Raw genomic sequence first — 52347 nt, 5'->3', positions numbered from 1 at the left:
ATTTCAGTGTTAGGCTCTGTATGTGTGCATGCCACTACACAGTTTAGTATAGTTTAGTTTCACCTGCATTCATCTGCTGTGACATCTATACAAGAATTTATCAAACTCAGGAATGATTGTATTATTTATGTTATGCATGCCATATGCATTGAGTTTCACTGGTTAAACTGGCAAAATAACATTTCTGCATTTCACCGACTTCAAAATCATGACTGTATAATGCATCTATTGGGAGAGGATTACCATCACTTGAGTCTTTTAGCTGCACCTTCACACTGGAATTCAATCGAATACAACAGCCCTGTCAAAGTGGTTTGTGAGCTGCCATTTTCAAGCGTCCAGTTTGTAATTTGGTTGTTGGTCATTGTTAGGGACCACTCAGAAAAAAAAGGCTTGAGGACAAAGGTATGAAAACGAGTTTATTGGATTTTTTCCCCGAACAAATAACAATTTAAATCATTCTGAAATATAACTATAAAAATTCCAAAAAAAGATGGCCTAATTTAAGAAAAGGTCAACTGACCAATAAGGAAAATTTAAGTTTGGACATAAATGAGCAGAACTGACCCAATGGCCCACTGCGCTTTTTAAACAAATGGAGTAGTCCTTCCTTAAACATGTGCAGGGGGGCTTGCTCAGGCTAGCATATAACATTATCAACCACCAATTTAACTAAATATCAGACACAGCTCAGTTTGGGTGAGGACAGAGTACACCGTGGACAGGTTGCCAGTCTACCCCTGCATAGATATTGACAAAGTTCTCCATATGGACTCTATAGTTTTCTTTTGCCAGCAGATAAGACAGAGAATGCATTTGGATTTGATGAAAAAAAAAAAGCCAAATAATATACTGAAAGTGGGAAAGTATTTTTACATTTTTATAGTGAAAAATGAATGTCACAACATAAGTGCCATAACCTCCACTTTTCAATGGGGTTGATAAGAGCTATATTCCATTTGAAACAAAAATACTTTCATCACACATGGCAGTGAAAAATATTTCAAAATTTCTTTTAGTGTTGAAATATATGTCCTTATTACTGAGTTGATTTTCACAATAGAAACTTTTATGCAAGACCAGTACTGATTGTATGGCAGGCTATGACTGCAAAACAATATTAATCCAAAGAGAACTTTTTACACATATAATCAGGAATTTCTTCTCATATACAATACTTTCTCAGTTATTGCACTTGAAAGTTATGGGTAAGGGTGAAGAATGCATTTAAGACATTTTTTTTCTTTCTGGGTTTCAGCTCTTACTAGTTAAGCAGAAGGTGTCAATGTATATAGATATTGTCCTTTTTATACTATTTATTCAGACATGTTCCCTTCCTATTTATATCTGTCTGACTTTTATTTAAGCTGAAGAACAGACTAAAAATCTCAGAGCTTTTGTTTTGTTACAACCTGTGCTGTGATCCAGAAATATCTGGATCAATCACACATACACTGTGCAAAGCCTTTGCTTCCTTTTGCATACATCGCCCTGTACGTCACAATTTCCCTGAAATTCAGACAATTTTATTACTTTGGAATTGCTTGTTGACAGTGAAATCCATCTCTAGCTTTAGTGTATTGTCACTGTAAAAAAACCCAACAACAACAAAACAACACACATTATCAGTTCTGTGTAAATGTTTCTTTGTTTATTTATTGTGCATTTAAAATTGCTTTCACGTGGAAATCAAGCTACATTCAGCTGATTTAGCCTGGTTAACTTGTCTGATAGAGTTTGTCTAAGGAGTGGTCTTAATTCCTAAGTTAGCTATTTACTGACTTGGGTTATAGAAGGTCTTGGACTCTGTGCCAAATTACGCGTATACTCTTACACTAATATCTACAAGAGTTAACAGAGGGTCAAGTGCTGTGGAAACCTTGTGTGACTTCAATGAACCATCCAGTCTAAACACTGCATCTCTGATTATGATATATGCACTGCATTTTTTGGTAGTTTGTACTTATTAGTAATATTCTTACAAGTGATAAAAATGTGTGGTATGACATTTATTTAGCAACAATGGTTTATGACAGGAGAGGCTAAAATAATTGTAAAGGAAAGTAGCAAAGCTATTGCATTTCCTTGTTGCAAAATTTTTCCAAATGTAGTGATATAATGTAGTTTGATATTTTTAAGAGCTTTAAGAACACAGCCGACTAACTAAATCAGAAGTGAATTAATTAAGTGGTTAGTTTCAAAATAAGCACTAGAATACACTGTATCCTATTAATTAGACAAGGTGCAAGCAGCCTATTTTAAAAGTTTATTTGAAAGATGAGTCACCTAAATGTCGATGTTGAAATGTCTTTACCATGCACTGACCCATTTAATAATTCAGCTCTGATAGATTCCAAAACTGGTCAGTCTATGGTGGCTATGCATTCATACGCCGGCATCTTCCTGAAGTCAAAGCAAGCATAGAATTATGTTAAATGTCGCCTTCTTATTGTTTTTATTGTACATATTCAGTCTTTTTCATAGTATTAATATAATGTACATTAAGGGATCTGCATGATAATGGATGGAAATATAGGTTAGCTTTTTCTTGTGAAAAGGGACTAGCTTCTGAGTCTACTGTTGGCACAGAACAAAGATGTTTCAAAGCAATCAGTTGCTATTATGTAGTTCACTTCACCACAATGCTTGCTATGTTGCAGTATGATGGAGTCCAATCTACCATTGAAAGTACTTTAAGTTCTTGTGATGTGTGTTGTCTCTTGTTGATTGTATAACTTATTATATGTAATCAGGGCAGACATTGTCTTGTCAAAAATCTATACCAGTCTACCTCAGATGTCATATTGGTTTTTAAAATGGACAACTGGAGAACAGCATGTCCAAAAGCCAGTTTGTAAATATTGTATTTTTTTGGGGGGTGTAGTTAGCTGTGTTTTCAAATATTTATTACTTTGTTCACATCTTTCATTTTCAGTGCGATAGCTCACAACAAAAATACTTTTGATATCTTTATGCCTATCTTGTTGCAGACAATTTCATGAGATATGTTCAACCAAAGGAAATCGTAGGTTTCTTTCCTGGACAAAAAGAAATACAAACTAACATCAAAATAAATCCATGACATCTCCGATAAAACATCCATATCATCATACATACCCAATAAAAAAAGTCTGTAGATATATTTTTCTTTTATGAATTAAATATGTTATTGGTGACTGTTGTAAGACCAACCTTTACTTAGTGGTGAGGGTTATGTGTTCAGATACTCAAGTCTTAAGGAACTCAGTATATCTGTCATTGCATATGGATCATTATTTCACTTTGCTGATCTTCTTTTCAACCTGCAACTGAAATAATATGTGCCGCAAGCTGATGACAAATTGAAGCTCAAAAGTAGAAAGTATTTGCCCTTGTGTCACAATAAAGGGACATATCATATACCCCAACTTCAACACAAACATTGACTCGTATTTTACTGTTTTCCTGTATTTTATTTAAACTTTTGAGTTCAAAGAGTACAAAAACATTTGTGTATTTCATAACCAAAACTCATTTAACTTTTGCTTAAACTTTTGATTGTAATGAATGCAGCAGTGCAAAGTCTGTTTCTTATATTACATTTTGTCTGCTATTTTTTTAGCTTTTTTACTTCATTTGATTTGCATTGTTCTAAAAAACATTGTCAGAAGAATGCTTGAGGTGTGAAAATTCTCTGTTCATTAAAGCAGCTTTTCTGCATGTATGCATCACACACAAAAATACATGCACATCCTACCCCAGGTCCACTATTGGCACGTGTTATTGACATCAGCCATAATAATGACGGAAGCATTTCTATGTAGCAGTATTTCCTAATTTGCTCGCTCTAGTGATGGACAGTGAAAATACAAAAAAAAAAAAAAAAAAAAAGACATTAATTAGAAGAATCCTGAAGTGGAAGTGATATCTCTCCCTGCATCTGACCTGTGGTCCATTTACATTAATCGTGCAATTTACTGCCCACTTGTGGTGGCAACAGCCCACTTAACTTCCAGCAGCCAGATCTACGGATTCTGTCATTTTATCAAGATGTGTGACTGTGTCCTGTAAATTCTGGAGTTTGGCAAGAGGAGAGGAAAACAGCTTCATTTGGAGGTTTGTACATTTTGGCTAACGCTGTTGTCACAGAATTTGTCAGTTGTTAATAAATGTTGCAACTTGTCTGGTTCCAGCCTCTTGGTGCTTCCCAACTATCATCCAGACAATGAGCCAACACATTGTTGCAACATTGAGGCTGGAAAACACAAGATTATGGCTTTACAGTAATATTGAATTCTGCTAAATGGCAAAACTTTAACATGACCATTAGCAAAACACCACCAATTGCAATGGTATTGATGGATTCATGGACTCGTAGTCGTCAATACTCAATTCTGTATTGTAGGCAGCATTGGAAGCATGATGCCATACTACAAACTACAAATACTATTATTGAACTGGGAGTTTGTAATGATTATGTGTACCTCAAAGTGTATCAGTTCATGCCTTCTCAGCTGCAGGCTTGCTGCTTCTTCACTCTGTTATGTATAATTGAACACTATTTATTTTATCAAACTGCATGGTAAAAATAAATACAGCTGTGGTTTAATCCAGTCTTGGAAAAGAAACACAGATGGGCACCAACTAACTGAAGACTACATGAGACTAATTAGCCTAGTATAGCTATGGTGTCCCACTACTATTGTGTGTTTAAGCCACTTTTCAATAACATATTTCATGTTTTAATGATACAGATCTAAAGGTATTACAGAAAGGTTTAGGACAGGGTGAAGTTTGTTAGGTGAATGAACCACCTGTATTTTTAGAGTAAACACAAAAACTTGTGCAACAAAAAAAAAATGGACCAGACTCAGTGATTAACTCCCTTACAACAAACTTTGCCTGCCTATGTGCCCGACAGACAATTTCTAACTAGGCCAGTGAGCAGTGATAGCTAACATGTCTTTGGGGTCATCAGGTGGGAACCTCCTTTCACTGGTGTTTCGTCTAGTTAGTCCCATAACACCTCCAGGGACTCCATTTACCCAGAGTTTTAGGTTCTGAGGAGTTGGCAATACATCATATGTTGCCCCTATCAAAAATCTAACACTACTTTCCCCCATACTCCACAGCTCTTTCCAACCAAGCTTTTTCTTCTCTACACCTTCCCAGTTCAACCACTGTCCCTGCTTAGCCTGAGCCACTGCCCTTGCATTCCTTAATATTCCCTCCTGTTTACAAACCTGCGCCACAACTAGCTTCCTCTTTTCTTTGGGACCTGCTCTACTCCACACCAGTTTTCCTGGGCCAAGCCCCAAGCCTCCCCGGCCTATCTGTACATTACCCACAATCTCTGTATGCCTAAGATTGTCTTTCGCTTCCTGCACTGCCATTCTTGGATTCCATTTTCTCCCCTTGGTTGGGTTTGCGACCACCTTACTAACTACCACGTCTTTACTCCCAGATAACAGGAGCTCTGTCCTAACCTTAGTACATTTAAACTCCTCTGCTAGATACTGGGAGCTGAAGTATGCCTTTCCCATACAGTGCCACAGTGCTTAAACATCTCGGAACACCGAGCCACTTCCTAATGTAAAAGCTTACTAGTCTTTCAATTTTCTCTGCAGCAGATATTGGAATCTCATATACTGACAGTGGCCACATCAACCTGGGAAATAATCCAAACTGCAAACACTACAGCTTAAACTTTCCTGGAAGTCCTGATTTATCTATTCTCTCTAGACCCTCAGCAAAATCCTTCCTAAACTGCACTACCTGTTCTCCATCATGCAAATTTGCCTTGTACCACCTACCTAGGCTCTTTACTGGTTTTTCCCTAATTATTGGAATTTCCTCTTCATCTATTGCAAACTTTCAATCGCTTAATCTTCCTCTACTTATTAAGATACTTCTAGATTTACTAGGCTTGATTTTCATACTCGCTCACTTTAAGTTTTTATTGAGTCTCTCCATTATTCTTTTCATACATGGCACCGTTGTAGTTATCAGTGTCATATCATCCATGTATGCCCTAATTGGTGTAAGGCGCATCCCATCCTGCTGCCTCTCTCTGCCTACAACCCACCTAGAAGCTCGAATAATCACCTCCATTGCCATTGTGAATGCTAATGGAGAAATTGTGCACCCTGCCATAATACCTATTTCTAGCCTCTGCCAACCTGTTGTAAAACCTGCTGCACTTACACTCTGATATCCTGGAAATATGTTCTTACTAAATTGACAACTACTCCCGGCACTCTAAAATAGTCAAACGCCTCCAAAATAAGGCTATTTGGCACTGACCCAAAAGCATTTGCTAAGTCCAAGAATATCACATGCAAGTCTCTTTTCTCACTCTTGGCTGCCTGAATCTGATGCCAAATAATGCTAGTGTGCTTTAAACACCCTGGGAAACCTGGTATTCCTGCCTTCTGAACTGAAGTATCTATTAAGCTATTCCTTTCTAAATAACTAGCTAGTCTCCATGCAACTACACAAAAGAAAATCTTCCCCTCTACATTCAGGAGAGAGATCATATGGAACTGACTCAGGTCCTTCTCCTTTGGAATAAGAACACCTCCTGCCTTACGCCATGCTCTGGGAATAGACTGTTTCTTCCAAACTATTCTTAATTGCCTCCACAAAAACTTTACGATATCAGGTGTGCTTTTATAAACCCAGTAGGGGACTCCATTTGGCCCTGGGGCCGAAGAAGCCTTCGCATGCCTGACTACCTCCTCAGCCTCCTTCCACCTAGGTGGTCTAACATCCATTTCCTGATCTATCTCCCCTAATGGTGGCATGTCAGGTGGAAGCCCTACTACTCTATTCTGCTCAGAATCTGAATATATATTTCTCAGGTACTCTTCTACTTCTATCTTTGTTGCTTTAAGCTGCCCTTCCTTTTCCTGGTTAAACAATCCTTTAACAAACTTGAATGGGTCCCTGTGAAACGCTGTCCTTACATATTCTTTCTTTTTTCTCTTTTTCCCAAGATATTAAGCCCTTCTGAGTACTCTTAGCCTACTTCTCAACCCCTCTTGCAACACATTAATTCCCTCCCTCTCTTCCTCTGTAGCTCTTTTCCACTGCTTTCTTAATTGTTGTCTGTCTTTAACTAATTTCTCCATTTCTCTTTGCTGTCTAGACTTAGATACCTGTACTCTTTCAACCCTCTTTTTATCCTGCACCCCAAATCTTTCGACACCATAGGAGTAAATTATGTCTCCCATCTTCTCTAATCTATTGCTTGCGTTTCCTCCTATTCTGCTCAGAATTATTGTAAAGTCCCTGTTGTCTGTCTCCCATTCCTTGCTACTATTTGCCCTAGGCCATATAACTCTAGCTTTCTGCTCCATATTTCTCTCTCTGACTGGTCTGTTCACCATATTATCAGCAGCATTCCTTCTTATAACCTCCTCCTCCACCTCTGTGGCTGTGTTGTTGATATCCTTCGAACTGTGGTTTTCTACCTGTCGCTGGAATTCATTCGACTTACTCAATTGACTTCTTAAAAAGTTCTGATCGATGTGGCCAAACTGCCCTTCCTTTCCCACACATCTCTTTCTTCCCTGGTGCACTCTAAATATTCAGCCATTTTGGGAAGTTTTTTTTCTGTCTTTATGGAATCATGAATCACCCTATTTTTTGGTAATGATTATCCATTTTATCTCACTGCAGCATACTGATTGATATAAAATGTTACTTATTTCTGTCCAGATTACTTTTCATAGAGAGTAGAGATACTCTACAATATATAAAGATATTACATTCCCACCATAAGCAAGACAACTGTAATGACCACAGCATCAAACTCACATTATTAAAAAATTAGTGTTGGGTGGGGGGGGTATTCCAGATTTGTGTGCATAAACCCAAAATACATGCAAGCTATGTATTTAGACTATGGTTAACACCAATCTTGTCAATCTGGAAAGGAGGAAGAAGAATCATTCTGGTGGATGGACACTGATCTACCTGAATGTGCACACGGATGAATGGATGTGTGTCTGCTGGCAGGTTTGTCTGTGCATGAGTATTATTTTCTTAGTTATTGACAGTTCACAGCTAATTCTTGGTTGGTTGCTGAGGTACTTTGTTGTCTTGAATGACAATTCTCTGTGCAGACTTTGGAAAATGAGCATTCCTGGACTGAAAACAGCTGTACCAGTCTAGATGGATAAGGGAAGGGTCAGCACTGCTGTGAATCAATGCTATGAGGAGCATTAATTTAATGGGCCGCATACTTTTCTTTTTTTTTTTGGATTTTGCTGGCCAGTGTTTTACCCGCACCAAAGACAATTTGTTTAATGCCCATTTCACTATGATGAATGGTAAAATCTTAGACAGTGAGGGATCCCAAGACCAAGACAAGAAAAGCTCAACACTATCTGCACAAACACCTCTATCTAAACCCTTTGAGATTCTGCATTGACGAATCAGCCTAGTCTAACCATCTTGTAAACGAATAATACACCAGAGTGGCCTTCCTCTTTTTTCCCTTTCATGCCATCCCCAGCTATGCCAGATCTCAGTCATCTCAGAAGTCCTTATCATCTGTCACTGGTGTTAAGGGTTACCTGCAGAACTGGCCTTTCTTTGATCTCTCTATTTGCTACCATACTCTGCTACTACTATGATATATAAATGAGGAAAACAGGATGGATCAATTTATGCTGAGCCTCAATCTAGAACAGATTCACATCAGAAATGTAGGCATTTCAAAATGACCAAACTGACACTTAGTCTGTGTTGTGTGTGTGTGTATGTATATTTAATGTGACAAAGATTGTTCTTACTTACTACAGGCTAGCACTAGGGTGTTACAATGGCCTAAGGATGTTGCAGACATGGTATCCTCAATTTAAAAGGAAGTATCCGGCTGGTTTTGATACAGAGTGTTTCGTACATGGAGATCGTTGCAGCATAAGCGCATCATGTGCAGACCTTGGATAGCCCATGTGTACACGCAGAAATGTTTCATTTGCATCTCCAAGGCCCTTCAGTCGCGCTGAGGTAGAAATTTTCTGTTAATATAGCATTTTCTGTTGTGGCTGTACAAGGGCAAGAATCTGAATGTGACACCCAATGATACGATCAGTAAAGCAACATGACAAGCAAAGGGTGCAAACTGTGGAAGGTCTGGCATAGATGTCTTCTGATGTTAGCCTGTGACAGCCTCCATAAGAAATGTGTTTATGCAACCCCCAAATTATCAAGTTGGAGTTTCCAAAGTACAGGAGTTGATAATTGGTGCACTTGGGCTGAAATAGAAAAGGGAGGCAGGGGTGAGCGAGCACAGGAAAAAGATGGGGAGTAAAATGAAAAGTGAAATGAGATGCACAACTTATTACACCACTGTAAGTCATTTCTATAGTTTTTGTGAGTTTTTCATGGTGTAGGTCAACACGAAGCAACAAGTTTTGAGTGAGTTTCCCAGTGTGTTGTAATGGTTAGGTACATAGATCATGAAACGTGGTGACATCCGTCCAGGGAAGGTTGCATGGAGGAAAGGTCAAACACACTTAGCCAAACATTTTACATATTAAATATGGTCTTTAATAACAGTTCAAGTACAGAAGCATACCTATGATATTTGCACACGCACAATGAACCAGCTATGATCACTTTCATCATTATCAGTTTAATTTGGTTCAAATTGGCTTTAAGCAACAGGTGAGTCAATATAGTTACTTAATGTCCTGAATGAATTCAATTTATTTGTGTGTCCAGTGAATGAAACCACGTTGGAAGCATTCATTCATAATAGGCAGGGGTCAAGATAAGCAAACAGGCTATAGGCTACGAAATTGGTGCTAAGCTAGCTATCATTTCCAGCAGCTCTGCAGAAGCAGCTTTTGTCATGTTTCTGTGTGAACACATCATACGTCCGTGGGAGACACCTGCAACCTTTAACTTTGCACCTCCTGTCTTTGAATCATCATACTTGCATTCTGAAAAATACCAGTTAGAGGAACCTACAACATTTTAGCTTGATCGTAAAAATCCGACTAAGTTAGGGTTGAAACTCGCGATTCACTATCTTACCAAAACATGTAGAAATGAAAATATTCAATGTTTAAAAAAGGCGCTCCTCCCAAAGTGACAGCTCGGTTTCAGAGGGTGGACCTTGAAAGCGGGCGTGATGGGTAAAGTTAGCAAAATTCTGCCTACTGCATGGCTGGAAATTTCGAAATTCACCTTCAATATAAGAGTCATGGAGTATTGAAGTATTGAAGTATTGAAATGTAAATGTATGTGAAATTAGTCTTAATGGAAGTTGATCTTCAGCATTACAGGGGCATGTATGGCTACAATAGACAGCGTTCTGAGGAATGATTCAATAATGATCTTTTGGGGACATCGGTAGTGTGGTTGCATTATTATTAGAACGTTTTTATTGATAACTTTGACTTAGCTCAGGAATGACCTAGTTTAAGTACACAATGATGACTTACATAAAGGCAGTATATAAGGACGTTTTGAAATCATATACACGAGGATATTAATATGACCTCCCAGGCAAAAGTATGTCCATATAATTAAGGTCCTTGTATGCGAAGACTGAATGTCACAAAGTTCTGGAAAATATCATAGCAATGAGTGTTTCTTTGTTAATTTACAGTGTTATGGCGTTCTTCAAAAAAAAAGCGCTTATTTTGAAAAGGGCTGACGGAAGTCACCTCCCTGTTGCCATCTCTGCGCTGTGCTGAACAGCAACCGCACGCTCTCACGTCCAGTGTGTTTGACAAAACTGTGCGAGCAGAGCGTGTGCGGCGGTAATGGCTGCCAGGGAGAGTGAGGAAGACAACAAATGAACCCCAGAGGAAACGACTCGAAGGTGAGACCGGGAACATGTTAACTTTCAGCCGAGGAAACACAGCCTTGGACTTTACACTTTAACCCTGGCTGCTGTGGTTGCTTGTCCACTTGGCTCGCAGGTATGTGTGTGTGTTTGGAGGAATCTGGTTGAATTTCTTGATGGCACACACACACACACACACACACACACACACACACACGCACGCATGCACGCATGCTCATGCTTTCTCTCTCTCTCTCTCTCTCTCTCACACACACTCACACACACACACACACACGCACGCACGCACGCACGCAGAGGACAATAAACTGTCAATAGCCAGTACTGGCTCCCTCCTCCATGCTCCGACCTTAGTTCAGCTGAGGTGGGATGAACTTGCTGTCGGTCTGAATTATATAAGCCTGATGCAGACTTACATGTCAGTTGTGCTGGCGAGAGATGGACTCTTTGTTAGCTGGTGTTAACGTGATTAGCTAACGTTAGCTAACCAACAACATCGCAAGCTGACGGTGGACAGGCCACTTAGCTGTTAGCCTGTTAGCCAATCAGCCAAGTGGATGTCTAATTAGCCCCGTTAGCATGCCGGCTATCAGTGCTTCTGTCTGGGAGAAAGCAGCTCACTTACGACTTGAGGAAGATGTTTTATTTTCTCCACTACAGATGGCACCTGGTAGCTTTTCATTGAAATTAAGTTTTGTTATTAGCCCATTGATTGTCTATGGATAGATAGTGGTATTTAACACTGGCAGTGTCTCTCCTCCGGGCATTTCCTCTCTGTCATATTGGCCATTAGAAATTTGTTGCAGTGCTAATTTAGGCTTCGTTTCTAATTCAGTGTTGTTGAGGATGTTAATGCTGCAGCCATTAACTGTACACATGTAAATAACAACCACAAGTAATAATGTTTTTGTCCAAGGTAATAGAGTTAAGTAAGAATTATTTCAATGAATTGAACAACCATTGTGACATAAGTTGAAGTAACATATCTGGCTGATTAAAGTAAACCTTTTAACCTGCTTTATATTTTTGCATGCCATCAAATAGTAATTATCTTGGATTTTAGAATACTTGTTGCAGAAAATATTAAATTGAAAGATTTTACCATAAATTAAACATTGGCTTGACCAATAATGAAAAAAATAAAAATAAAAAAAAAAATCCTAGGCTTGGAAAAAAAAAAAAGTTTCAGATCTATTAACTTAAAAATTTGAATTTAAAAGATTTTCTAAATAATGGGTTTCACTATTGGTGATTTTATTTTATAAATTTTTTTTTCAGGTGGGACATGATTGTGTAACTACAGGATGAGTGATACTGTATTGGTTGTGTGGTTTGCTCTCTGGACATGTATGACACTTCCCCACTTCTTTTAATGCAACCTTTTTTTAAAGTACATACGCGCAGAGACATGTAATAATAAACAAGATCACACAACAACCCAGTAACAAGCATCATTTTGTGAAACTTACCTCGTTTGTGGTCATTTTTGTGGCTGTAGTGTCACCTAGGTGTGTGTGTGTATGTGGGATGGTAAAGGTGCTGATAGTTTTTGTGGTGGTGGTGCCTGTGGGTTATGTCATTTTATTCTCTCATTACATGGGAGATTCCCATGGCTGCTACTCTTCATTTTCTTCCCTCATCATATTGGAGCAATAACAAGATGAGATGCTGTTATGTTTATACATACAAAATTGTTTATACTTCAGAGAACTCCAACCTATTTATCAGAGCGTCGCCCACTTTCTTGTGCCAGCATGCCAGTCAAGTGGACGGTTTTTCAGAGCTGCTCATTCAGTTTGGTGAAGTAGAATCGATATTTAAATGATACTGAGATGATCTGAGTATCTGGAGGGCTAAGAGGGAATTTTGTGGCAGGCCCCTATGACATATATATATTAGACCACAATATGTTTTTTATAAAATGTTGGATAAGTCATTATTGGGAATTACAGCCCCTCGAGAAATACATTAAACAATGTATGACTATTTTCTGGCAAATAATGCCCAAATAACAGCAATAAGACTCTTGTGATGTATCAACAGTGGGATGTTAATAATAGTCACTGGAATTGTCTACCATAAAGGAAGGCTGCAAGCTGTTGCTTGCTGTACTCTACAAAATGTGGGTAAACTCTTTTAGCTGAACTTGGATTGATGCTTTGGCAGCTCAAGTTACTTGCATTGACTTTGGATCTCTGCCCAGGTAATCACTAGGTAGTTTATTGCCATTGTCAGACTTACATGTGATTACCAATGTATATCTCTCTATCTTTCTCTCTCTCTCTCTCTCTCTCTACAGGGCTCAAGAAGCCAGTTTTTCACAAAAATTACTGTAATTTTGGACAACACCCACTTTATGGAGCTAATGCAGACTGTTAAGATCTCATATTGGGTTAGGCTGAACCTAGAGTCTTTTTTTTTTCGGTGTTAAACCCACCAATCCATTTTCCCAAAGTACATGTCCAAACTAATTGAAATCTAGAGAGTGTGCGCACCAGCTTTTTCTGTTATCTATAGTCACCCACACCGCATGTCTCGATTTGGTTATATACCTCTGCAGAACAACACAATGAAAGGTTTTTTTTCTGAATGTCCAGAATGAGAGTGATTAGTGATGAAAAACTTATAAAAAAAATATCTCAAGCATGTTGTGCATTAAGTTTTGTACAAGTCTGAACAGCTGCTTGCTGAACAACCATCATGGTTCAAAGGTTCTGTGTTGTGTTTATACATTGCAGTCAAAAACTTCTAATAGGTGATTCTCTATACTTGTAATTGTGCCAAATTTAAAAAATGGCTGGTAAAGGTCCGATGTTTTACACCTTTCTACTGTGGCTTAATGCAGCAGTCCCCAACCCTCGGACCGTGGGCCAGTACTGCTCCATGGGTCATTTGGTACCAGACAACACAGATAGAATAAATAAGTTGCACATTTGTCTGTTTGTCTTTGTGGTGTATCTTATTTTGAAGGTATGTTTGAATGTTACCATAGCGACCAGAGAGTGTAGGGGGCAGAGAAGATGCTACTCATGTTGTTGGCTTGATGTTATGAGGACGCTGCTAGTAAAGTTGCAATCAAGTACACAGTGGATTCACATTTATTATTATATTTAGAAAATACCAATTTTTATGTTGGTATTTTTATGTAAATTTTTATGCCAGTCATATAATTTTGTTTTGTTGTCTTTTTCCGCCACACCTTAAAGCCATATTGTCTGGTATTAAACTGGTCCGTGGGGCAAAAAAGGTTGGGGACTGCTGGCATAAAGAACCAAAAACCATTTCAGTGTAGTTTTACGTCTTAGCTCTTGGACCTCTAGAGCTCGACTAACAGGCTAGAAGAGGATCTGAGCATCTCTCCTGATTTGATAACTGTTTGCTGAGTTACCCAATAATATATAGCAGACTTCAGATATACACTGAAAGAAACCATGTTCTGTAAGGCTGAATAATGGCTTTAGGTGGGTGGGACTTAGGAGAATGTCTGAGGCTGCTGGCTGCTTTATGACATCACAAAGTTCCAGAAGTCCTGACAGCTGGCTTTAAGGCTCAGCTTCTGAATACAGACTGTGAGCATTCTCTGTGGACTGAGTCCTTTGATACTTTAAATGTATTAATATGGAAATCAAAGCTGTGGCTATGTGGCTTACTGTGCCTAGGCATTCTCAAGTTTTTTAATTTTCACAGTACCATTTTCAGGTGTGGCTTTCGACCCATGAAATATAACATTTTTCACTAGTCCTGACCTGCTGGCTCGGTTTTGGTGAGTTCTGTGGTATGTTTAGGCCCAGAAAAAGTTGTCCTGGTTGAGACCTGGAATAGTAATAATATTGGATACAGATGCAATATGGGTCTTGCTCGCTTTAGTGCTTGGGGCCTGATCTGTAGAACACATAGACATCTACTATTACTATTAGGTACCTTGACATAAAGGGCTCAGGTTGTAGGCTGCAGCTTACTCATGAAATTCATAGTAACGTTATTCTTCCTGCGTACATCTAGTAAGCAGTGGCAACAAGAGAGAAAAATGCTGTCATATCACCTATATAATCCTCAAAAATAATTTTCTCATGTCTAGTGATTATTAAAATCTCCCAGAAATGGTGGTGTGGCTGTAGACTTGTTGACTCTGTGTTTTAATTTAAAAAGCTGGCAAACCGGAAGCAGAAATAATTAAAAAAACTTAACACCAATGTTTTGTTGTTGACTTTTTCCAGTGCAGTGAGGACTAGGATGGTAAGCAGCCAGCCGAAATACGAGCTGATCCAGGAGGTGGGGCGTGGCAGTTATGGTGTGGTCTATGAGGCAGTAGTGAAACGTACTGGGGCCCGGGTGGCAGTGAAGAAGATCCGCTGCCACTCTCCAGAGAATGTGGAATTGGCCCTGCGTGAGTTCTGGGCCCTCAGCAGCATCCAAAGCCAGCACCCAAACGTCATCCACCTGGAGGAGTGCATCCTACAGCGGGACCAGCTGGCCCAGAGGATGAACCATGGTTCCAGCTCCCCGCTCTACCTGGAGGTGAGGACAAAGAATTCACTGGACCAGGGCTGGTGGCAGTACACTGTAGTTTAACAGTAATTCTGCACTGGTACTGCCTTTTTACTTACGGTAAGGATGGTAAATGCAAACTTGAAAATTTCATTTTCATGGCCCAGTCTTCAGGATTTATGTGGTTCTTGATTGTGTAACTCATACTGCGGTTAGTTTAGGCTTATATTATAGTTTAAATTATATATCTTTTATTTTCTATATTATATTATATTATATTATATTTATTTATTATATTATTATTACTATTTTGAAATGACATGAGATGTTTTGAGATGTGACATGTTTTGCTGGTGGAGACCAACTTCACATGAATGTGACCGGTTTAAATTGATTGACTTGATCAACTAGAAAACCTCTACAAACATTTTAATGTTTTACCAGCAGAGGACATGTTAACATGAACATAGAGGGAAAAGAGCGTGGAGTGCTTTTATTGTAACCATAATGCCATTGATATTATGTGGTCTCAAACATTTAAGGCCCCCGTCAGACCTGGCATTTTATTTTCTCTGGGTGGTCCACTTTCATAGCTCTCAGTACAGGTGTGAACACTATTTTAAGAACACTATTCTTCACATGTTGCCGATGCTTACTTGCTTACATTGTTAATATTGCTCAATACGTGTTTACCATTAATAAACTGCTGAAGAAAGTCCCAGCTTCATGTTTACTGCTATCACTAATTTACTGCAGTGAGTCCCCAGTCATTGCCTCAGGTGGCCCTTCCCCATAAGTAAGCAAAGAAAGACAACAAAAAAATAATTCAGCCCAGTGTGAGTGTGCTGCATTTTGCTGTTATTTATAGTTGCATATCGTGTCTTTCTTCTGCTTTCAGTTTTGTGCGTTAGAAGCCCCCCCCCCACTCAGGCAGGGCAGAGGACATTTAGGTTGACACTGTTTTACATTAAATAGAATAAAAACTTTCCAACAAGTGTTTTGAAGCTCTTTAAATCCAAAGATGGTCAGGAAGCCACCACAAACCTCAGGTAGTCACTTCGCAGATGTGCTGTCAAGGTCAGAGATGCACTATTAGGGCAATCAGCAGGACAGCATGGCATCCCTAAGTGTTTGACATGTTGGGATACGCTGATAGGTTGGTTGGAGGCACTGTAGAAAGTCTGACAAAGACACTTTTCTTCATACAATGGCACCTACCCTCTGACTCCTCAAATTAGTGTGCATGGATAGAATTGCAGTTTTGATAGGACATTGTGAGCCTCGTAAAAACAATTGATAATGCAACAAGGAAAAAGTTTGTATGAATTCAGTACATTTTGTCGCTCATTATTTGTCTTCTTTAGATTTGGTTCATAATCATACTGTGAAATTTGGAACTCCAACTTAATGGAGATATAAAGTGGGCTACAACTTGGAAGTGCATTTGTTTTTTTTGCCATATTATTGTTTACATTTGACAAATTAAAACTGTTCAAAGTTTGCAAGATTAGCTATAAGTAGTTCCTGTATACACAACTGAGCAGGTAAGTGTTTACATTTGAATAAAGATAGAAAACAAGATAGCATTAAAGCTGATAGAGATTACTCATAAGTACATACATAAGTACCTGGAGAATGGCAAAGAACAAAGAGACCAAATATGTAAGCAAAACAGCACATTGCCTCTGAAGATGCCAAGGTTAAAATCATAAAATGAATGGACTAGGCAAACAAAGTAAATCGGTTCTGTACATTTGTTGATGTGCTGAATCTACACAGTTCTTGTTTTTGAATTGACAACTATAGTTCATTACCAAGAAGGTCAAGTTTAGAGGAAGTGAAAATAAGCCTCAAACTTTAACCTTCAGCTGGGCTGGTAGTTCAAATAAAACCATAAACCTTACCATAAATCAGGTAATCCAATGGAATTTAGGATGTTGGTTGGCCACATTCTGCTGTCTGGAAGTAGACTAACACTATAATTTCTGTAATGATTTGGAAGCCTGCTTTGAATTGCTGAGTATATAATTTTTTCCTGCGATAATGTCTGCTTCAGGAACATAATTTTTTGACAGCATAGACAGTCTACTTGTATGTTTTATTTTGAAGTGTTAATATGCATAACAACATATATTTGTGTTTTTAAACAACCAAAAACCATCTCAGGATAGATCTCCTTTCTTTGGCTCTAGTAGAAGGTCAGTTAGCTAATCATCTGGGAAGATCTGAGCCTCTCTTTTGATTAGCTTTTGTGAGCTAATAACGATACAGCTAGTACAGGTAAACACCCGAAGAACCCAAAAGCTCCACATCGGCATGAGGGTTGGGTTGAGGGTGTCCACTGTACTGTGGCATCACAACGTTCCAGTTCCAGCATTTGTCTGTGGACTGAGCACTTAATACTTTCACAGTATTAATATAGAACCTAGACCTCATTTATAATAAGGCAAACAACTCGAGCTACTTTTAGACTATCATGTTATATAACATTATATTTGAATCGTTAACACAAATAATAACCACTTGGAATGAAATGAGTAAGAAGTCAAGCCCTTGTTTATACATGTTTTTGCTGAGAGACATTAGCAGAAGAGCTTGAAGTTTCTAGATGGGTCAATGTTGGCTGTGGCCTCCACGTCCACACAGTCACATGAGCATGCTGTCAAGTTGGTGTTGTTGGTGTCGGGCAGTGCATATAGCGAGAGGGGCTTCCCTGGCCATCGACATGTCTGCAGCCTCAGAGCCATTTCACCAGTGCTTGATTATAGAGACTCTGTGACACGCAGGGCTATTGTCAGACTCTTCATTCAGTGTTGTGCAGTGCTAGTGTTGGACACCTTCCCAGTCCCCCTCTATTCCAGCTCTTTTTCATTACCCAGTAATGTTCCAGTACATGCCTTGAGAGGAACAAATGATAATAGCCTTGAAATATCTGACTGCACTTACTGTGGGATAATTTGGCTCTATTCTTTCCTGACAGTGGATTTCTTGGTTAATGGCTTATCAAACCATCTCTTTGTGGCAAGAATTTTATCAGGAATTGCCTTCTTTACATATTAAGGGTGTAGTTCACCAAGCCTCATCCAACACTTGAACCAATTTTTACTATTCAACAAACTGAACTACTTCAACTGGTATTTTAACTGCTGCCACATACCAACTGATACTAAACTTTGCCTGGCCCAGTCGTTTTATGTTTATCTCTTATTCTTAAGCTCATCAAACCTAGTCCAGTTGTGTGACAATTGAACTAGAATTGATAGGTTATGGAAAAAAGCATATTCAGGATTGTATTGATTTTAAAATATTGCATGTTTGTGTGTTTGTTTGTGCATGTGCCTGCGTGTGTCTGCATACATATAAAACATGTACGTAGAATTTTAAAGACAAATGTTTCCTTTTTAACCATTTATAGCTGAAGAGTCTCAAAACTCTGACCATCAGTAGGCGATTCCACTGGTTCTAAAAAGAAGTTGGGTTGTATTGAAACCTAATGGAAAATGTCCCTACTTCTCACTTCATTTATTAGTTCAGTAAATGTTTTCTCATGTAGTTTATGCTCTGTCTCTAGTGTCAACTCTTCTCAAGACCACATGGTGTAGACTTTTAAATTATGGTTCCATTTAGAGGAAAATAGAAATTATAGCTGTTGTGCTTTTTGGTTTAACACCGTGCTGAACAGGTGACGGGTGTTTCTGCCTTTTGAGAAATGTTAGAGCAGGAAGTTGAAGCAAAAAGTATCATGTTCGACTGATAAGTAACTGCATGAAGCACAGACTCTTTAGTCTTTAGTTCAAAGCAGAGAGGGGAAGAGGGGGTTGTGGCTCAAATAAATACTAGGAGAGTAAACTCAATCCATGTCATTCATATTGTATATTGTTGTTGTTCAACTGATTTTTTTTTTTTTTCCTTTTTACTTTTGTGTTGTTTAGCCAACTTTGACATCATCATTCTGCATTGTAATTTATTACATATATACACATATAATTTAATTTGGTATTCATTTTATTTCACACTTTGTGTATTTCAACTTGTTGCATCATTTCATTCAACTTTTATAAAATTTGACCTTTTTTACATTTTTTATTGTTTTTCTTTAACAAACCTGTAGCTTTTCTGTTTTATATACAGAACCACCTATTGCTCTACAAAGGTAACCCCATTAATCTTAACCAAATGTGAGATGGATGAAACCTCACAGGGTTGTGGTCCGCTGTGGGAAGATTTAATGAACTCACTTGCTGTGGTAGGGATAAAAGATGAGACCACATACACAGCTCTGAATTTAAAAAAAATAAAATAAAAAAAGGCCCACAGAGGAAGGTGGTAGACAACATGTTATGAATACTAAGCTTCCTCATGTATGATTGACATTTTTTCCTTGTGCTGCTGAGCTTCCATCTAAGTATCAGTGAGGAGTCCACACTGAAGTGATCGGTGTGGCTCTGTTGTAGCTTTGTCTGTTGGGCTTTGAGCTAATGGCTTCCTTTGTTTTTGTTTCCTGTACATGCAGCTGTCTGATGGCTTGTTTAGTGGCTTTGTAGATATTTTTTTTTCTTTCCTGTGCTCAGTGGGATAATTTTTGACTTTAATCTTTGCTACAGACATTTGTGCATGGACTAGAGTTTCTGTTACTGTGATGCTGCTGTGTTTTTCATTAGCATTTTTTTATGTTTTAATGCTTAACAGACTGGCCATTGAACCTGTTTTTTACCTTCTTTTCCACTGGTCAAAAACCCACTATGGCCCCACTTATCAGCATTAAGATGCAGGCTGAAGGACTCTTGCATAGACAAGCCTCCATCTTGGTTAAATCTTGATTTTTAAATACAACAACCAGGTGAATTTCCATATTTCTGCTTCTCCTGCTGCAACATCTCATAGAGCAAAGATGCCACAACCAGACCGGTCACCTATCCATGAATGTTTTAAGTTTTTTCAGGGCTCATGCTCAATCCCTGATCAAATCTTTACAGTCGGCTTTTTCAGGAGCAACAACGCAGAGGTGAGATGCAACAGTTCAATTTTTATCAGTTTATCCATTTTGCTGGCAGCTCACTCTGATGAGCGCTCTGATGTGTTCGCTCAGTCTTAGCAGACAAAGAAACTAAACAGGCACTGGAAAAGGGGTCAATCAGCTTTTATTAGCAGCCTTACCCACAGTCAATAAACTTGTGTGTTTGTTGGTTAAAAAGTTTGTTATACATACTGGTGAGGTCACCAATCTACCACAGGATTTTAGGAAGGCTTAACAATTGTCACCTCTTACTGTTACTGTGATTATTTAGAGTCAGGATAACTGAAGCAAAGAGATCTGGTACCCCCAAATTCCTAAAGAAGCTGACTGTGCGTAAAACGTCATCAGTGGTTGCTTGTTGATTAACTCACTCTGTCTGTTTCCAATGTAGCTGGTGGAGACATCTCTTAAAGGTGAGATCACCTTTGACCCATGCTGTGCCTACTACTTGTGGTTTGTCATGGACTTCTGCGATGGGGGTGACATGAACGCCTACCTGCTATCCCGCAAGCCCAGTCGTAAGACCAACACCAGCTTCATGCTGCAGCTGGGCAGCGCCTTGGCCTTCCTGCACCGCAACCAGATCATACACCGCGACCTCAAACCGGACAACATCCTCATTTCACAGGCCTGCACGCCGGCTGGGTCGTCTGAGCCCACCCTCAAAGTGGCCGACTTTGGTCTGAGCAAAGTCTGCTCCACCTCTGGACTGAACCCCGAGGAGCCAGCTAGTGTCAACAAGTGCTTCCTGTCCACAGCTTGTGGAACAGACTTCTACATGGCCCCTGAGGTCTGGGAGGGCCACTACACAGCCAAGGCAGATATCTTTGCCCTGGGGGTGATTATCTGGGCCATGGTAGAGCGCATCACCTTTGTGGATGTAGAGACTCAGAAGGAGCTGCTGGGGAGCTATGTGCAGCAGGGCTCAGAGATTGTGCCCTTAGGGGAGGCTCTGTTAGAGAACCCAAAGATGGAGTTGCTGATCCCAGCCAGGAAAAAGAGCATGAACAGCCACATGAAGCAGCTGATCAGGGAGATGCTGTCGGCGAATCCTCAGGAGCGGCCTGACGCATTTGAACTTGAGCTCAGACTGGTCCGTATTGCCTGCAGAGAGCTGGACTGGGACACGTGATGGACAAGCAAATGCACAACAGACTCAGCCAATCAAGCACATGTACACATCTCATCAGCCACGTTATAAACTAAATGGTCACGTAATGAGGGAATTATTGTTTTTGAGCTAGGGAACAATAACTAGAATAGTCATTGTTAATATCCTGGCTTCACCCACTGTCCAAGCACATGCAGTCTTCTACAGGCTATGTCTTTCTAATCAAGAGGAGAGGTGTGGCACCGACCGTTGCTGCTGCTCAAAACTGCAGCTTACTCTCAGGCTAATCACATCACAGCTCACGTCCCTCTTTGCGAATCACTGGGATATGATGGAAGAGCAGAATGAGCCCTGGATTCATTTAGACAAGAAAGTCAACCTGTTTGTCAACAAATACCATCTTGAATGTGGTGCTAATTGTAACCAAATGCAATATGAGACATTACCCTGTGATTTTTATCCAAAGGAGCCTCAATGTGTAGAATGTTTGGAAGCCATTTGTGGCTTTTGACACAACCTGACCCTACAAACAGATTTCTTCCTGGTCATTACCACCAGCATTAATATGTACATACAGATTAGATTCTGTTTTGGCATTAAATGCAAACACATACCCTGAATGCTCAGGTAATATAAACAAGAAGCATGATGGTATTTGTAGACAAACTAACAAGGCCAGTTTTTCATAGTATTCTTGGAGGTTGATATTACTAAACTTTGGTGCTCAAAGATCAGATTTTTCTGAATCATTGTATGGGTGGAGGACATTTTATCATAAGTGTCCAGTCTGTAGGTGCCTGTGGTTGGTGTTTTTCCTATTTCTCCCTGTTCAAGATATGTAGATCGGTCCCAAACACACCCCTAACCCGTTTACTAGAATGTATGATGATCAATACATGTCATCTTTATTTATTGAGCCTTAATCACGAAAAAACTTTGTTTTAATGAAAATGGTCTTCATACAGTTAGTCAGGAAGAGAGCTTTGAGGATGACGCTGGTTTCTCACAACTTGGGCAAGTTCATCTTCAGATTTCGGCTTTTCAATGTTTCTCCAGTTTGATGTTGATGATATTGTGTTCACCAAATTAAGATGCACCAACCAATTCAGTTATGCATGTGTGCAATTTGCAATGTAAATGGTGACAGACAAAAATCAGCGATACGAGTTTTTCAGTTTTATTGCTGACGGTAGGAAGTTTTTTTTTTTTTTTTTTTTTTTTTACATTAGCTGTAGCAAGCTAATGTTAGCAAATGATATTAACACAACATAGTAATCCACATTCAACTCAATGGCTCCTTGTATGATAACATTCTAGTTCAAAGTCAGGTAATTATGAATAGTGTAAGCTCTGAAAGTGTTGCACTGTTGAAAGGGCGCGTTATGACTGCATATGATACAACTTCGTAGCCCTCACACACGTTTGTCGGCTCTGCAAGGGCCCTATAACACCATGTGATTATATACTCAGCTAATGGTCCTGTATGTGCTGTGTGGCATTGATCTGTGCAACACATTTGCACATAAATGAAACACTTCACTTTTATAGTAGGTATCATATAAATTAATTAACATGGCTGTTGTTGTAAACATCCTTCATAGGTTAGAGACTAAATTCCAGGTTCAGCTTAGGACCACAGTATTGAATCATTGCGTGGACTCCAATTTATCTATTCAATGATGTATTACCAATTTTCAAGTAAACTCCCTTACACCTTTACCTCCAGGAGTTCAAATGATCTGGTTCAATTGACAGGTTCTCAAACCTGTTTGACATCTTTTTTGCCCTATTGGATGTCACTGCATTAATGTTGTCACAGTCCCTGATGGTGAACGCATTATTATCAGAGCCAGTGTAGATAAAGTCCTCAACTATTAAAATAAAGCCCAAGTTGTAGCAAATCAGAATTATTCATTAATGATAAGTAGAAAATTCAGTCCACTGAGCCTGTCACAGTGAAGTAGTCTGGCCTCCACAGACTGGTCTAGCCTACTTACTCCCCCCACTGTCTGGACATGACTATGTTGCCTAAACATATATGTAATGATCAGAAATGTGAACTGTGACTTGAATATTAAGTCCTGCATCTATTTAGACCAGAAAGCAGAATGAGCAAAACAAAAGAGGGTGGTTATGGGAGCAAGGGAGGGAGGAATTGGGTAAAAGCACTTTTAATTTTTTTAGTTTATATTTATTCCGAACAACTACCTGCTGCATTATGTGGAGAAGCTCTGTGAGGCTGGATTGAGCGTGATAACCGTGCTGGCTTTTTGTCTATCAAGCAAACACATTGTCAGCCAACAGTCTACTTATGCATGATGTGCCTCTCACCTTCAGGGAAGAAGCGAGAGAAGACACCAGCTCACACAATCCTCCATGAGCCAGAGGATGCCAGCTTTTTTTTCCCCCCCTTCGACACATAATAATGTTGTTCTGTGTTTAACTTGATCTCTTTTCACTGTGTCACAGCTCCTCGTTTCCTTGGGCTCTGCATCTTACAGTAATCCATTTCTTTATGCTTCTGACAGGCTAATTCTAAGCCTATTTAGTTGTTGCAGCACTTGACAGAGGATCATGCCTGGGACCCATTTTGCCTTTTGGGTCCTATATAATTTGTACACTTTTTTTTTTTTGTGCAAATTTTAAAGGAACCTGGAAAATTAAACAATCCTGGCTTCTTTGTTGCGCTAAAACTTTGGTGGAAAATCAAATTTCCCTTGACTTGTTGCCATTTATCTGATCTATGGCCTTAAATTCTCCCTGTAACTGTTATAATTTTATTTCCTGTCATAATGCAATTGAGATTTGCCTTTCTTTTTGACACCACAGGGGCCTCATTAATGTTTTTCTCAAGCGCAAAATTGGCAGAAACTGTGCTTGAGGTTGCACCACATTCCCGACTCAGTGAGGTGCTTTGGTATGAATAGCAATACCACAAATCAGTATAAAAGAAACACCTGTCTTTAGCACAGGAGATCTATGCTGCTTGGGACAATGTTGCATAGCTTCAAGAATGTGGTATTTGTGGCTCTCTGTACACGGAAGCAAAGTTTGGACACAAAGTAGGTCACCCCTGTTCTCTAGAGCTCAAAGAGAACAGAGAATGATGGGTACCGTCATTTCCGACTAGATTCGGGGGGGGCAGGAAGACACTGTTTCCTGTGAGGTCGGCCAAACAAATGCTAGGTCTATGGTATCAAGAGATTTCACCCATTGATTTGTTGTGTTCAAGTCCTTTGCACATGTGTAAATATTGTATAGGATAAACATGGGATGAACAAGGTTGATGTACATTTGACTGGAAGTGCTCTGTTTTCAAGAGCCTGACTTGTTTGTAAATTGCTGTAATAGTCATTTTTTTCCCCCTAAGCTCTTAAATTCAGCCTTCGTTTACTTCAATCATCGAAAAGATGTGGTATATTTACAGGTTAATGCTGTTGGTGTGCTAGTGTTAATTGTCTGTCTGTGATTTTTGTGGAAGCTAACCCGGTATACAACCTGGGTCAACTCTTTTCTCTCTGGTACAGAACTGTTTGGAAATAGAACAGTATAATTTGGAGTTATGGGACATTAATCAAATTGACCACTTCCTGTAGATCTGACCCAGGTCCATCATATAGTGTGTATAGAGTGTTGCAGCATTGTAATCTTCCTGGTATTGGACATTTCAGTGACTGAGCAGCTCATTTAAATACAGCTAATACAGCACTATCATTAAATTCTAACATGTGGTGAACATGTTTGTATTCATAATGAATAAAAAGTAGGCTAGGAGTTCACACTGAAGTGACAAACTCACAAGTCAGTGTGCATAAATATTATTTGCGCTTGGTACAATAGCTTCATAATGAATTACAGTAAAGAACCTGCTCGACCTGTTCTCAACTGAAAACATAAAAGGAAAACCTTTTACGAAACTTATGTCCTGGTTCAAGGACTGCGTCCCAGAGAGGAGGCGGTTTACAAAGGCGTGTCCTACAATAGTCGTCATAGACTGTGATAGCCAAAATGAAATACTGTTGCCAAGCAACCTTGACAACACATAGCTAGTTGAGATTTTAAGTCTCTTGGTTTTAATGCTATCTGTTTGTTTTTTGTTATTTATCAACAATGACTTGTAGGATAATTTAGGCCATGAAATATCTACCCAATGGAGGCTTTGTCGCCCAGGAAATGGAGGACACAATTCTCACCTGCTTTTGAAGGAGCCTTTGACATGGTATGCCCTATTTGGATTTCTGTGACCAAATCAGCCTTCAGATTCACCCCTTGAAATAAGGCAGACTTAAAACAATTATAGCAGTTTGACTGATGTTCAACTGCACATTTCATTTGGTAGTGTAACTGTGAATTAGCATCTGGCCATTAGTGGCAGGAGCTGCACTTAGCTGGTAAACAAAGATGAGATTTGCTGGTATCAACTGTAAAGACGTTTGTAGAGTTTTTGGGACACCCTTCCTGTAACAAGTTAGTTAGCTACTCATTGATTAAAATGTCTGAGGTGGCGAAGCGACACTGTGATGCATGGAGTTTTTCCTGGGTCGGGGCTATGCTGAAAATGCCCCTGTCAGATGATAAAACATTTCATCTGATGTGAACTCACAGCGAGGCAATGTTCTGCTCTCACACTTTTGTATGAAAAAATTTGCTCTTATGCCATTGTAAGATATTTTCAAGAGATTAAATGAAGTTTATCCAAAGTGGTGTGAACACCTGTCAATCACTGTTGAATTGATGGATTTTTAATAAAAATCATCTAAAATGATGTTTGAATTGTTTTTAGTGCCACATGTGGATGACAACACAGCCTGATTGGTTACTCCCCAGGCTGTTTTCTTTCCTTAGGCACTGCTGCATTAGTAATTGCTGTAATTCAATTCACCTGATGTGCCAAGACATAAAAAAGCTGCCCGCACACTTGGTGGTTTCCAGGTGAACTGTTGGGAATCTTTTGGCTTCTGGTGGTTCTTATCACTCCTCGGGAACAGTGCAAGCTGCTCCTGACATTTGTCATGTGGAATCAAGGTAAATTTACCCCAATCCCTCTGCATCTCACAACTTTGTTTGCTAACAATTGACTTTGATTTGTTTTGTCAAAGTTTACAGTCAGACCCGTGCTGAGGGCTCCAGCCACACAGGGGTATCAAAGGTGTGCATGTGTCTTCCTTGAGCACAGAAACGATGTGTATGTAGTGTCAGATGAGTCAATTCCTTTGCCTTGATCTTGCCACAGAAAGCAACTCTCGAAATTTTGCCCTGCACTGTGTCTCAGCTTCTGTCTGCAACTCTACTTGGAAAGGACACATTTTCAATCTGTGATTGGGAACTCAACCAGGTAAGAATCGCAAGGAGTACACTTGGAATTAAGACATGAACCAGGTTTATAGGACTATAGACTAAGTGACTTTTTTTCTACAGACTGTATATCAATGAATTTTTTTTATTTATTTTTATTTATTTTTTTATTTTTTTTTAGCTGATTGCGTCGTGTAGTCTGATGTTCAAAATCATTCCCTTACACTCTCAAAGAGCTTACTGATTCAATTAGCAGGGTGATTTTAGCGTTTCATGCTGGCATCTTAATTTCTGCTAAGCAGTTAAGTAGAGCTGAGTTGGGCCCAGGGTATGACCAAAGTTAAAATGTATCCTTGAAAAACCTTGAATGTCTAAACTTAGCATTCCATCAAATGCTTGTCCAAACTCTTTGTTCAGTTGTAAAAGTCAGTCTTATTGCAGCAACTAAAGGGAATTTATTAGAATTCATTGTCTGGAAACAATAGAGAAAAAAAAAAAAAAATAAAATAAGAGCCAGAAGATCATCATTACAATTTAAACTGAAGTGACTTTGCCTGTTGATGCAAGTAATATTTATTAAAAAAAAAAAAAATCATTTAGTCACAAATGGGTCATCACGAGACTGAATGAAAGCCAGAGACAATAGATTTAATCATCTGTATAGAAAATTAAATCAATCCATCTAGTAGTTGTGATCCTTAAGTTTAGACCGAAATGCTCGCCTTGTACTACTACGTGGTGATGGTAGAGCAGCAAATCTTCATCTTCCTGTCAACAGCTGTCGAAAGGATGGAAATTTGTATTCCCTCACCCACACAGATGGTTAACATGATATAAAGTGCTTAGAAAAAAATGGCAATTTGAAATTAGTGCTATGTGACAAAATTTCAAATGTACCTTGAGGTCAGACTGTGTTACCACCTGCCAATTACAAAATCCAAGAAGGAACTGTGAGACCTCAGTGACTTAAAACCCAAACTTCGAGACTTGAAATTGATCTGGGATGCTGTGTCGTGTGACAGGAAAGTTACACCAAACTGGTGCGTAAAGCTCCTGATTGCTGAAGAGTTTGATGAGAGAAATAATGTCACAACGTCCTGTGGCGTATCCTCTTAATCCTGCTAATATGAGCATGTCTTTCAAAAACTTGCATGCAGGGATACATGTAATATCTTTAGATCCAATATCTTCCATGGAGTTTGGTCTGGGGGTGGATATCTCCTCATACCAACATCTCCATTCTTGTTTCTCCTGCTGCAGGTGTCTCTTGTGGGCATCATCAGAGGGATTTCTGCCTTCGTGACCAACATCCAGTACTCTCTGGATGACATGACTGGACCGCCTTTAAATGTGAAGCAGTGGGTCAACACAGAGGCCAGTCCAATCAACCTGCTTTGTCACCGAATACAGATAGAACCTGCAAACTGAACCAATTTGGTAAATATCAGCTTCACACTTGTCATAGGACTGTGCTGTGATGACATCTGGGTCTCCTGGAACATACATGAAGGTGATAGGAACTCTACGCAACTACAGTGTGAGTAATCCACACAATGGCTTTGGAGATGATGATGAGCTTTAAAGGTAAACATTGGAGGTTTTTTTTTTTTTTTTTTTTTTTTTTTTTTTTTTTTTTTTTTGGCATTAGGGTCAAAGGTCATTGCTGGCAATGAATATCCGCTGCATCCAGGACCTGAATGAGATCACATCACATATGTTGGAAGTGGTACAAGCCCACATGCAGCTCTTTGGAAAGGTATCTTAGCTTGTGGAGATGGTTGACCACCCATAAATATGTTTGAGCTGTGTTTTTTTTTTTTTTTTTTTTTTTAATAAATTGATGACTATTTCAACTGATCAGAATATCGAGGAGAGTAACACAGTAACCTTTCAAATTAATTTGTTGCTTTATGGTCTGTTTTCATGTAAATGGTGCCATCATTTTAAACATCACGTGGTATTGAGATGCTAAACTTGTTAAAATGTTTTACTGAGCTATTAAATCAAGTCATAAGTTGGTCCATTTCCACATGGAATTCAATACAATTTTATCTTAACTTTTACAAACCATTGGGCTGCCATTAGATGCAGGTTTCAGCACCAGCATTTATTTATTTTTTCTCTCTATCTCTCTCCCCCCCTCCACTTTCACATTTTTAACACAGGTTTTCGATGTGAATATGAACACCACTGCCTCACTGTCTGGAAGGTGCAGCAGTCGATGTCCTGCTGGCGTGTGGACAAGTGAAAGGTTCACCATACACAGTCAGGTTGGTGGTTTGAAGGGGTCAGTTCCAATTGCAGAGACAATTGCACACTCATTTTCCTAACGTGCCAAAATAATATAGCGATCTTGACATTCAGAAAACTTAAATGTTGTGAAATTCACCATTGTTGCTGTTATCTACATGGAGAAAGCATGTTACTAGAAACACTTAACAATACCTTTTTTTTTTTTTTTTTAGTCTTTTCAATTGTCCCAGTGGTTCATGATCGTGAACAGTCAGGACGTGAGAATGACACAACTAAAAAGTTCTATTTACACCTGTGCTTTTCAGTGTTGCATACACACTGGTTTCTTTTCCATTTTGATTTTTAAACAATAGAAACTTTCACTGTAAATGGTAAATTAATTGGTTAAAAAAAAATCCATTTCAAACTATCAAAGGGAAAGTTGTGGATGCTATATTCTTCTTGGTTTTTTTATTTATTTTTTTTAATTTCTTCTTTCTCTCCCTATTTGGGGTTGCCATAGCAAGGCCAGCTTGACTGTATGACTGCATGATTATATCTGGCTAGTTTTTACGCCAGATGCCCTTCCTGACACAACACTCCTCATTTATCCTGGCTTGGGACTGGCACAAGGATGCCACTGGTTTGTGGGTGTCTTGCGGCTGGGTTTGGTTTCTCTTCTGGGAATCGAACCCTGGTCTTTTGGGTGACTGGCGGAGATACTGTCCACTGACAGTGACAATGTTGAAAAAAAAAAACAAACTCATGATTGATTGTTGAATTTTTATTTATTTTTCTGTTGATCAGTCTTCAACTATTTTTGTGGATATAGTTTCTTTGGTATCTGGGAAGCTGTGATGCATGTTTTTCCGAATACACTGATTGTTCAGAAATTAATTTCCTGTTTCCTCACTCAGGTACTGCACGCTGTCAGGAAGTCCTCTAACTGTCGGATCGGCATCAGTTTCCAGGACCTGAGGACACAGTTGATTAACCTCAGTATGAGAGATATCAGGTACCAGCTCATCCTTTGTTCTGCAGTGTGTTAATATGTAACAATGAAGGATTAACAATATCCTAACTGCCTCATTGTTAAATCTAATGGAACAAAAAATGTTTACTAATGCACAAGACACCCTCTTGAATTAGATAAGTGTGCTGTCAAACTAGTCTGCCCTAAATGTCATCCCTAGTGATTTTTCTTATTTACTGTGGGCTATTTAATTAAGTGAATTAATTAAGCATTTGGTTTTTATGTATTTTCCATAGCTGTAAAACTACCACTTTTGAGTATAAAACTGATAGAGATCCAAATGGTTCTGTGAAGAATCAAAACAAAGCTGCTTTAAATGCAAATATCTTATTTCCAGTCAAACAAATGAATTCAGCAATTTGAAAATATTTATTTATTTTTTTTTTAACGTTAGTACTTCCCTTCTGATAGACCTGACTCTCAGGTAAAACTTGCTTATAAGCACAGAGCATCCTGTGACTTCTGATCCCGCTGCCTGCCAGGAATTACAGGAACATTCTGAAAGGCTTAAATTTGTAATCTGTCCTTATACAGATCATCTTTGACTTTCCTGATAAATGAAGGACACGTGTTCTCTACCATCGATGAGCAACATTTTAAGTCAATGGATGCTTAGCAAACTACTTGGAAACGAGAGAACCATGAACTACAGCTGACCAGAATATGCACACTTTGCACCATGTTGGGGTGACACCATTGATTTGGTTACATTTATTTAAGCATCAATTGCTTTCTCTTTCTTAGTCTAAGGCTTCACTTAATTTAGAGACTCATTTGTTACCAATAAATGTTTGTAGTGATTGATTGCAAAGGTTTTATTTGATTTTTGTAGTTTTTTTTTTTGATTCATGAGTAATGTCAATGATTTGATTATTGTATATAAACAACTTAATTTGAACATGTCTTTAGTCTGCATTTGCATTGTTTAACACCACAAGGTGTCTTTTTGAGATTGATACACTTTTAGTCTTGAAGCTAAATATTTTATTGGGTGTGACCATCGCCAGCCCTCCCTGGAAGCTAGTTTGTTCTTTATTGAGTGGAATGACCTTTGTGTGTCAGGGAGGGCAGTGCTACACCTCAGCGAATACAGGGGGGAACAAAGGCTTCTGTTTTTTTTTTTTTTTTTTTTTTTTTTTTTTTTTTTTCCTGTTACCTCACTCAGGATTAAGAGAGTCCAGAGGGTTTCTGTGTAGATCTCGGGAGAGATGGGAGTCCAGATAGGTGAAGGTGTCCCAACAGAGGAGCCGAGTCCAAGATAGGGTACATGGTGATAGACTGAAAGAACAGCTCAGCACATTTTGGGCAGGATTCATCAATTCTTCATTTTTGACCCAACACGAGCTGGCAAGTGAAACCATACATGCATGTGGGCATTCCCTAAATATGAGTGAGACCAGGGCCCAGATTTGGGTCAGGGGCCCAGGCTCCCCAGGGCCAACACCCATTGTGTGAGAGCATATGAGGTACAAACCCCAGAGAGCCATTACAGCCACACTGCAGTCCCCACTGTTTGAGGTAGGTAACGGCAAGCACCACTAAACCATCCAAGCATGTGCATGTAGGCATGGAACAAGAGGGCCCAACGCCCTCCCATCCACACCCACCACCAACATCTCTCATCCCAAACCCCACCCACTGGCTGAAGCCTAAAGCAATACCCCTGCAGGCGGACACGGGGGAATGCTGCAGGGGCTTACAGATCTACAGACCTACCCTGTTTGTTAATTTCCGATAAACCCTCAGTTTCCCAGAATTAAAGATGGCACACAAGCCTCAACACCTACTTATGACATGACACATGCTATGAAGAGTACACTTACAGATCACGAAGCCTTGTCTACTGCTAGTAGTTACAAATGAAGTGGTCTCTGTATTTGGTTGAATTACTGTAAATCCACCTTGGAAATCCTCCTACAAAATTGTAAAGGAGTTATGATACATGTATTCTTGAAGTAAGTTTCACATGCGTTCACATAACTTTTTTTTGTTTTTGTTTTTTATTCATTTGAAAAATTACACCTGTTTGGTAAAATGGTATTATTTCCAAACCTAATGTAAGATTTTGTGGATCATTTTCGAGATTTCAAGATTCAACATTTCCCTGCTGGTCAAATATGATTCCAGTACAAATATAAAATTAAGTTTGTAATTACTTAGTGATATGACATAAACAGTGTATAAAAGAAAGTTGCTTTTCAGAAAAGTGAAGATGAAGCTGAAGAGCATTAAACCTACATTCTATCTAATGACCATCAGGAGGCGGTTCCATTGGTCCAAAAAGAAGTTGGATCGTGTTGAAGTCTATGAAAATGTCCCTACTTCAATTATTAGCTCAGTAAAGTTTTTCCTTCTCAGTTTATTTGTCTCAGTATTTGCTTTTAAGTTTTCAGTGCAACATGATGTTCATTTTTGAAATGATGGAGAATTGCTACATTCAAATATGTTGTTTTTAGGATAATTAGCTGACAAAGTGAAAATCAATTCCCATGCAGACCATGTTTTGATCTCCTTCATCTTATGACAGGCTGCCCTGGTAGTGGTAATTTCATGCAAGTGTTGCAGCACTCTTAATGTGAGACTTTCTTTGCCAATATATGTTGGAGAAGCTGTTCATGTAGCCCATGGGTAACTCCAGATGCCCAAATCGAAAATGCTAATGCGACACAAACTGCAACCTTGTATTGTGACAGCAGTCCTGAAGGTCAGTTATGGCTGTCAGGTTTAATATAAAGTAATCATGAAGATAGGTAGCTATTGTATGATTCAGACAAAGGCTGATGGGATTCTTGATGGAGCTGACTCGAAACACATCTTAGTAAAGATGAGTGAACTCAATTTTCTGATGTCAATCATTCTCCATCACAGATGACAGAGTGGTTACAAATGCATTCCATTGTATATTTGTACAGCAACCTGTTTTTACTTCTCTAGTATCTCAGGTTGTAAGAATACCCACGAGGATGCCCTAAACTGGCTCTGCAGCACTGCCAATCACTTCAGAGTGTGTTCATGGGTGTAGTTTGGAGTGGGTGTGCGATGTTATGCAAGTGAAACTATTACACATCCCTGTATTGAGCTCAGACTGTTTTACTGAACAATTCAGAGAGCCCTGTTTGAACACAGATACTGACCTCTGCCTTCCTCTAACTGGTGCTCTGTTCCTCACAGCACTCAACATGATCACATTATTATGATGATTAGTGTAATCAAGAGTGTGCTAGTTATATATTCTTAGAAATTTATAGTTTTAACAGGAAGTGTTGAAATTTGTTCTCAGGTAGAAAAGTTTTGATTGCCTTTTGATTCAGGGAAAATTGTATGGATTCGATGATCTCAGTGTGAAAAGCAATAAAAAAAGGTTTTTTATGTGTGAACTTACACTTGTGAATGTGAAATTTAGCCAAAAGAATGATGAGATTGATAATAAATGCTTCATTGGGCTTTGTCTTGTTTCTATTATAGTCAAAGAGACCAAACAGCACGTCCTTCCAAAACAGTTTAAACTCTTTTTCAATATTGTTGGTAATAAAGTTACAGATATCAATCCAAACAATGGGGCAAAATAAATGAGTAACTGTTTCAACATTCAGAGAACAGAAAGTGCATTTCACATCAATGTTTCTTTGGAATTTCTTTACAATATGATCATTAAACGGGTAAAACCTATTAATTATTTTAAAGGAAATTTCTCTAACTTTGTTAGTCAACAGGTATCGGTTGGGTAAGAGCCAGACCTTCTTCCAGTCAATGTGTTCCACGAATTTATTCCAATATGAGACCACATATGGAACTATAATGACATCCCTTTTAAAGGACCTAATCAGTAGTTTATTATTCTTACTGTGGTTGCAGGACAAGCAAATCTTACCAATTGTGGTGTCAGTCAAAGATAACAGGGGTAATTGTCGGGTTTCCACTCTTGGTTGAGATCTGAATAACATGCAAACACTATGAGAGATTGCTTGAAATACTTTTGCATAGTCAGGCGACACAGGGATATTGTACTCTTCTAGAAACTCATTATAGGAGTAGAGACGACCCACCCTGCTAAATAATTGAGCAACATATATGATGTTATTATTAAACCAGTATTCAATAAAAAGGGATTTGTGTTTAAACAGTATGTCCATATTCCACATTCCATATTTGATATTTATGAGGTGAAAAGTTATGTTTGAAAATAAGAGACCATGAAAGAAAGGCCTGGTGGTGAAAGGATGACATTTTTATTGGAATTTTAGTGACATTGTAGTCACAGGTTAAGAAAAAATTTAACCCACCAAGTTTTGACAGAATATGGAAAGGTATCATATTCTATATAGTGTTAGGGTTTTTAAAAAAGTCCTTCAGCCAATTTATCTTAAAAGTGTTATTTAAGGTAGAAATCTAAAAAATTTTGTCCACCATTTTCATAGTCATTTGTTAGAACAGACTTCTTCACGAGTTCTATTTTTCCACAAAAAGTTGAAAAGAAGCTTGTCAACCTCAGTAATAAGTTTGTTGTCCATGTACAGAGATAGAGATGCATACGTTAGACGTGATATACCTTCTGCCTTAGAAAGTAGAACTCTACCTCTGAGCGAGAGATCCCATAATAGCCACTGAAGTTCAGTGAGGTTCTTTTTAGTTGGTCCTTAGTACTTGTAATAACCAGGTAAATAAGTTCATTTTTGACTGGGATACTGCTAATGGATGATTTTGTGCAGTCCTTAATGGACATAATTTCAGACTTATTGAGATTCAGACTTAAACCAGAGGCTTTGGATAACTCATTTATAGTACTTATTGCAAGAGAGACTTGGTTTTCATCCCTAAGAAAGAGTGTTGTGTCATCTGCCAGTTGAATAATGATAAGCTCTCTGCCTAAAATATTGATGCCATTTATCTCACTTCATTTGATATGATCAGCCAAGAGCTGAGCCACCAGTAGGAAGAGGTACGGTGAAGCCAGGCACCCTTGGCTAATGCCTCTAGATGTTAAGACGCGCTAGACGTTAAATCTAGGAGACGTACCACCTGCTAGTTTAATTGAGCTTAAATTTCTCTTAAATTTCTTAAGAGACTGTAGAATAAATGGATGTTCAACAGTCTCAAATGCTTTGTAGAAATCTACAAATAGCATAAGTCCACTGTCCTCTACCAGCTCTGGATAATCTAAAAAATAAGACCAGCCTAATATTATTCGCTATATGCCTCTTATTCATAAAACCTGATTGTGTTTCTTCTATGATAGAGTCCAATACTGACCTTAATCATCTGGCCAATAAGAGAGCCGTTATTTTATAATCGTTGTTAAGCAGGCATATTGACCGCCAATTATCTAAAAGTAGTTTGTCCTTGTTTGATTTCGGGATTAAAACAGTAATTCCTTGGGTCAGAGTAGTAGGAAGGCATTTGTTATTAATACATTCTGCAAAAACTCTATGCAAGAAGGGAGACAGATCAGTAACTTAAAAATTATAAAATTCAGAAGCCTGGAGATTTGTTATTTCTGAGTTGATTTATAGCTTGCTGTACTTCTAGGGGAGATATGGGCCTGTCACAGTGCTCTCTATCTACTTCATTTATCATTTTAACCGAAAGGGAGTTTAAAAAATTCTCAGCTGCAGTCGAGCTAAATTTAGAGTTATACAACTCTTTGTAGAAACTTGAACAAAAGTCTGCTATTTCACGCTGATCTTCAGTAATAGTTCCATTAATGTTTAATTTAGTAATATTGTTGATGGCAGAGTGATGTTTCTCTAGGCTGAAGAAATAGTGAGAGTTTTGCTCCCCTTCTTCTAACCACTTAGAGCGAGACCTAATGAAAGCACCGTTTGCTTTTTGCCAATATAATTTATCAAGTTTATTTTGTGAGTAAGATAGTTCTTTTTCTTCCTCTGTTAGGGAGTCAGGGTCTTTGCTGCATAAGAGACAATTTTCAGCTCCTCCGCTTTCCTAGCTTTGGCTGTTTGAGCACCACTCTTTCTTCGAAACTTTCCTATCATATTTGAGAAGTTCCCAGTTAAGCCCAAAACAGTTTTCCCTGTTTGCTTTAGACCAATAGAGTAAAAAAGTATTCCTGAGTAATTATCCTGAGTAACTATGACCTGAGCAGAAGGCACTTGTTAGGCAGACTTCAGAACTGAACATTAACAGATCATGGATGAATTTTTGAAATGTTCACTAATTCCTTTCCTCCAATGAATTGATTTTCCTGCAGCTCGAGCTGCGAGGCTGTGAGGCCACAGTTTCTGTCTGTTCTCTCTGTCTTCATGAGTTAAGTCCTCTGTGAAACAAAGGCTCTTATTCTGGAGAGTTGTTTTTTGCTGCTTTCCAGACAGCATCCCTGCATCTGCAGGAGATGAACCTCATGATAACGCCTCAGGGATTTGTGTTGTCTTGTCGGAGTTTTCTCACTTGGTGTGTGACGCCGATAGCAGTGGGCAGCATTTCCTTGCCTTCCTCCCACACATACTCTACCCTGTCTTCTGGCAAACCGTGGAGCCACAGGCTGTAGCGTTCTAGCTCGCTGACCTGGTTCATGGTTTTCAAAGTAGAATCCTCGTTCCTTTCCACCCTCTTTTCAATGTGTGCGACCTTTTCATTCAAAGCTTTAATTTTGTCACGTACAGACTCCAACATTTCTTTGAGGATGTCGCTTTTGTTATTAATAAGATCAGCCAAGGAGCGCACCGCATCGTTTGAACCAAGCCCGGTTTCTTTATTTGTGTTTAGAGATGGTTTCTTCAGAATCGAAGGCTTGCTTGGTGTCACAGGCAGGGGCGGAAATTCTTCATTGAAGCTTGGGTGTAGGTTACAGTCCATTCCATTGCTGCTGTAATCGTGGTTACTAGTTAAGAAGCTACTGTTAGCTTCCTCGCTGGACTCACTAGCATTAGGACCTTTTTGTCCGGCCTTTTTGGGTATTTGTGTTATTTTACTTGTGAAAGCTATAACTGCTGTTTTTCCAAAGATTGATGGTCAATTTGTGCTCTAAATCAAGTTTGATGCAGAGAGCTCGAAAGTTGTGACTACTCACTCTGCCATCTTGCCGGAACCCCCATGGCTACAGACTTGTCGGAGCCAAGATGGCAATGGAGTGACGTCGACTACGCACCTGTTGGAGCCAAGATGGCAACTGGTCGCCGCGTATGAATATGTGTGAGGGAAAGAAGAGGGAAGGAGAAAGAGATTGCTGACGACGTCACCACAGTTGATTATTACAATATCACTACACAACAGCCAAGCCAGCGAACAGAGTTCATGGGCCAGGTATTGGTCCTTTAACTAGTGATATTGCTCAATCAGTGACCATGATGACGGCCAACACGAAATCTGTAGCACCAATCAATTTTGCAACTTATGGGATTTGAGGGAAATAAAACAAAGCAAACAAACAGATAGAACTGAATCCCAAATAAACAAAAGACATAGTAAAACAAAATGCAATGCACGCTAGTCTAATTGTCTCTGCCCAGACAAGCATCTTACTTTGGTTGCTCCGCAGTGCTGGTCCTCTCAGCACATTGGTCAATTGATTGCGGGGCGGTTGGCGCTGAATTTGAGGGGGGAAAAAAAAAAAAAAAAAGGAAAGCACAGCAGTCTGTGCTCGTCCTGTGAGTTGAGGACTGTGACCCGGGATGTTGTGGTTGTAGGATCCAAATGTTTGGTGTTGCTCCTTTCAGCGATCTGGTTGAGAGAACAGCTGGAACAGCTCTCTACTGCAACCACAGCCTGGGAAAAGCGAAGGTGGATGGCCGCCGAGCATCTTTATCACCTGTGTGACGTCACCGGGGACCCCTTGTGAGGGCGCTGGCATTCAGCCAATGCCCGCGGTCCGTTCCTTATGAAACTCAGATCCACGCCTTGGGGGGTGGGCCATGGGGGTCGTGGCACCGTTTTTAAACAGGGAGACAACTCTGGCCCAGGCTTCAGGAGGGACATGTAGGCCTCTCTATTGTTCTTTTTAGAGCACGTGGGAGGCGTGGAAGTACGCTAAACACTAACACTAAGTAGTTATAATAGGGTGACTTTGGCAGGCAGCCATTTTTTCTTAGTGCTTAGTTAGCATGATCAGGCTAGGATTTTAACAAAGCACACACTGTTGTGGTAGCTTTGCTTTGTTGTATTGCCTTCCTCTCTGAGGTAAATATTGTATAAAATCATGCAAGAGATGTCAAATATTTTAATATTTACTATGATGGTTTAAAAAAAAAAAAAAAACTGGACAAATGAGACAACCTAAAGGAAATTATAAATATGACTAGTAATTTGTGATATAGCAGTTAATTTTTTTTAAACTAAGAAAAACAAAAACCCCTAAAAGTTTACAAAAAACTGTGTAAAGATGTAGTAAGTAGAAATAGTGTTACTTTTACACATCATCTTCATTCATTCATCCATCATCTACCACTTATCCGTTTCTGGGTTGCGGGGTGTTCTGGAGCTGGCTCACTCATTGAAGTTCTTTTTTTGGAGAGAGGGCCATGGCAGTGTTAGGCAGTGGGAGTGTATTGGATATTGGCCATCAGGAATTCACAAATTCAGTCATTCCTCTTCTACTGTTTATCTGTCTCTAGGTCACAGGGGGTGCTGGGGCCAGTCCCAGCTCCCACTGGGTATAGCCTGGACTGGTCACCAATCAATCACAGTGCCAACACACAGAGACAGACAGAAACACCATTTACCAGTTAACCCAAACATGATGTCTTTGGATGGTGGGGGGAAACTGGAGTACACAGAGGAAACCCATGCAGATACGGAGAGAACATGCAAACTCCAAACAGAAAGGCCCCGGGCCAAGGACTTTAACCCACAACCTTCTTGCTGTGAGGCAACAGCACTAACCACTATTCCCAAGGCTGTACATCTCATCTTCGTTTCATTAATTTTCAAACTTCCAAAGTTCATTATTATTATTACCTGTTATTCAGTTATATGTAATATGTTGCCTGAATGTCAGATGTACATGCTCATCAACTGTGATCCAGAATGAGATTAGCACATCCAGATTACTTCATCTGAATGTGCTGGAAGGAGAGAAAGTGGCTGATGAGGGATCAATTCTCTGGTACTCTGGTACATCTACTGGAAGGTCATTGACCTCAGCCCTGACCTGAGCAGCCTCACCTCTGTGCTCGTACAATTTGGATCCAAAGAGGACCAGAGGGAAAACCAAGAAAAGTTGAATTCTAAATAAGTGATGGTTAATATTGATTTGGTATCAAATATACAAAGGAGAAATATACTAAAGTAACAGTGGAACAAAATGATAATGGCAAATATAATAACCAGTCTGTCTGTCTGTGTGCTACCTCAGAAACCATGTATTACTAATTGTTCTGCTGCAAGGGGACGATCATCACGGTCTGAGGTCTTCTGGTTCTCTATTAACATGTGCCTGAGAACTGAGGTAAAATAATTTAAAGTTGGTTTCATTATTTGGCTACAGTGTTAAACCTGTTGCCCTTCCTGATGCAACCTTCCCATTTATCCAGGCTTTGGACTGGCCCAAAAGTAAAAGAGAGCCGCCTACGTGACACGGGAAAGTCTGGCTTTAGGCTCAACATAGCTCGCTAATGCACTTATCTTGCTTCGTAGTACACCCCTCAGATTTCTGAAATGAAACCCAGGGACATAACTGGGCTCGACTGTTCTGGTTCTGCCGCTTGGTTTTGCTCCGTGTCTTTATCAGTTTTCTCATCGTCATAGTCACTCTCAAATGTGACACTCTCATCAACAGATACATCTTGATACTCGGAATGTATCTCTTTTAGTTTAGCCAGGCCAGCTGAAACATTCTTCATGTTGACGATGTAGAAGTGCTGGTTGCCTTTGTATTTGATGTGTCTTAAGTTTAACCTGCAGCAGCTGTGCATCAGCGATGGGTCTCGGGAGACTGGTTACTGTTGCTTCCACCTCTGAAGGAACACACACACACACACACACACACAACTGCTCCGTGAACTGCTCTCTGTTGACCATTTGGCAGAGCAATTATTTTAGCGAATGGCAGAATTTTTGCAATAAGCTGCCTTTCACGAATGTTAAGTTGGTTCAACTTTGGGGGGATAGGTGCCAACTCTAGTCTATTGGCTGCTGCAATGGGTGGTATGCTACTTTTTCTCAGGTGGTTGTCACAACTGTGACATATCCATTCCTGAAGTCTCTCTTGTGGCACAGAGCAAGGGGCGGAGCATTCGACGTCACAAACATGAATATAGTTTCTTGTCAGGCAAGCTGCTGCCACTTCCGCATTTTTGGTGTATTTTACTCTATTGCATGCCCTGACCTGATTTGGAAACATTGTTCGCTGGCAGACTGTGCAAACATATGTTGGTCCATATCTGATTCTTTCATGGAACGCAGCTATGGCTGCATCCGTCACAGAATTGGCAATGGGCTGTGGTGCTTCCCTACGATGGAGTACATAATTTCTGTATTTTCTTTTAATTCTAAGTGCCCTCTCCAATTTGTAATGAATGTTCAGAGCAGCATCCATAGTCAATTTTCTTCTCTGGTGGCCACAGCGCTGTATGTGACGCAGTCTAAATTCTGGGTCATTGTGATAGCTAGTGTGTGCAACTACTTTCTGCTTTTGACTGAAACTCTCATCACATGCATATCTACGTGTTATGTACATTTACTTAGTTTTATTAACTTGAAGATCAGTGTTGTATCTGTGGGTCATGTATGTTTGTTTTCCATCTGTTACGAAAATCAATATCTGTGCTGTATCGGTGATTCATGTATTTTTTCCATCAGTTCTGAAAATCTACATCTGTGCTGTACCGGTGAGTCATGTATTTTTTCTGTCTGTCCCTAAAATAAACATCTGTCTTGTATCAGTGAGTCCTGTATTTTTCCTGTCTGTCCCGAAAATCAACATCTGTGCTGTATCGGTGAGTCATGTATTTTTTCTGCCTCTCTCGAAAATCAAGATCAGTGTTATATCTCTCGGTCATGTATTTGTTCTGTTTATTTTGATAAGCCAGATCTGTCTTATATGTCTGCTGATGTTTTCTTTCTTTTTATTTTGAACTGTGGAATCTTTATAAGAATGTTTGTATGATGCAGCCGCTGTCTGTGATAATTAATGTCTTGACTATATTTTTTTTTTCATGGCATTAATTTTTTCAGCCTAAATTCTCAATGGCTGGCATATTGGTCCCTTTCTTTTTGGCTTCTGTTTATCCCTTTTGACCCAGAGGACAGTTGTGCATGTTCCTTTCTACTTCTCAAAATTTCTTGTTTGGATTTTTGGCAACGTGGTTTATTAAGCTTGGACAAATTTGCTGCCTGCGAGACTGTTGCAGAAATTTCAACGTCCGCGGGACACTTTTCCGAATTGTTCGGAGTTGTTACAGCAATTTGAAGCTCTGTTTTTTGGATCGGGCTCCATGATACTCAAACAGTTTGAGCAGGTGATCAGCCAGGTCACGGAGTTCTGAGAAATTCATGGCGATGGCAGTTCCATTGCACTGTGGCAAGCCTGCTGCATTTCTGGAGTGGGAATCAAAAACTCCATACCTACGTGATCTGCCACGGAAAACTGCAACGCACTCTGGGACTATGATTATTATTGCATGGCTGACTTCTGCTGACAGACACTCTAGCTACGTGGCGAGGGGCAGCCACCACTGCTGTGTTCCAGGGCTGGCTGCTTGGGCTTGCAGGCAACCACATCTGATGTCTTGCATGTGTGCTACGTATGCATTCGTTTCTGTCAGGACTTGTTTGGGCCTTTCCTCCACTGTCAGATGATTACTTTGGAATCTATTCTCTTCAATCAGTTTTTGTTTGACTCCAACATAGAGTGAGTCTCCCTTTGTAAGAACTTTGTCAAGTGATTCCCTGTTGAGGAAGGCTAACCCTAACCCTGACAGCCCTTGTAGTGGAAAGCCAGAAATGTCAATGACATGCATGTGCATTGGTGATTTCTAGAGAATGAGCCATACCGGCTATCATTCTGACTGTGACTGGCCCTAACAGACTGAACACGTCAACTGACCGTGGATCTAGGAGAGATACTTAGCCTTCCAGCTGGAGTACGAGACGAGCAGGATGCATCACTGGTGATCTGGGCTGGTGCATGAGTTGGTGTTCCAACCATCTAATAAAAAACAGAATACACAAGAATCTTCACACACGATGAAATGCAATGCACAAACTTTATACCAAAAAGAGAAAGAAAAAAAATAAATAATCCAGCACATGTACTAAATGAAGCATCACAAAGCCATTTTAATCAGCTTCCGCCAATTGTGAAATGCAGGACAAAAGCTTACTGTTGTACCATATAATTAAAATGAATTAGAGAGTCGTTTAGAAATCACTGCTTCAACATTCTGTGCATCTCAATTTTGGATGGGGAGCAATACCTTGGCTTGGGACAGTGAGCTGCAGGCTGCATCTGGGATCATCCAAGGCAGGCAAGCTGGTGAAGGAGATGGGGTCCGAAGGGTCTGATAAATAAACAAAATACCAATGAATATTTAGATATGAGGTAGCAGGATGAACTAACTTCATAAAAACAACCATGTTTTAATAATGTATCCCAAAACTATTTAGTCACCTGCAGAAAATTATGAAATGCAAGGGAAAAAAAAGCCACGTATGACATCAGAGATTTCATATGACTTTACTAGAAAGAGTACCTTTGTAGGTGATGGGGAGACACAGGCTGCGTCTGCAATGGTCCTGGACGGTCCAGCTGTTGAAGGAGCCAGAGCTTTGGCTACCTGATTGGAATTAACAGCAAATTTGGTAAAGAGAAGAACTTAAGTGAAACAATGCACTTCATTCAAAAAGAGTGCTATTTACCGCAGCAGGGGAAGAGGAGGGGGTTACAGCCACATCCAAACCCCAGGACAACCTAGGTGGGGGGGGGGTCCAACCAACTGATGACAGACAATTACAAACACATTAAACAGTTCAACTAGTCTCAATGCATCTGAGAGGACACTGTGTATTCTATCACTGTGCATCATGTGGATCTGTTGTGGTAGGAAATAACATACGTTGTTCACTGGAGATGGGGGGCTGGGCAGGTGTGTCTCCTTGGTCCATGACCATCTAACTGGTCCGGTGCCGTCAAATAAAACATTAGGCAAATCAAATCATGTTCATTACAGCTACACACTGGATATAAATTACAGGTATGTTTAGGAGGTGCTGAATGCATTCAAAGACTCTCATAGTCATCAGTACTGTTTTAGCTTCTTTTGTAAAATACAAGAAATGATGACAATCAGGAATCAGGTCACTCTTTTTAATAAACCCTACACCATTATATACAATTTTGATCAGTCAAATTACCTTTTTATGATGAGGAGGAGAAGCCTTGAGGTCCAAACCGCAAGACACTTCCTCCATAGCATGCAGAGTTGTGCTGCTGAACCAGACTGGGTTCAGCGGGAAGAAGCACTCCTCCACCTTAAGAACAAAAACAAATCTAATCTGAAAATCTAAGCATAAAATATCTAATTCCCACAACGTAAAAGTGCATTAGAAAGAAAACAAACCTGCTGCTGAGCCTTCCTGGTCCGGGCTGAAACCTTGGACCGAGAGGATTCAACAGGTTGGCTTGTCTAGAATAATTTCAAGCAAGTAGCTAACATTTATGTCATTTTATTGATGGCATAATTTGCTTTAGAAATGTGATATTACCAAGTCTCAAACACAATGAACTGGAAAATTTACCTTGCTGCCCTCACCAATGGATGTCCACTGAAATGGGTCACGGGACAGTGGAGCAGGAACCTCTCCTCTCACAACCAGCATAAGAGAGAATCTCCTAACCGGAGGTGAAGGCCGAGGAGAGACCCGAGGTGCTGCAGGTGGTGTCTCCTATTGCTGAGAGTGGATCCCCATCCTCTCGCTATTGCTCAGATGGACCTACAGAAATAAGGCATTAAAAATGACTTTGCAGACAATCTTTTCACTCTTGATATGTGCAACAAAGGGAAAATCTGACTTTTCTTTTTCTTCACAAACACATATTTTACTTACACCATCTCTGCCCCACAGCTCCAGCCGTGTAAGGGGGAAGTACTCCACAGTCGAGAAGTGTGAAGTACTTCTCGACTGTGGAGTACTTCACACTGGAGTACCTGTAAAAAAAAAAAAAAAAAATAAAAAATAAAAAAATAAATATATATATGCATTATGACTTTATTACAACATCTGCAAACATATTCTTTTAAGTGTAATTCTTTTTTTTTTTTCTATCCGCTTGCCCAAGAATGCACAATATGTTATAGTTGTATTTAAGCTGAAATCTTTTTTACATACCCATACGACCTGCAACACGGTGGTATTCCTGATACAAGAGGTCCTGTTAAAACACCTCAATGGTCATTCGGGGTGGAAAGTCAACAACAAAAACCTGTATAAAAAAAATCAAAACAATACATGTTGCATCAAAAGTCACATTAACATTCACATGCATTTAATCAAATTTGAGTACACAAAATACAACAATCTATAATAAACATAAAATGGATGCAGGACAGGGAACAAAGTTTCCCTGAGGCCAGCGGCCATGAATGCTGCACAGGAGCTCGGCGAAGTCGATGGCTGCTTCACGATTGTCCTGCTCGCAGTCAGGTCGTTGCTGGGAGCTAAATGACAAACTGCCTCAGGGGTCCGAGGAAGCACAGCATGCATCACCTCTGTCCGCAGCTGGGAGGCAGAAGCCCCCGGAGTTGACATGATGCCAAAAGAGAGAGGTCCCTCTGGCATCGAGACCAAACCATCTACAAGGGATCGTAGATGGGAGTCAATCAGAACGAACTGCAAAAACAAGGAGCATTTCTTCAGCATGTAAATCACTAGTCACCACAAGTCCTTCACAAAAACAATCATTTCATAAATTCTACAAGTTTCAGTAAAAAAAATACCTTCTTGTCAGGGGACTCAGGTGGGATGGAAATTGTGGCTGAAATGCAGTGAGGAATAGATTACGTTGATGATAGCCTTTGCTGAAGATGAAGATGCTGAATCTCTGGATGCTGTTGATGAGTGCTTTGAAAGACTACAGAGAACCTACAAACTTCTTTTTTGTGTTAGAGCTACCTGCACACCAGCAGTAATGTGGACAAATAATATGCAATGTAACTTTTCATGATATGTTTCTGGTAATTAATATACATAGTTTACACAGCATACAGTTTGGCCCATTTTTCCCTTACACCATGAAACATCATATTCACTTCTAGCTTCAGCTTAATGGTTACCTTTTGTGAGTGACTAATATAAACTAATGCTATTTTATGAACATTTAATGTTGGGTTATTCTCTGTATGTCTTGATCATGGAAATGTTATTCTGTTTAAGTCGGTGTTAGCAGCAGGCTAGCAGCGATACAAATGCACAGCAGAGGCAAACATGCCACAATAATGTCTAACTTTACCAAATACAGTGAAATCAGCTGAGATGTTAAACAACAGTACCGCAATCACACACACACACACACACACACACACACACACCAGCACTTGGTCAGCAGAAAAGCCATCATAGCAACTCAACTGAATCACTGCTATTCTGCTAATATCAGAGTCAGCATCAAGCTATCTGTGATATAAAAGCGCATCTTCAACAAATTCCAAATATTTCAGAATAATGTTTAGCTTTACCAAATGCAGTGAAATCAGCTGAGATGTTAAAACAACAGCACCAATCTCTCTCTCTCACACACACACACACACACACACACACACACACACACACACACACACACACACACACACACACACACACACCGAGCAGCACTTGGTCAGCAGAAACGCAACCATAGCAACTCAACCGTATCAATGCTATTCTGCTAATATCAGAGTTACCACCCTATCCATAATAAAATTCTCATCTGAAGCAATACTGAAGCAACAACAATGTTTTTCTGTTTAAGTCAGTGTTATCAGCAATATAGAGACATCTTCATCAAAGAATGAGGGAATAAGATATAGCTTTTTGGTTAAGTAATATAAGCTAATGCTGTTAAGCTAGTAAAGCTGAAGAGAGAAACACATACACTTACTTCTGATGTGAGTAAAGTGGACAGAGCCTCGCTGCTGAAGGGTTTTAAATCTCAGGGGAGAGCAAGTGACCAATCAGAGTCCTGTTCTAACGGGTTATTCAATCAAATGGATCAGATGATCTAGGACTGGTTGTATCTAGGCGGATTTCACACGCAGTAGCAGATGGCCTAAAGCCAGCGATCCTGAACCTTTTTTGTTTAATGTCAGACAATATTTCCACGGACCGGCCTTTAAGGTCTGGTGGAAAATGCAACAAAATAAAATGATACGATTGGCATAAAAATTGTGCTATTTTCAAAATTTCATAATAAACGTGAATCCACTGTGCACTCGTATGGAACTTTATTAGCAGCGTCCTCATAACATCGCGCCAACAACATGAGTAACATCCTCTCTGCCCCTTTCTTTTTCATGGAAGTCACAGGCTGTATAAAACGCAAACTGTGTGTGTACTGTCTTTGTGTGTCTGTGTCTCTTTGCGTCTGGCTGTTTTTTGTGTGCATCTCTCTGTGTACGTTTGTGTATGTGTGTATGTCTTTGTATGTTTGTATATGCGTTTTTGTATGTATGTATGCACTTATGTATAGGGCTGCCTGTCTGTCTGTTGTATGTGTCTGGCTGTGTTTTTGTGCGCCCGTCTGTGTATGTCTGCAGATGCGTGTCTGTACATCAGTCTCTGTGTGTCTGTATATCAGTCTGTGTGTGTCCTGCAGTCTAACACAAATGTCAGCAGTAACAGCTGATCAGCAGTCTGATGACATCACTGACTGCAGCTGTGTGTCTGAGCTTGGATTGCGTCATCCTTCTCAGAAAGCCCATTAGAAAACAGATTCATTTCTGTCGGCGAGCTTCTCACTCTGGGGCAATTTGTGACGAAACTGTAACTCCTATCAGAAAACCGAACAGACGCTGAGCGCCACAACAAGTGTGTGAAGCTGTGTGTGTTTTTCGGTGTTTCTAGGATGTACAACGTGGACACGGGAGCGATTTAAAAACATGAAAATGTGAACTCCTCTCCCTCCAGGCAGAGAAAAATACATGGGGAGTAATAGGAGAGAGGAGGGGTGAGCATGTCCTTTAGAGGGGCACAGTTCAAATTTGGTTTGTCTGACTGTTAAAGTAAACACATTTTTCAAGAGAGGACAAGAATCTCAACTACGTTGGAGAAAATGACGCGCATACCTTAAACGATGTGCCCGTGAAGGTGATTTACTACATTTTTTTTTTTCGACAATCATCAGCTCACACACTCTACTGAAGTGGCTGTCGGTCGGTCATCCCTCTTCAGTGTTGTCTTTCGTGCGATTGGCTTGGTTATTAAGTTAACATCCAAAAAATCAGAAATGTATGACTATGGACTGTGTATGAAGTTTCTTTTTCTTTTTACAGAACAGTTATAGGCAACAACCAAGCACACTTTACGCCGCTCAGGCAGTATGCCATCGGTCCCGGTGGTTCGTCATTCAGGTAGCGTTGTTGTTACATTAGTGGAATAGTTCATTGTCCGTTGTAAATTCTATCCCAGCCAAACTGTTTCGTAAAAAACTGGTTCGAACAGCTGTGAAATCCTCTTCTCACGGGGGAGTCAGTTCGGCATGTTTGCAGTCTCTTATTATTAATATCCAATTTCTTATGATATCAACCCTTATGTTTAACCCTTATAGTTTAGGAGAAATTAATAAAGTGGATTCAACACAGCAAACAAAGATGAGAGTACGTGACAACTTTTTTTGACAGTCACCTCTGTGTGGGGGTCAGCAAGGCTGTGTGCTGGCAGCTTGAGCACCTCTACAGTGTCTCCTTCAACTGTAAATTAGATTAAGACTTGTCTCATCTGAGAAACAATAAATATGCATTTAGTATTTTACCACCAAAGCACTTATACATACCCTGGACAAAAAGCTGCTGCTGGGAGCTGCCATTACCGGCGGTCTGACTGAATACCCCCTTGTATCCCCTCCATGATCCAGCTCCTCTGAGGCTGTGCAACCTGCTGGGGTGGAGCCCTTCCACTCTTCCTCCTCTCATTTTTCTTCTTGTTTGATTCAGATAATATAAACACGTAATATGTTACGCAGTGTGTCATCCACATGACAATGAAAGAGTCATGAACACAAACCACTTTGGATGATATTCTTGTGCTTGGTCCAGATTTGCTGCCAAGACCTTTTGCCCTGCTGGCACTACAACTAATAGAACACCAATTACAAAATGTATTTATCACAAAAAAGGCAAATCAAATTAATTTCACTTTTTATTTGGCCCTAATCTAAGTGATTTCCATGCATCCTTTATTGTGAGACAATGCCAGGGAGGGAATTAAAGTTATATAATAATATATTCACCAAGATGGCGCTGTAGGGATGGCAGCCTCTCCAGTTGCTCCACAGCACCGAATTGTTTATTTCCTTTTTTTATTTCTTTTCCTTATATCCTATGGATATGTTTAACTTACCACCCGGAGCCAGTCACTTTTTTTATTCGAGGGAAGAACTACTGGGCTTAAAGACAACAGCACATGCCGGAATTCGACACCATATACCGGCAGAACTGAGGAGGAGATACAGAGGCTGCAAGGCAGGCGCTAAGCTAAAGGCTAAGCTAGCGGACAACCGGAGGCGTTTTAAACCATCTATCCCCAGTATTATAATGGGGAACGTCAACTCTTTGCCGAACAAGATAGACGAACTGTCTGCACTGAACAACCAGCGGACTTATCGAGAGAGCAGCTTGTACATCTTCACGGAGACGTGGCTAAATCACCTGGTACCGGATGCTAATGTGGACCTGCCGGGTTTTACCGTAGTGAGAGCCGACAGAGACGCAAACGCTTGCGGAAAAAGCAGAGGTGGGGGACTCATTATTTATATTAACCACCGCTGGTGTAGCCCAGGACACGTCACTGTGAAAGAGGTCTTGTGTTGTCCGGATTTGGAACTGCTAGCCGTTAGCCTTCGGCCTTACTACATACCCAGGGAGTTCAGTCACGTGATCGCTCTCTGTGTTTACATCCCTCCGAGCGCCGATGCAGCCGTTGCCTGTGAGAAGATCCACACAGTAACAGCAAGGCTGCAGACACAGCACCCTGAGGCGTTCATTATCATCTCTGGGGATTTTAATCATGCCACATTGGACTCCACCTTGGCTGCCTTTTACCAGGCTGTAGACTGCCCCACGAGGAATAATAAGACAATTGATCTTCTGTATACCAATGTCAGGGATGCATACAGAGCCACCCCCCTCCCCCCACTTGGGAAGTCTGATCACAATCTGGTCCACCTACAGCCCCAGTACACCCCCCTGGTGCAAAGGCAGTCGAATACAACACGCTCTATCAGGAAGTGGTCGTCTGAAGTGGAGGACGCCCTGAGGGACTGCTTTGAAGCCACGGACTGGGATGTGCTGCTGAAACCCCATGGTGAGGACATTGAAGGGCAGACACACTGTCTGACCGATTATTTAAATTTCTGTTTAGACGTGGTGACCCCTGCTAAGACTGTACGCTGCTACCCAAACAATAAACCCTGGGTGACTCAAGAGGTTAAAGCTGTCCTTAACAGGAAGAAGGTAGCTTTTAGGAGCAAGGACAGAGAGGCAATTAAATCAGCACAGCGGGAGGTGAAACAGTGCCTGAAAGAGGCAAAAAACAACTACAGGAGGAAAGTTGAACACAAACTGAGTGAAAGTCGCATGAGGGAGGTCTGGGATGGTGTTAATACCATCACAGGCCACAGGGTAAAGACTGTGACAGCAAGAGGGTCAGTGGAGGAGGCAAACAGACTTAATAACTTTTTTAACCGGTTTGACCAGCACACGACCCTCCCACCCTCACTGCAGCCCCCTCCTCCTCCTCCCCTCCCCCCAGTGCACCTTCTCCACAACAACAATGCTGTCCCCTTCTCCCCCCTCCCCTCCCCACATCCTTCTCCCTGCATAACTGCAGACCAGGTCAGGGGAGAACTGAGGAAGCTTCACCCCAGGAAAGCGGCAGGTCCTGACAAGGTGTCCCCCCGGCTGCTTAAGACCTGCGCTGCTGAACTAGGGGAGCCACTCCAGCATGTTTTCAACCTTAGCTTACAGCTAGGGAAAGTGCCCACTTTATGGAAAACATCGTGCATCGTTCCAGTTCCTAAAAAGAACCGGCCCAGCGAGCTGAACGACTTCCGACCAGTGGCACTCACATCACAGCTGATGAAGACACTGGAGCGGCTCTTCCTCAACCTCCTCAGGCCCCAAGTGCAACATGCCCAGGACCCCCTACAGTTTGCCTATCGGGCAGGTGTTGGTGTGGAGGATGCCATCCTGTATCTTCTGCATCGCGCCCACTCGCACCTGGATAAGGGAGGCGGCACGGTGAGGATCCTTTTTCTGGATTTCTCAAGTGCCTTTAATACCATACAGCCCCTTATGCTTCAGGACAAACTGCTGAGGATGCAAGTGGACCCCTGCTTGGTGTCCTGGATCTCCAACTACCTCACCGACAGACCGCAGTATGTCAGGCTGACGGACACCACGTCTGACACTGTGGTCAGCAGTACAGGAGCACCGCAGGGGACAGTGCTGGCCCCCCTTCTCTTCACCCTATACACCTCAGACTTCTGCTACAGCTCGGAGCTGTGTCACATCCAGAAGTTTGCAGATGACACAGTTATCATGGGGTGTATTAGGGATGATAGAGAAGAAGAGTACAGGAGTCTGGTGAATGACTTTGTTGTCTGGAGCCAAAGGAACCACCTGCACCTCAACACCTCAAAGACTAAAGAGCTAGTCATGGACTTTGGGAAGTCCAGACCGTGTCCACGTCCAGTGCTGGTCAGGGGTGATGAGGTGGAGGTTGTAGGTAACTACAAATACCTTGGGGTTTGGCTGGATAACAAGCTGGACTGGTCATGTAACTCAGAACACCTGTACAAGAGGGGCCAGTGTAGACTGTACTTCCTGAGGAGACTGCGATCTTTTAACATCTGCAGGAAACTGCTGCAGATGTTTTACCAGTCTGTGGTTGCCAGTGCCCTCTTCTATGCTGTGGTGTGTTGGGGTGGCAGTACATCCACAAAGCACTCAAACAGGTTGGACAAGCTGATCAGGCGAGCTAGCTCTGTGGTTGGCACAAAGCTGGACTCTCTGGTGACAGTTGCAGAGAGGAGATCCAGAAACAAACTGCTGGCTATTATGGACAACGCCAGTCACCCTCTGCAGCCTGTCATCAGTGCACAGAAAAGCCTGTTGAGTGACAGACTGCTTCTCCCCAGGTGCAGAACCAACAGATTCAAAGACTCCTTTGTCCCCCGAGCAATAAAACTGTATAACTCTGCACTAGGTGGGAGGGGGAGGAGTAGCAGGAAGAAAGAGGGATTGGAGAAGATGGGACACTAAAAACACTGAATATTTATGGTTGTACATTTGTTGTTTATATATTTCAAACTGTGTGCTTTCTTTTACTGTTCTTGTCGGTGCTGTACCTGCTGGAACAACAATTTCCCTGACGGAGACCTCCCAAGGGATTAATAAAGTCTATCTTATCTTATCTTATCTTATCTTATCTTATTCTATTATATCAGCTGTATTAACTAACGCATTATATTACCTTACGGGATCTGAAATTTTTTGTCAGGCTTCCTTGTTTGTGTGTAATAAATGGAGAGGAGACATGGAGCGAGTTTATCACATGAACTGTATTGAGAACTCCCGCCAGAGACATGAACAACACAGCACTTCCTGGTTTTCAGTCGGGCCATACCATTACCATGCAAACACTAGGGGGGGAACTACCAGTATAGAACAATCCCATAACATTCCTCTCTTGCCTTGTTTGTAGAAACAGTGTTGCTTTTAGCTGTTCTTATTGGTCTGAACTCTTCATGGCTGTCCATTATCATAATCTGCTTCTCTTTGCTGAAATATGCGGCATGTATGTGGACAGTTTTTCTGTGGAAATGGCGTCAAATGACGCCGAAACGTCCCTTTTTATGTGAACGTACACAGAGCCTGACAAGGTAAGCCTGTGTCGACAAATCAAGATGATAACCACTGTCGTGATACTCGTTATCTCTGGTTGGAGCTTTTGGCTTTGTCAAGCCAGCTCACCCTAAGAAAACCCGGCTCTGTTGAGCTTCCTTCATAGTATACCCCTCTGGTCACCTTTGTTACAAGACAACAAAAAAAAAAAAAATAAATAAAATAAAAATAAAAAAAATCAAAGATACTAACTACACTAACTGGCCTGACACACTTGCTATCTCTGGTTCTGGTTCTGCTCTGAACAGAAAGTGTTTAAAAGTGCATTGCTGTTGCTGGTCCAGATCCCTTTCTTATTCAGATGAACACTCAGGAGCTGTTAAGAGT

The 52347-nt window shown here is 40.4% G+C and overlaps 2 protein-coding genes across 4 annotated transcripts; both read left to right on the top strand.

The window, feature by feature from the left end:
• The first annotated feature begins 10687 nt into the window (after nt 1–10687).
• pdik1l (PDLIM1 interacting kinase 1 like) lies at nt 10688–26182 on the top strand. 3 transcript variants are annotated; one of them, XM_029514268.1, is made up of 3 exons: nt 10688–10819; nt 15019–15319; nt 20698–26182. In XM_029514268.1, the coding sequence occupies exons 2-3, from the start codon at nt 15035–15037 to the stop codon at nt 21436–21438; spliced, it is 1026 nt and encodes a 341-aa protein (XP_029370128.1). In that variant the 5' UTR covers nt 10688–10819; nt 15019–15034; the 3' UTR covers nt 21439–26182. The 3 variants fall into 3 exon arrangements, with proteins under 3 accessions (XP_029370128.1, XP_029370130.1, XP_029370129.1); XM_029514270.1 differs by having other exon boundaries at nt 10740–10819; nt 15024–15319; XM_029514269.1 differs by having other exon boundaries at nt 10746–10919.
• On the top strand, nt 25568–30593 carry LOC115051465 (replication protein A 32 kDa subunit-like). The gene is made up of 8 exons (XM_029514864.1): nt 25568–25636; nt 26651–26752; nt 27973–28086; nt 28178–28249; nt 28361–28468; nt 28878–28982; nt 29862–29959; nt 30512–30593. Exons 1-8 carry the CDS (start codon nt 25568–25570, stop codon nt 30591–30593), a joined length of 750 nt encoding a protein of 249 aa, XP_029370724.1.
• Nucleotides 30594–52347: the final 21754 nt, after the last annotated feature.

This window comes from Echeneis naucrates, chromosome 11, assembly GCF_900963305.1.
Source record: "Echeneis naucrates chromosome 11, fEcheNa1.1, whole genome shotgun sequence".
Taxonomy (NCBI): Eukaryota; Metazoa; Chordata; class Actinopteri; order Carangiformes; family Echeneidae; genus Echeneis; species Echeneis naucrates.
This window is presented reverse-complemented; position numbering and strand designations above follow the sequence as displayed.

Coding starts and splice junctions, on each gene's coding strand:
- pdik1l (XM_029514268.1), top strand. CDS start 15,035: ATGGTAAGCAGCCAGCCGAAATACGAGCTGATCCAGGAGGTGGGGCGT. Junction 15,320..20,697: donor GCTCCCCGCTCTACCTGGAG/GTGAGGACAAAG, acceptor TTTCCAATGTAG/CTGGTGGAGACATCTCTTAA.
- LOC115051465 (XM_029514864.1), top strand. CDS start 25,568: ATGGAGGCTTTGTCGCCCAGGAAATGGAGGACACAATTCTCACCTGCT. Junction 28,087..28,177: donor AGCAGTGGGTCAACACAGAG/GCCAGTCCAATC, acceptor CACTTGTCATAG/GACTGTGCTGTGATGACATC. Junction 29,960..30,511: donor CTCAGTATGAGAGATATCAG/GTACCAGCTCAT, acceptor GTCCTTATACAG/ATCATCTTTGACTTTCCTGA.